Below are 72,089 nucleotides of genomic sequence, written 5' to 3'. Positions count from 1 at the left end.
ACTTGAGCACGAACTCAAGCACAACAGCGACATACGCCTCCTCCCAACGTCAACCGCATGCTCGTACGCGCGCCCGTGGTCCCGACGTGCCCGGCGCGTCCAGTGCGCACCCATAACACGCACCGGTCGTGCCCGGCTCGCCGCCGCGGATTATTACCCTGCACCGCCGCAGCCTCCATGCCGCCATGCAGTGCCTCCACGCCGCCACGCCGTGCTGCGCCGTCGCGCCACCACGCAGCGCCTCGGCGGCCTCCGCGGTCGCCGCACGTACGACGTCACCGCCCGCCGCCTCCACCACGCGCCATGACAGCCACCGCGCTGCCCACCTCCATGGGCCGACACATGGCCACGAGCTCCGTCGCGCAGCTGCCGGCGAGCGCCGCCATCGCTACCACGCCTCCGGCATGGCAAGCACGCCCAGGACACCAAGCTCATGATACCAAATGTTGGAACAGCAGCCCTCTCTCACTCTCGGCTAGAGGTAGAAGAAGACACAAGACACAAAAAATTCCGGGCCGGCGCACGAACGCCGCCATGGGCGCATGAACGCCCCAATCCTTTTCTTCCTTACAGTGGCTACATTGCTATACTCGGCTCCACATCATAGGACTGAATTACATGGCTTAAGTAGCCAGACACACAGGCCACTACAACTCCGCTGCGCACACCTAGCTAACCAACTCCAAACGACCTGCATGCATGCACTAACAAACCACTACATGCATGTGCATATCCATCGCTCGTCCTGACCGCTAACAAACCAACAACGCGGCCGATTTTATAGCTGGCTAGACTTAGCGATCACGGACTGCTCGCTCACCCCGGACACCTCGTGCACGCACGGTCATCCTGGCGATCTGGTCTTCATCATGCGATCGCTAGTGCCCGCTGCAACAACCCTCGATCGCCATACGATCGTAAGCCACGCCACACACCGGCTCGACCTAAACACACATGCGCACACACGCATACAAACGAAACACATCGAGTACAAGATTATTTCTAACATTGGGCTCCTCTCTCTCTCTCTCTCTGTTGTGCCACTTAACCATTTATAAGATATAACTGGAACTTGCATAAATGCACAGAGAGGTAGAAGTGAAATTAGGGAGAGACAGAAATAGTTATGGAGTCCTTGGAATATGGTCAATTAAAGAAAAGTGGTGTGAGGATTCTATAGACTATAAATTTAAACATGTTCGAATTTAATCCAAACTTGCATGAATTTATAACCTAACCAAACCGACCCCAAATGGGCTTAATTTTTATAGGATGGCCCTACATAATAGATATGATTTATGGGCACAGGATGAACATTTATGGAGGAAGTAAGAAAACCAAACATAATGAATTGAGTTCAATATGTTGAATTCGAAAACCCTATCAATGAGTTCTGGTTGGGACAAAATTTTGGAGGGTGGATGGACATATAAAACTTGCATTAAGAAGTGGGTTTGGGTAAGAATTGGAGAAGTGGAAATGCAACTCAAATAGAGGAAGGGCAGGGAAAGAAGGAAGTAACACTTTGGGATTTGGAAACTTGGGTGAAACCAAGTTGAAGTTGAGCAATGAGTAAAATACAAAGGATCAAAGAGAAGGAGTTGCAATGCACATGATGTTCATGGCAACATGAATGACCAAATGCAATATGACAAGAGATATGCATGGCAATGCAATATAATTGAAGATGAACATGATGCAAGAAGCATAATATGACAATGGGACTCATCATGATTATGGCATAAACATATAGAAATGTAATATGCAAAAACATTATGATAATGCAACAAACATAGCAAACACACGACAACCACTAAGATAAAAGGAAATCATCTAGAGCATCGGTCTTGGGGCGTCACAGAAACACAACGTTGAAATGCCCATGTGACACTGCGATGATGCAACTCTCCATTGACAGTAGACATTGACTTAGACCGTCGGGTTATTTGCCTAGCCAAAGTTTCATCCTCAGGTAACTCGCCCTGGGTCATATACGCCAAATATGGAACCGTCCAATCAGGAATAGCATGAAGAGACGCCACTAGCTGTGCCTTCGGGTCATGAATAGCAAGATCTTCCTCTGTAGGCAGTTTGACTGAAGGACTATGCAGAATATGAAGGAAAATATTGGGTGGTACCGGCTTAAAGCATCAACTGCCTCATTTTCCGTCGATCAACATGCTCTACTTGATAACCCTTGAAGCGACCAGCAATAACATCAACCTCTCGACGATAAGCTGTCATGAGTGGGTCCTTAGAATCCCAAGTGCCAGAAACTTGCTGAGCTACCAAATCCGAGTCAGCAAAACACCTCACTCTACTTAAGTTCATCTCCTTAGCCATTCGAAGACCATGGAGCAGGGCGTCATACTCAGCTGCATTGTTAGTACAAGTGAACATCAACCTTAAAACATAACAAATTTTATCACCTCATGGGGAAGTCAAGATAACTCCAGCCCCCGAGCCTTCCAACTGCCTGGATCCATCGAAGTGAATAGTCCAATATGTGCTATCCGGCTTCTCCTCAGGCATTTGCAACTCTGTCCAATCATTGATAAAATCCACAAGTGCTTGAGACTTGATGGCTATGCGAGGCATATACCTCAAACCATGGGGTCCAAGCTCAATGCCCATTTGGCTACCCGAGCAGTGGCTTCCTTGTTTTGACTTTTGAATAATATCCCCTAAAGGGGCAGAACTAACCATAGTGATGGGATGACCCAGAAAATATTGCTTGAGCTTTTGACTAGCCATGAACACCCCATATACAAGCTTCTGCCAATGCGGATACCTCTACTTGGACTCAATGAGCACCTCACTAATGTAGTAAATCGGCCGCTGAACCAGATATTCTTTGCCTGACTCCTTCCTTTCTACCACAATCGCTACACTAACAGCTTGGCTATTAGCAACCACATACAACAACAAGGGCTCTTTATCAATGGGAGTAGCAAGAACCGGCGGCTTAGCTAACTGTTTCTTCAAGGCCTCAAACGCCTTATCAGCAGCATCACTCCAGACAAAGTGATATGTCTTATTCATCATCTGGTATTGAGGGATAGCCTTCTCACCCAACCAGCTTAGGGCCGCAATACGACCCGCCAGATGCTGAACATCATTGATACATACCGGTTTAGACAGGGAAGTGATGGCCTTTATTTTCTCCGGGTTAGCTTCAATGCTCCGTTCAGAAACCAAAAAACCTAAGAGCTTGCCTGCTGGTACGCCAAAGACACACTTGGCCGAGTTAAGCATCATCCTGTAGATCCGGAGATTGTCAAAGGTTTCTTTCAAATCATCTATCAGGGTGTCCTTCTTCTTGGACTTCACCATGATATCATCCACATAAGCATGAACATTGCGCCTAATCTGATTATGAAGGCAATTTTGCACACAACGCTGGTAAGTCGCCTGGGCACTCTTGAGCCCAAAAGGCATAGACACATAACAGAAGGCCCTGAAGGGAGTGATGAAAGCTATCTTCTCTTGGCCCTTAACTTCCATCTTGATCTGATGATAACCAGAATATGCATCCAAAAAGCTCAAACGCTCGCAACCTGCTGTAGCATCAATAATCTGATCAATACGAGGGAGAGCGAAGGGATCAGCCAGACATGCCTTGTTAAGATCCATATAATCCACACACATGTGCCAAGTGCCGTTTTTCTTAAGTACCAGCACCGGGTTAGCCAACCACTTAGGATGAAAAAGTTCAACAATGAACCCAACCGCCAAGAGCCGGGACACTCCTTCACCGATGGCTTTGCACCTCTCTTCATTGAAACGATGAAGGAATTGCTTGACCGATTTAAACTTGGGATCAATATTGAGAGTGTGCTTAGCGAGTTCCCTCGGTACACCTAGCATGTCTGTAGGTTTCCATGCAAAAATGTCCCGATTCTCACGGATGAACTCGATGAGCGCGCTTTCCTATTTCTGATCCAGATTAGCACTGATGCTGAACTGCTTGGAAGAATCGCCAGGAACGAAGTCAGCTAGTTTAGTGTCATTTGCCGACTTAAATTTCAGCAGAGGGTCATGCTCTGTGGTTGGCTTCTTCAAAGACGTCATATCCGTTGAATCAACATTGTCTTTATAAAATTTCAACTCCTCAGTGGCACATACAGACTCAGCATAAGCAGCATCACCTTCTTCACATTCCAAAGCTATCTTCCGGCTTCCATGCACTGTGATAGTGCCATTATGACCGGCATCTTAAGTTGCAAATAAAAATAACAAGGCCGTGCCATGAATTTTGCATAAGATGGCCGCCCAAACAGAGCATGATGCGGGCTCTGGATCTTGACCACCTCAAAGGTCAGTGTCTCCGCTTTGGAGTCATGTTCATCCCCAAAGGCTACTTCCAAAGCAATCTTGCCCACTGGATACGCCGACTTTCCAGGCACCACTCCATGGAAAATAGTATTGGACGGTTTAAGATTTTTGTCGGTCAGTCCCATGCGGCGGAAAGTATCATAATAAAGGATATTGATGCTGCTGCCTCCATCCATGAGTACTTTAGTGAATATGTACCCTCCAACCTGAGGTGCCACCACCAGAGCCAAGTGGCCCGGATTATCAACCCGGGGCGAGTGATCTTCACGGCTCCAGAGAATAGGGTGTTCAGACCATCGCAAGTAACGAGGAACCGTCGGCTCAATGGTGTTCACTGCCCTTTTATGGAGCTTCTGATCCCGGTTGCATAAACTTGTGGTGAATACATGGTACTTTCCACTATTCGACTATTTTGGGTTACTCTGATAACCATACTGCTGTTGCTGATTCCCTTGACCGGACTGTTGATTATAACCACCGTGATTGCCTTGGCCCTCAAAGCCGGAATTAGAACTGCCACCACCAAAGCCCGATCCACGAGAGCCAGATCCTGAACCGCCGTTCGGGCCATGGTTGTTTTGAAAAAAATTGGAAGACTTGAACTCCTACATGATAAAGCAGTCCTTCCACAAATGAGTGGCCGGCTTCTGGCGTGTACCATGCCTCAGACAAGGCTGATTCATCACCGCTTCAAGGTTAAATTTTGATCCTCCAGGCTGGGTTGGCCTTCCTTTGCGATGCTGATTATCATTCTGCGCTCTGGTGTTAGCCACAAAGTCTAAATTGCCGTCGGCCTTACTCTTACCATTACCACCTTGGCTTGCCGGGTTATACTACTGCCCTTTCATGTTGCTGCTCTTCTTTCCCTTTCCCGGCTTTTCATCATCAGACCCGGGGTCCTTGGTACTGTCGGAGTCGGCATACTTGACAAGAGCTGCCATGAGCTCCCCCGTGTCATTACAGTGGCGCTTAAGCCGTCCGAGCTTCTGCTTGAGGGGGAGGAAATGGCAATTTTCTCCAACGTCAAAACCAATGAGCCGACGTTGATGCTGTCTGATGAGTGTATAGTAGTTGAGATCCAGCGCACCCAGCGGGTTGTTGACTCGCCCTCACCTTGGACACAAGAATCCAAATCCAGGATTGACATAGGCTGCTTGCATGTGTCTTTGAAAATTTGGATAAAACGGGCCTTCAGCTTCGCCCATGACCCGGTGGAGTTGGCGGGCAGCCCTTTCAACCAAGTACGAGTCGGGCCGTCCAACATCATGGTGAAATACTTAGCACATGCGGCATCACTAACATCCAGCATCTCCATGGCCATCTCATAACTTTCAATCCAAGCTTCAGGGGGTTGATCTACTGTGTAATTAGGCACCTTGCGAGGACCCTTGAAATCCTTGGGTAAATGCTCGTTACGTAGAGCCGACACTAGACATGGCAGAACCAAGGTTCTAGAAATCACACCTGCCTCCACCGAAGCTGGCGGATAAGCCGGAGAGTGCTGATGAGCCGCTTGCTGAGCCGACAGCTCGGCATCTCGACGCCCTCTGCCCTGATCCACCAGAGTCTGAGCATTGGCACCACCGTGCATCGGGTCATGTCCATGAGGCTGGTTACGGCGTTGTTCACTGCTTGAAACCGGCGGTGAGTCAATGTGCCTGCTGTAACTCCGGCTTGGACGAGGGGTGGAGTGAATCTGCTCGCGACTGTAAGAATAAGCCGCTTGTTGAGCCACAACTATCTAAAGAAGTTATCTGGCCCTCTGAGTCTCTATCGCTACCGGAGACTCACCTTCGACCGGTAGAGCCGCGAATCACGTTGCCGCGGCAATCATATTGTCCAACGGGTTAGAATAATGACCCGGAGATGTCGGAACATGCTGAGGCAGAATACTATTCAAACGCGTCGGGCCCATTGCCCGTGGCTGAACCGGCGCTCCAGTCCTAGGTGCTTCGACCACCCGGTTCACCAACAGCGTGTCACTAGTCCATGCTCCAGGCGTGTTGAAGAGGTTCCTCGGCTCATAAACTGGGGGTAGATGACTCCGGTGCCTCCTCCTCATGACCTCATTTGAAGCGTTCTGATCTAACATAAGCCGGAAGGAATCTTCTTGAATCCGTTGTGCCTGGGCATCCAAAGCCGCCCACTCTGTAGTCATCCTCGTGTTCTCGGCCACTAGCTCTCCCTTGGCTTCAGCTATCTCATCTTGCAATTTTGCCAGATCCACCTTGTGTTGTTCCTGGTTGTCTGGGGTTAGCTCCACCCCCATCAGAGTCGCCAGAGCTTCCAATAACTCCATGAGAATTTGAGCCGACGGGCGTGCAGAACCGCCAACACCAGCCGCCGCTGCAGCCATTGAACTGGAGGTCATGGCCGCGGCGGTTGTTGAACCAAACACCGGTTGTGTACCAACCATGAAGATTGCGATGCTATTCGGTGGCTCGTAGGGGTCCGGAATACTGTCACCATCGGAACAGCCCCCAAGCCGGCCGTCTTGCAGTTGATACAATGAATTAGTTTACAATGAATTAGTCTCGCCTGTGGATGACTCACCATCCGAATAGATGGCCATCTCACCGCCAGACACGGATCCTTCTCCAATTACCGTCCCATGGATGAAACCAACAAAGGCACGCTTCATGGCGGGTTGAACCTGGGCGGGTCGTGCACGCTGAGCCGTCTCGATGATGTAGGTGCAGATGTCCGGCTCAGGGCCCGGTTCACCGATCTTGCTGATGAAGACGTGGATTCCACCGAAGGGGGCCTAATACCCGTACTCTATTGAGCCGGCCTCAGGGCCCCATCCCGCAGCGTCGATGTAGAGCTTGCCGCGACGACTCTTGGTCATCCGGACCATAGTGTATCCTTTGATGCCTTCGAAGTTGCCCTTTAAGAACTCGAATCCAACATGCGCTAGCCCCATGGTGGGCGCCAGCTGTCGTGGAATTGTCACGGCAGATGTCCTAGCGGAAGGACTTAGTCGCAGGGCCATCGCAGCTAGGTTAGTTTAAAGGGGTTAAATGGGACAAACGACACAGAGAGTTTATACTGGTTCGGCCCCTTACGATGAAGGTAAAGGCCTACTCCAGTTTGGGATTGTATTGCTAGGGTTTTGATTACCAAGGAGCGAATACGCTTGACCTAGTTCTTGATCTCTTGTTTCTTGTCCTAAACCGCTGCCGGGTCGTCCCTTTATATACACAGGTTGACGCCCGATGGCTCATGGAGTCCCGGCCGTCTTATACACAAAGTGTCCGGCTCAGTGACTAATTACGACTGCCTTAGAACACAAGTTATACATACATGGCGGTTCATCCACCTGGGCTGTAAGTCACCTCTAGGCCTTGGGCCTTCACCAGGCTCGTATGATCCGCCATCTTCATTAGTAAACCACTAGTTGATATAACCCGGCCCCTCCTGGGCGGTTCATACCCAGTAGTTATATCCCCAACAATAGGCAAGAGGAGAACAACTCATAACTGATAATAACAGATAAGTGATTAGTGATTTCCTGATAAACTAGTGTTGTTTGGGTCAGATAAAAAATGAGTTATAAGGAAAATAAGTAGACTTAAGCTGCTAGCATAAAAAAGGAAAAATAAGAGTTTCTCATTTCAATGTACTCTGGATTTGTGAGGCGAAACATGATATGAGGCTAGATGGCTTATTTTTCCTGATTTTTTTGTCTAATTGTGTAGCAGTTCTACTATTTATTGTCTCCACATAGGTTTCTGAAATTTGTTTGATCATCTCACATAATGGAATAAAACTTATGGTAGCCCGTTGCTTCCAAAGAAAAAAAAGCTTCTACTGAGTCGTCACCCATTTCCATAAGTGGTAACCAATAATGATAATTACATTGTTCGCAACCTGCAACAGATGACAACAATCCACAAAAACACACATATATGATGGTTGTTAATAAAAAAACAATCCACAAATAGTCCTAATAAATATGTGATAATTCGTAAGACTTTTCATTACTAAGTTGCCAGTCTTAACCTTGGCTGAAGTAATGACTTTGTCTTACTATAACATTTTTCAGCTAAACTATACTATATTAAATTGGAATGCATAAACAAGGAGCGAGTTATTATAACTGTAGTGGACCTTCATTCTGAATAAAAAAGATGTTTAATAAACTAAGCTTTAAAGCATCTTTGGATAGTATACCTTCACTCTGAACAAAAATACGGTTAGTGAAACTAATCTTGATAGTGCCTTTTGCAAGGTAATCAAATCCTCCATTTCTTAATTCAAACTCTCATATATTCCTTAATTAAATGGTCCAAATGCTAAGAAGTGAATAACTCTGATGCCTCTTGAGCCAACAAATTTTTACCTCTAACATAATTTTTATTTTTATTTTGAAAAGGAGGAATACCTCTGGCCTCTACGTCAGTCGATGCATGTAGAAATTCAAACAGAGTCTTAACATCCAAGGAAGCTCAAAATCCGACAATAAAGCGCCACATCCGACAATAAAGAACATGCTACACACCTAGCCTATTATTAACTCGCCATCCAAATCGGCCGAAGATAGCCCGTGCTACCGTCTTCCTACGGTTGCACCCAATAACCATAGACCCCTTGTAGTCCGCATGAGTGAGTAACGACCACATACGAATTCACGTTGTAGCTCTGTAGATAAACTGCAAAAAAATGGTGAATTTTTTACCATTAAAAATCATATCATTCCTAGTGTTCCATATAGCCCATAATAAAGCACATATCCCTATCCGAATATGTTTAGCTATGTGTATGTTGTGACGCCCCGAGACCGTTGCGCCAGGTGTCTTCTAGTTATTTGCCGTCGTTGCCATGTCATTCGCTTGCATGTTGCATCTTGCCATGTCATCATCCGCATTGCATCTGCATGTTTTTGAAAACTTGCATCCGTCCGGGTTCCCCCAGTTCCGTCCGTTGTCCGTTCTGAGCCCAGACACACTTGCACGCGCCCGTGGCACGTCCCAAATAGTATTTTATAAGTGGCCGGAAAATGTTCTCGGAATGGGTTGAAAGTTGGCATGCGGTGTTGTTATGTTGTCAGTAGGCTGCCTGCCAAGTTTCATCGCATTTGGAGTTCGTTAGACGCCCCCAACGGATAAATATAGCGGCAATAGTAGCTGGTCTTTTCGTTGGACGTTTTCGGTCTCGGGAAACAGTTGCCGGGCTGCACTCATTCCCTCTCATCTCAGCCCAAACCTCTTCTTCACAGTCCACCTAGGCCAGCCTACCCCTCCTTGCACAGTGCTTCGACATCCTCGTGTGCGTGTTCGAAAACTGTCCCGAACCCGACCCGGATAGTCATCACCGTTGGGTCCGGAACATCCCCAAACATCTACAAAATATCATCATTTTATTTATTGGACTCTTTAGCATATTTATTCTCGTCCATTGGATTTCGATCCGATGATCCAAATCCCTCTCCTTTCACCTACCTACTATATATATCTAGACAACCCACCTAATTTCTAGGGATCCTACCCTAGCGCCGCCGCCACACTCTTTCTGGGGATCCCTCCCGATCCACCACCTCCCCTCGATTTCAGTCAACAGCTAATCCATCGATCCACTACCTCCCTCGAGCTCCAACGGGACCGCGCCCCTGGATCCCCTGCTTCAAGCACCTCCATGGAGCCAGACTCCCGCGCCTCCGCTTGTTCTCCCCGAGGACCAGCAGAGCTCACCCGCCTCCTACACCTCGCATCGCCGCCGACGAGCTTCATCTGAGATGAGCACCGCCGCCTCCCTTCTTCTTCTCCTTCCCGGTGCTTCATCGTTCCTCTTGATCTCTCTCATCCTTCTCTGTTTTTCTTCTTCAACGGGAACTCCTGCATGATCGGCTTCGACCAAATCGCGCCAGCGCCCTCAGGGTTCGTCGTTGACGGCCATCCCCCATCATCCATCGGCCTCCGCTTCCTAGCTCCTGGATCGTTCCCCCGTGCCTCTGCAGCCGAGCCGCCGACTAGCCGCTCACCCAGAGTGAGCAGCAGCCCCGCCGTCGTCAGGCCAGGACCTCCTCGTCGCTCCTCTTCTCCCACTCCCATAGTTTCTTCTTGTTTCCTCTGCTGCTCCCTGTGGCCTGATCTCTTGCCACCGACAGGAACTGCCAGCGCCGCCCATGGATCCGGTGAGTCTTGCCGCCGCCGCCTAGAACCTCGCAAGAGAACGACGTTCCGCCCCTGGACTCAATCGTTTCAGCCGCCACTGCCGCTCTGAACCTCGCTCCCCCGCTGCGACTGCTTCGTTTCAGTCGAGGACGAGCGCTCCCTGGTCGTTGCGTTGACCGCAGAAGACCCGCGCCTGGGCCGTGTCTCGCGTGACGTCCACCAACCGGCCTTGACAGGCCCAGCACCGCCCCCTTCCAAACAAACCTCCCTCACCGCCGATCTGGGCCAGGCCCACTGGGTGAGAACCCCCCCCCCTCCCACCCGTGCACTTTGTGCCGGCCAGATTCGGCCCAGAGTCTTTTTTTAGGCTCTGTGATTTTCCTATTTATTCCACAGTTTACGGTTTTACAGAAAAACCCCTAGTCTTCATGCATATAATAACTTATGAATAATGCATCATATGTAAAAACTTTATATATGAAACTTGACTAGAATTTCATCTAGTTTAATAATATCCAACTTTCAATCATGTTTGGCATGTTTAAAATGATGTTTGCTTATAATTTGCCTATTGCCATGTTAAAATGATTTAATTCATAACTAAATAACCGTAGCTCCAAATTTAATAAACTTTATATGTAATGGGATAGAAAAATGCCTAGTTTAACATGGTGCACTCTTCTTGCATGTTTTACAACTCTAAAATATGGTTTAGGTCAGAACAATACCAATTTTACAATATGCACATGAGGATTTTCCGGACTTGTTGTTTGTTGTTTCGGCCTCATTTTAAACTTTCCTAGATAGGTAGTTTTCATTTGCTTCACCTCTTGCCATGTTAATCAACATTTAATATTGTTGGGCACTTAAACGAGAGAGAACTAAATAAGTCACGTGGTATTTCGTCTATGCAACGGAGTTGCATATTGAGCTCCACTTAATTTGTAGGATTGTTTGTGCACTTTGCCATGCCATGCATATTTAAACCGGACATGCATCATACTCGATTGTGCATCATGCCATGTTGATGTGTTGATTGTTTACTATGTGGTTTGCTTATTTCCGGTGTTGCTTCTTTGGGTTGGTTCCGATAACGTCGCGTTTGTGAGGATCCGTTCGTCTACGTCCATTTGTCTTCTTCATGGACACGTTCTTCTTCCTTGCGGGATCTCGGGCAAGATGACCATACCCTTGAAATCACTTCTATCTTTGCTTGCTAGTTGCTCGCTCTATTGCTATGTTGCGATACCTACCACATGCTTTATCATGCCTCCCATATTGCCATGTTCAGCCTCTAACCCACCTTGTCCTAGCAAACCGTTGTTTGGCTATGTTATCGCTTTGCTCGGCCCCTCTTATAGCGTTGCTAGTTGCAGGTGCAGATTGAAGTTTGTTCCATGTTGGAACATGGTTATGTTGGGATATCACAATATCTTTTATGTTAATTAATGCATCTATATACCTGGTAAAGGGTGGAAGGCTCGGCCTTATGCCTGGTGTTTTGTTCCACTCTTTCCGCCCTAGTTTCCATCATACCGGTGTTATGTTTCTTGATTTTGCGTTCCTTACACGGTTGGGTGTTATGGGGACCCCTTGACAGTTCGCTTTGAATAAAACTCCTCCAACAAGGCCCAACCTTGGTTTTACCATTTGCCTCACCACCACCTACTTTTCCCTTGGGAGTCGCGCTCTCGAGGGTCATCTTTATTTTAACCCCCCTGGGCCAGTGCTTGCCTAAGTGTTGGTCCGAACCTGTCAGCCGCCGATGGCCACCAGGGGCAACTCTAGGCTGGCCTACCAGAAGTTTGGACAATCCAGTGTTGCCCTGAGAATGAGATATGTCCAGCTCCTATCGGGATGTCGCCGCATCAGGCGGTCTTGCTGGTCTTGTTTTACCATTGTCGAAATGTCTTGTAACTGGGATTCCGAGCCTGATCGGGTCTTCCTGGGAGAAGGAATATCCTTCGTTGACCGTGAGAGCTTGTGATGGGCTAAGTTGGGACACCCCTTGCAGGGTTTGAACTTTCGAAAGCCGTGCCCGCAGTTATGGGCAGATGGGAATTTGTTAATGTCCGGTTGTAGAAAACTTGCCACTTAACTTTAACTAAAATGCATCAACCGCGTGTGTAGCCGTGATGGTCTCTTTCCGGCGGAGTCCGGGAAGTGAACACGGTTTTGGAGTTATGTTTGAACGTAAGTAGTTTTAGGATCACTTCTTGATCACTTCTAGTTCACGACCACACTTTTCTTCTCTTCTCGCTCTTATTTGCGTAAGTTAGCCACCATACATGCTAGTGATTGCTGCAGCTCCACCTCACTACCCTTTTCCTACCCATAAGCTTAAATAGTCTTGATCTCGCGGGTGTGAGATTGATGAGTCCCCGTGACTCACAGATTACTTCCAAAACAGTTGCAGGTGCCGATGATACCAGTGCAGGTGACGCAACCCAGCTCAAGTGGGAGCTCGATGAAGATCGTGTTCATTGTGTTGTTTTCGTTTCGAGTTGATCAGTAGAGGAGCCCAGTCGGGGCGATCGGGGATCTATGCATTAGGGGTTGTTTTTTTTCTTTATTTGGTTCCGTAGTCGGACCGTGATTGTATCTGGATGATGTAATGCTATATTTATGTATTGTGTGAAGTGGCGATTGTAAGCCAGCTCTTTATCCCTCTCTTATTCAGTACATGGGATGTGTAAAGATTACCCCTCTTGCGACATGCCTACTATGCGGTTATGCCTCTAAGTCATGCTCTGACATGTGGGAGATATAGCCGCATCGTGGGTGTTACAAGTTGGTAATCAGAGCCTTCCCCGACTTAGGAGCCCCCTGCTTGATCGAATCGCTGGTGTTGTTGAGTCTAGAAAAAATGTTTTGAGTCTTAGGATTATATATATCGGAGAGTAGGATTCTTTTTACTCCTCAGTCCCTTCGTCGCTCTGGTGAGGCCTCCTGACATAGAAGTTTTGACTCTTCTCTCCTCAAATTTCACTAATTTTTTTTAGGATCACGCGGGTATCTAGGAATCGTTCTGATGGTTTTGTGACAAGAACATTGTTCTTGGTGCCTCCTGACATTTAGGGGTTGTGGCGGTGTCCCGGGGAGTTGAGCTCTGAGGTGTTGTCGTTACAATTTTATCGTTGCAGTTCTGGAATACCTGAGTTCGCCGACATCGAAAATCTCTTTTATGCAGTTGTTGGTGAGATAACCTCGACGCCACCCGGTACTGGGGTGGGAGTTCGGGAGTATTGCCATAACTCATATAACGGATGCTTTTCGAAGGTTGAGGTAAATGATTTCCGAAGGTTTCTTGGTTATGTGTTGAAGGATGGATACAGCTGGATGTAGGATTGCTAGTTTTGGGTGAGATATTATGCTTGCCCTGTAACCTCAACACCTGATTGCATAACCAGAAAGTTTCGGGAGTTTATAAGTGGGAATTCAAGTAGCGCCTAGGATATCTTTCCGACAGATGCATGATATGAGATTGGGTTTCAAAGTCTAGTGGTCCGCCCGTCCACGGTTGGTTTTACAGTGGTCTCGTTGTGTCTTAAAGAGTCCTTGGCTATGCTGACTCGGGGACGCTTTGTATGTCATGTGCACTACCTTGTACATGATGGTGATGTACGATCGAGCCCGTGTGGGCCCCACCACGAAAATTTCGGACGAAATCTCTATCATATGTTTGTTCCAGCTTATTTTGCAAGCCAATTCTTTGTTTTTGTTTTCAGTTGTGGTATTCGAGTTGCTTCGAAGTCAAATGTTGATTCCATACCTTTCCTAAGAGGTGTTCTCATCTTTTTGTGTGAATACTAATCCTTCATGATAATCGAGATTGTCATGTCAATCCTTTTCAACCGGTGTGCTCCTCTTCAACTGATCCTATCATTTTTCAACATTCACAAGATCACCTCTCAGTTTTTCCCAATGTTGTTCGTTTCATCTATCCCCAAGTTGCTTTTGTTTTCCCGCCCCCCCAACCCTTTTTCTTCAAGGACTCGGAGTTCTTAATCAAGTATCCTTTTATTGATGTGAAGTCTCTTCATCCTTTTTCAATCAACGTTCTTACCCGGTGGTTCTCATGAAGATGCTCTACAAGTTCGTCATTCTTCGTTTCTTTTATCTTCTCCGGTGGATTCAAATCAAGCTTTCGGTGTTGATCATATCTTTTCCTCATTTCAAATGCTTTCTCATGTCGGTGCACCTCTCAACTATCCACTTCTCGCTATTCAATTGTTCCGGAGTGCTGATGATATCTCAAAGATTCATGTTTCCACCCTGCATTCGTTCAAGCTCTTTTGAGGATGTTATCTCATTCAAGCCATTTAATTCAACCGATGCAATCTATTTTTTTCAAGCAATCTTTTCAACGGTGTATCTTTTGAGTGGGCCCTAACACACAGTTCTTTTCCCAGGATCTTACCTGACTCTTCTATTTTCCCAGAGCTATCTTCAAATTTCTTTTTGAAGTTTGACGTAAGAATGAATTATCATCAGTCATATGTCTTTCTCCAAGATCTTTCATATTCTTTTCATTGTTGGCTCAACCTCTTCGCTTTTCATTATTCCGGAGTGCCTCAACAATTCATGGTGTTGTTTCTCGTTGTCATTCTCGGATATTGAAGACCGAAGAAGAGTTTCTCTCAAATCTTGGTCTGTTCTCTCGAAGATTCTTGGTTCTAGCTTCATGCCATCCTCTCATAATTGTTTTGATTGTGAGAATTCTTTTCACCCTTCCAGAGCTATTCAGAAGTCTTTTCAGTTTGATTCTCCGGAGCCCATCAAATCAGAATTATTCATTCCAGCCTTCAGCTCTCGTTCTCCAAATCTTACCGGTGCATCATTCAATTATTCTCTAATCAGCTCGTGATCTCTTCGTTCACTTGTATCTAAATTCTCTCAAGTATCTTCATTCGTTTTCCAATTCTACCCGGTGATTTGTGCCTTTGCTACTTTCATTTTCAATTCATACGGTGGTTCATTCAAGATTTTTCTTCCTTCTTATCATATCAATTTATTTTTTGTTTCAATCATACAGGTGGTTCGTTCAAGACCTTCTCAAGTTTGCACTATATCTCTCTTCAATCTTTTCAAGAAGAATAAGTAGTATGCCAAGCCCGTTGCTTGTCATCAATTTAAATTGGTGAAGGATAAGCATAATATAATTCTTATTCTTGTTTCATCGAGTAAATTCAATTCTTTATTTCGGAGGTTCATCAAATTCTCTGTTGCAATTGATTCATCTTTTCTTTTCCGGATTTCCAAGTTTTCTGCTTTATATCGTCACGAAGATCCATCTAAATCATTGCAAGGCTTCAATCTTATTCTTTTCATCCTTCAATTATTTTGGATCATTCTTTTATTACCGGAGTTCTTCACGGAGGTTCTACATGGTGGTTCGTCAAGGTTTGTTTTTCATTCTTCAATTGTTCATCAAGAGTTCTCTCGAAGCTATGATCCGCCAAGCTATACTTCAAGCATTCTTCATCTTGCATTTCGAAGTGCAATTCGTTCTACCTTATCTTTTGAGGTGGTGTTATGTCATTTTTGAGAATTGCTTTGTGTTTCATGATTCAAAAGTTGTCCCGAATGACATATTTTAAACCCATCATTTTCAATTCGTTCATGAGATCCTTTGCAACCCATCAATCTCTTCGTTGGAGTTATCTTGGGTTATATTTCACCTAAAGCTTTCCCTAAGGATTGTTGCTATTTATGGTGCTTATAAATGACCTAAGTTCTTCATTTATCCTCCCGGTGAAATAAGTTTCTCGTCTCCTAGTTCATATCAATCCAATCTATTGTTTTTCGTTAGTGGCAGAATTTTACCTCATAGTTTTGAGATGTTCTCCATAAGCCCTCAACAAGCCTGTTCTTTTCGTTGTTGATTTCCCAACAACTCCGTTCAATCCTTCTTTTTAAGGATGCTATCTCAAATTCATTTGAGGTAGAACATGTTGTTTTCTTCTCCGTTCTTTTCATTGCATTCTTTCATTTCTTCCGGAGGCATTGTGATGATGCTATCTTCACTCACCATCGCGTACTGTGAAGATCATGTTCTTTCCTTTGCTTATCCATTCAACCGGAGTGTCATGTTTTCATTCGAGTTCTCTCATCTTATCAAGTTTTACCTCCTTTCTCAACTGGAGTGCTGTCTGGAATCTTTCTTACCCTTTGTGCCTTTCTTTCAATAGTTCCGGAGGCAGTGTGTTGTTGATTTCATCAAGTATCTTCTCATCTTGTCAAGCTCATCTTCAATTCCTTCCAATTATAGTCGGAGTGCTGTCCAAATTATATATTCTTTTCCCTTCTCTATCTTGTTTTAACCGGAGTGTTGTCGTAATTGATCCTTATCGTTCCTTATACATCTTGTCTCTACCGGAGTGCTTGCATGTACTCCTTGTCCATTGTACCCCTTTTCTTATGTCTTTCAACCTACAGGGTTCTCGTGATGTTCCTTGTTCCTCTTTCCTAACGAAGTGTTTTCCACTTCGTTCATCTTCTTTGTATTATTTTTCAATTTGTTCAGCCTCACAAGGTTCTTTGGTTTCACCCATTTGTCAAAGAAGCAATTAGTTTTACCTCTTCTCTTCCTCTTACATTTCCCTCCGGTGCCATCCTAGATCTCGGGACGAGATCCTCTCGTAGTGGTGGAGTGTTGTGACGCCCCGAGACCGTTGCGCCAGGTGTCTTCCAGTTATTCGCCGCCGTTGCCATGTCATTCGCTTGCGTGTTGCATCTTTCCATGTCATCATCCGCATTGCATCTGCATGTTTTTGAAATCTTGCATCCGTCCGGGTTCCCCCAGTTCCGTCTGTTGTCCGTTCTGAGCCCAGACACACTTGCACGCGCCCGCGGCACGTCCCAAATAGTATTTTATAAGTGTACGGAAAATGTTCTCGAAATGGGTTTAAAGTTGGCATGCGGTGTTGTTATGTTGTCAGTAGGCCGCCTACCAAGTTTCATCGCATTCGGAGTTCGTTAGATGCCCCAACGGATAAATATAGCGGCAATAGTAGTCGGTCTTTTCGTCGGACGTTTTCGGTCTTCGGAAACAGTTGCCCGGCTGCACTCATTCCCTCTCATCTCAGCCCAAACCTCTTCTTCACAGTCCACCTAGGCCAGCCTACCCCTCCTTGCACAGTGCTTCGACACCCTCGTGTGCGCGTCCGAAAACTGTCCCGAACCCGGCCCGGATAGTCATCACCGCTGGGTCCGGAACATCCCCAAACATCTACAAAATATCATCGTTTTATTTATTGGAGTCTTTAGCATATTTATTCTCGTCCGTCGGATTTCGATCCGATGATCCAAATCCCTCTCCTTTCACCTACCTACTATATATATCTAGACAACACACCTAATTTCTAGGGATCCTACCCTAGCGCCGTCGCCACACTCTTTCTCGGGATCCCTCCTGATCCACCACCTCCCCTCGATTTCAGTCAACAGCCAATCCATCGGTCCACTGCCTCCCTCGAGCTCCAATTGGACTGCGCCCCTGGATCCCCTGCTTCGAGCACCTCCATGGAGCCAGACTCCCGCCCCTCCGCTTGTTCTCCCCGAGGACCAGCAGAGCTCACCTGCCTCCTACACCTCGCGTCGCCGCCGATGAGCTTCATCTGAGATGAGCACCGCCACCTCCCTTCTTCTTCTCCTTCCCGGTGCTTCGTCGTTCCTCTCGATCTCTCTCATTCCTCTATGTTTTTCTTCTTCAACAGGAACTCCCGCAAGACGCCAGGAACGAGACCCCATGATCGGCTTCGACCAAATCGCGCCAGCGCCCTTGGGGTTCGTCGCTGACGGCCATCCCCTGTCATCCATCGGCCTCCGCTTCCCACCTCCTGGATCGTTCCCCCGTGCCTCTGCAGCCGAGCCGCCGACCAGCCGCTCACCCAGAGCGAGCCGCAGCCCCGCCGTCGTCAGGCCAGGACCTCCCCGTCGCTCCTCTTCTCCCACTCCCACTGTTTCTTCTTGCTTCCCCTGCTGCTACATGTGGCCTGATCTTTTGCCGTCGACAGGAACTGCCAGCGGCGCCCATGGCCTCGTCTCCAGCCAGAACAGGCCGTCCCCGACCTCCACCGCCCGGATCCGGTGACTCTTGCCGCCGCCTAGAACCTCGCCGAAGAACGGCATTCAGCCCCTGGACCCGCTCGTTTCAGCCGCTGCTACCGCTCTGAACCTCGCTCCCCAGCTGCGACTGCTTCGTTTCAGTCAAGGACGAGCGCTCCCTCGTTGTCGCATTGACCGCAGAAGACCCGCGCCTGGGCCGTGTCTCGCGCGAGGTCCACCAACCAGCCTTGACAGGCCCAGCACCGCCCCCCTTCAAAACAAACCTCCCTCACCACCGATCTGGGCCAGGCCCACTGGGTAAGAACCCCCCCTGTGCACTTTGGGCCGGCCAGATTCGGCCCGGAGTCTTTTTTAGGCTCTATGATTTTCCTATTTATTCCAGAGTTTACGGTTTTACAGAAAAACCCCTAGTCTCCATGCATATAATAACTTATGAATAATGCGTCATATGTAAAAACTTTATATATGAAACTTGACTAGAATTTCATCTAGTTTCATAATATCCAACTTTCAATCATGTTTGGCATGTTTAAAATGATGTTTGCTTATAATTTGCCTATTGCCATGTTAAAATGATTTAATTCATAACTAAATAACCGTAGCTCCAAATTTAATAAACTTTATATGTAAATGGGGTAGAAAAATGCCTAGTTTAACATGGTGCACTCTTGTTGCATGTTTTACAACTCTAAAATATGGTTTAGGGCAGAACAGTACCAATTTTACAATATGCACATGAGGATTTTCCGGACTTGTTGTTTGTTGTTCCGGCCTCATTTTAAACTTGCCTAGATAGGTAGTTTTCATTTGCTTCACCTCTTGCCATGTTAATCAACATTTAATATTGTTGGGCACTTAAATGAGAGAGAACTAAATAAGTCACATGGTGTTTCGTAACTATGCAACGGAGTTGCATATTGAGCTCCACTTAATTTGTAGGATTGTTTGTGCACTTTGCCATGCCATGCATATTTAAACCGGACATGCATCATACTCGATTGTGCATCATGCCATGTTGATGTGTCGATTGTTTACTATGTGGTTTGCTTATTTCCGGTGTTGCTTCTTCGGGTTGGTTCCGATAACGTCGCGTTTGTGAGGATCCGTTCGTCTACGTCCGTTTGTCTTCTTCATGGACTCGTTCTTCTTCCTTCCGAGATCTCAGGCAAGATGACCATACCCTCGAAATCACTTCTATCTTTGCTTGCTAGTTGCTCGCTCTATTGCTATGCCACGATACCTACGACATGCTTTATCATGCCTCCCATATTGCCATGTTCAGCCTCTAACCCACCTTGTCCTAGCAAACCGTTGTTTGGCTATGTTACCACTTTGCTCAGCCCCTCTTATAGCGTTGCTAGTTGCAGGTGAAGATTGAAGTTTGTTCCATGTTGGAACATGGTTATGTTGGGATATCACAATATCTTTTATGTTAATTAATGCATCTATATACTTGGTAAACGGTGGAAGGCTCGGCCTTATGCCTGGTGTTTTGTTCCACTCTTGCCGCCCTAGTTTCCGTCATACTGGTGTTATGTTCCTTGATTTTGCGTTCCTTACACGGTTGGGTGTTATGGGGACCCCTTGACAGTTCGCTTTGAATAAAACTCCTCCAGCAAGGCCCAACCGTGGTTTTACCATTTGCCTCCCCACCACCTACTTTTCCCTTGGGAGTCACACTCTCGAGGGTCATCTTTATTTTAACTCCCTCGGGCCAGTGCTTGTCTAAGTGTTGGTCCGAAACTGTCAGCCGCCGGTGGCCATCAGGGGCAACTCTGGGCTGGCCTACTGGAAGTTTGGACAATCCGGTGTTGCCCTAAGAACGAGATATGTGTAGCTCCTATCGGGATGTCGGCGCATCGGGCGGTCTTGCTGGTCTTGTTTTACCATTGTCGAAATGTCTTGTAACCGGGATTCCGAGCCTGATCAGGTCTTCCTGGGAGAAGGAATATCCTTCGTTGACCGTGAGAGCTTGTGATGGGCTAAGTTGGGACACCCCCTGCAGGTTTTGAACTTTCGAAAGTCGTGCCCGCGATTATGGACAGATGGGAATTTGTTAATGTCCGGTTGTAGAAAACTTGCCACTTAACTTTAACTAAAATGCATCAATCGCGTGTGTAGCCGTGATGGTCTCTTTCCGGCGGAGTCCGGGAAGTGAACACGGTTTTGGAGTTATGTTTGAACGTAAGTAGTTTCAGGATCACTTCTTGATCACTTCTACTTCACGACCGCGCTTTGCTTCTCTTCTCACTCTTATTTGCGTAAGTTAGCCACCATACATGCTAGTGCTTGCTGCAGCTCCACCTCACTACCCTTTTCCTACCCATAAGCTAAAATAGTCTTGATCTCGCGGGTGTGAGATTGCTGAGTCCCCATGACTCACAGATTACTTCCAAAACAGTTGCAGGTGCCGATGCTACCAGTGCAGGTGACGCAACCCAGCTCAAGTGGGAGCTCGATGAACATCGTGTTCGTTGTGTTGTTTTCGTTTCCAGTTGATCAGTAGAGGAGCCCAGTCGGGGCGATCGGGGATCTATGCATTAGGGGTTGTTGTTTTTCTTTATTTGGTTCTGTAGTCGAATCGTGATTGTATCTGGATGATGTAATGCTATATTTATGTATTGTGTGAAGTGGCGATTGTAAGCGAGATCTTTATCCCTCTCTTATTCAGTACATGGGATGTGTAAAGATTACCCCTCTTGCGACATGCCTACTATGCGGTTATGCCTCTAAGTCATGCTCCGACACGTGGGAGATATAGCCGCATCGTGGGTGTTACATATGTCTACTCCATTAAGCCACTTTCCCAATAACGTGTTTATGCTCATTGGAGGTTGGATGTTAAAAGCTATATGGATAGATTGTCATAACAATTTTGCAAGTGGACACTCGAGAAAAAGGTGTTTAATCGTTTCATTTTGATCACAAAAACAGCACCTGGGGTTACCAACCCAATTCCTTTTCATCAAATTATCTTTGGTCAAGATGACTTCTTTGTGGACGAACCACATAAAGATCTTGATGCGGAGTGAAAATTTAATCTTCCATATGGTAAATTGATATGAACATCAGTTACAGCAATGGACTACGGAGGTTAATGGCATCTGCTGTAGTGAGTCCATGATGTACTCTTGGGCTCCTCGTACATAGAAAATAAAGACGGTTGAGCCCAATGATTCCTCTTGTGCATTGCACCAAACACATGGCATGTACACCATAATGGAAATCAAAGTCTGGATAGACAAAAGAAACATGAGACACAAAAAGTTAACCAGGAAGAGAGTTTGCTTGAGAAAACCCAGCCGGTGCCCCGCTTGCCGGGTGATCAGCGCACGGGCCACTAATTAAAGCGTCACCATCCATATATTTATATTGCGAACCTTTTTGCACAAAAATATTCTAGCCCTTATTCCTAGGAAACAAAATACTAAGCATAGTGTGTATCATTTGAACAATGTTAAAGAAGTAGAGGGGATCGAACATCAAAAGTTGATTCCAATAGGCTTCCCACTGTCACCCAGCACTGTGTCAAACTGTCAATACAAGATGTCAAGATCGAGCATGACAATGCATCCCACCCTTCCTCCCCTGGCTTCACCTCTAAGCCGCTAGGAGAAGCTCATTACATCACGCTTCCATAACAATGAACGGCAAGGTGGTGCAGGTAGCCACCGCCGTGTTGTGGTGAGTGCTAGGGATTTGACAACCTCGTCAGCTGATACGTCTCCAACGTATCTATAATTTTTGATTGCTCCATGCTATATTATCTACTATTTTGGGCAATATTGGGCTTTATTTTCCACTTTTATATTACTTTTGGGACTAACCTATTAACCGTAGGCCCAGCCCAGATTTGTTGTTTTATGCCTATTTCAGTGTTTTGAAGAAAAGGAATATCAGACGGAGTCGAAACGGAACGAAATCAACCGGAGAAGTTATTTTTGGAAGGAAACACACCTGATGGACTTGGACCCTACGTCAGGGGAGACACGAGGTGCTCACAAGGGTGGGGGGTGCCCCCCCTAGGGTGTGCCCCCTGTCTCATGGGGCCCCCGTGGCTCCTCCGACGTCCTCCCTGCACCCATATATACCTACGTGACCTAAAACTTCCAGAACGCACAATAGATCAGGAGTTCCGCCTCCAAAAGCCTCCGTAGCCACCAAAAACCAATCGGGACCCTGTTCCGGCACCCTGCCGGAGGGGGGGAACCCTCACCGGTGGCCATCTTCATCATCCCGGTGCTCTCCATGATGAGGAGGGAGTAGTTCTCCCTCAGGGCTGAGGGTATGTACCAGTAGCTATGTGTTTGATCTCTCTCTCTCGTGTTCTTGTGATGATACGATCTTGATGTGTAACACCCTCGATGCGACTATATCTCCCACGTGTCGAGGCACGACTTAGAGGCATAATCGCATTGAAGGCATATGTCGCAAGTTAGGCAATCTTCACAACATCCCATGTAATATAATAATAATAAAGGGGAGATAACATAGTTGGCTTAAACTCACCACGTCAATCAAGTACATAAATAACATTACATCATCCAAACACTCATGGCCCGACTACGGCGCCAAAATAAAAGATAACCCAACATGCGACACGGTCCCGATCACCCCCAACTGGGCACCACTACTGATCATCAGGAAAGGAAACATAGTAACATTGAGAGTCTTTGTCGAACTCCCACTTGAGCTCATATGCGTCTCCTGGAGCGGAATCATCAGGCCCTGCATCTGGCGTAATAGTAATCTGTGAGCCACAGGGACTCAGCAATCTCGCACCCTCGCGATCAAGACTATTTAAGCTTATAAGTATGGCAAGGTATATATGAGTGGAGCTGCAGCAAGCGACTAGCAAGTATGGTGGCTAACTTATTCGCAAAAGAGAGCGAGAAGAGGAGGCAAAGCGCAAGCGAGAAACTAGAGAGCAACCTGCGCAAACATTACTCCAACACCGTGTCCACTTCCCGGACTCCGCCGAGAAGAGGCCATCACGGTAACACACTCAGTTGATTCATTTTAATTAAATTAAGGTTCAAGCTATCTACAACCAGACATTAACAAATTCCCATATGCCCATAACCGCGGGCACGGCTTTCGAAAGTTCAAATCCCTGCAGGGGAGTCCCAACTTAGCCCATGACAAGCTCTCATGGTCAACGAAGGAATAGACCTCCTCCCAAGACGTTCCGATCAGACTCGGTATCTCGGTTCTTCAAGACATTTCGACAGGTTAAAACAAGACCAGCAACACCGCCCGAACGTGCCGACAAATCCCGATAGAAGCTACACATTAGCCTTGCCTGGAGTATACTCAATACTCGGATTATACTCTTGAATCATTTCGACCCATCGAGTCTGCCTGAGGTTGAGATTAGGCTGAGTAAAGATGTACTTGAGACTCTTGTGATCAGTGAAAATGTCCACTTTTCTTCCCAATAGAAGATGTCTCCAAGTCAAAAGAGCATGCACAACTGCCGCCAACTCAAGATCATGAGTGGGGTAGTTCTTCTCATTAGGCTTCAACTGGCGAGAAGTATAAGCAACAACTTTCTTCTCTTGCATCAATACTGCGCCAAGACCTTGGAGAGAGGCATCACAAAAGACCTCGTACGGCTTGGATTCATCAGGCGGAGTCAGAACTGGAGCAGTGATCAATTTCTCTTTCAAAGTGTTGAAAGCAATATCACACTCCGGAGACCAAACGTACTTGACGTGCTTCTAGAGAAGATTTGAGAGAGGCTTCGCGATCTTAGAAAAGTTTTCAATGAATCTTCGGCAATAGCTTGCGAGACCGAGAAAACTGCGGAGTTGCTTCATGTTCTGAGGAGGTTCCCAATTCACAATTGCAGACACCTTCTCAGGATTCACGGCAATGCCCTTGGCAGAGATGATATGACCAAGATAAAGAACCTCATTGAGCCAAAATTCACACTTGGAGAACTTGGCGTAGAACTGATGTTCCCTGAGCTTATCGAGAACCAAACGCAAGTGCTTGGCATGATCTTCCTTGTCCTTCGAGAAAACCAGAATGTCGTCGAGATAGACCAAAACGAAGTCATTGGTGTAGGCGTTGAAGATGAAGTTCATCATGCGAGAGAATGTCGGAGGGGCGTTGACGAGACCAAAAGACATGACAGTGTATTCATATGAACCAAAGCTTTTCCTGAAAGCCGTCTTGGGAATATCTTGCTCAGGGATTCGAATCTGATGATAACCCATACGGAGATCAAGCTTGGAGAATACTTGGGCACCTTTGAGTTGTTCGAACAGCTCATTGATGTTGGGAAGTGGGTATTTGTTCTTGATGGTCTTCTTGTTCACTGGACGGTAATCAACACAAAGTCGGTCCGTTCCATCCTTCTTCTTCACAAAAAGAACACCACAACCCCACGGAGAAGAACTAGGCCGAATGAGACCCATTTTCTCTTGAATATCGAGTTGCTTCTTCAGCTCCTTCAACTCTTCAGGTCCGAGCTTGTAAGGACGTTTGCACACAGGTTCCGTGCCAGGCTCAAGATCAATAACGAATTCAACTGGCCGGTGCGGAGGCATTCCTGGAAGCTCTTCTAGAAAGACGTCTTGATATTCGCAAACAACTGGAATTTGCGAGATGGCATCGAGTTCACCCTTCTCATTGAGAGAAAACAGACGGATGGTATTATCCTGAGCGGCAAAGACAATCACATCCTCAGACGAATGAGTCAATTGAATCTGCCTGGCTGCACAATCAAGCTGACCCTTGTGCTTAGAAAGCCAATCCATCCCGAGGATAAGATCAATATCCGAGTTACCCAGAACCATCGGAGAAGCCAGAAACTTGAAATCACCCATCATGATAGAAACATCCGGAATCTCGTGATTAGCGATCAAACATTTACCCGGAGAGACAACTGCTAACGGTTTATGCATAACTTGGGAAGTCAACTCATGCTTAGATACAAAAGGTTTCGAGATGAAGCAATGCGATGCACCAGTGTCAAAAAGAACTTTTGCAGGAACATCGTTAACAGGAAGGTTACCCATAATCACATCTGACGAGTCCTCTGCCTGGGCTGCGTTCATCAAGTTGACCTTGGCGTGCTTGGGGTTATGCTTGACCATAGCTGTACTTGCCGATCTGACAGGAGGAGGAGGAGGAAGACGCCTCTGGTTGAAACACTTGTTGGCGTAGTGACCCTTCTGTTGGCACTTGTTGCACGTGACCTTTGAAAGCGGACGGTGATACGGAGCACTCGATCTTGGAGCTTGAGACGAAGTCTTGTTCTGAAAGCCAGGGTTGGGTGGGTGGGAAGAACCACTGCCACCTTTGCTCTTCTGCTGATACGGCTGACGGAATGGAGGAGGAGGAAGCCAATACTTCTGCTGCTTGGCCACTTGAGTAGAGGAAGAAGGAGTAACATCTCTGACTCGCTTCTTGGAAGCATCACACCTCAACTGATCAGCCTCTTGCTTCAGTGCCATGTTGTAGAACTCATCGTATCTCAAGGGCTCGAAGAGAACAAGAGCTAGCTGAATTTCTTCTCTGAGACCACCCCTGAACTGATATATCATGCTCTTCTCATCAGGGACGTCCTGCTTGGCAAAGCGGGCGAGCTTCTGGAACAACTTGTTGTAGTTATAGACAGACAAAGAGCCTTGCTTCAGATTGCGGAATTCCTCACGCTTGCTTTCAACCACACTCTGAGGAATATGATGAGCTCAGAAATCTCGACGGAAATCATCCCAAGTGATAACACGTCCACCTCTGGAATCCTTGTACTGCTGGAACCATTCTGCAGCTTGATCTTTGAGTTGGAAGGAAGCGAACTTAACAAAGTCCTCAGGCCTGACGTTACTGCACTCGAAATGCTTGCCCAGATCCACAAGCCAATCGTCAGCATCGGTTGCCTCCACACAATTGCTGAAAGTCTTTGGCCCGTTACTAAGGAACTGGTTGAGTGAAGCAAAGTGATTCTGATTGCTGCCTTGATTCCCTTGGTTGCCTTGATTGCGCTCTTGAAGAATTTGCATGATCAACTGTGTGTTTGCATTGGTTGCGGCCATCACAGCTTGCCATGCCTCCGGAGGAGGTGGAGGTGGTGGCGGATCAGAATTCGGAGTCGTGCGCGTTGGAGGAGCCATCCTGAAGAGGTTGACCACCATTAGCACATAGACAGACAAATATTGAAGCTGAATCCAACGGAATGAAAATTGCAACATATAGTCTTCACATCCGAACAAAATGAACATATGCATTTCTCTTGAAATGGTCACATATCCATAAATTGAGAAGCCACGTAGAATTAAGGTAGAGAAATAATTCAACAAGGTACGGATCAAGAACGAATAATCGGTAAGAAATCCCAATCTCAAACCAATATCCGTGGAAGAAGAACTAGAGCTACTAGAATTCCCACCTATGAAACTCCCGAACCTTTCCGGTTATGCAATCAGGTGTTGGGGATACAGGGGAAGCATAATATCTCACCCAAACTAGCAAATCCTACATCCAGCTGTATCCATCCTTCAACACATAACCAAGAAACCTTCGGAAACCATCTACCTCAACCTTCGAAAAGCATCCGTTATACAAGTTATGGCGATACTCCCGAACTCCCGCCCCAGTACTGGGTGGCGTCCGAGGTTTATCTCACAACGAACTGCATAAAGAGATTTTGATGTCGGCGGTACCTAAACTCAGGGTATTCCAGACTGCCAACGATAAAATTATGATGACAACACCTCAGAGCTCAACTCCCCGGGACACTTCCACTAAACCCCTGACAGGAGGCACCAAGACAATGTTCTCATCATAAAACATCGGAACGATTCTAAAGATACCCGCGTGATCCTAAAAAAAATTAGTGAAATTTGAGAAGAGAAGAGTCAAAACTCTACGTCATGATGCCTTACCAGAGCGATGAGGAGACTGGGAAGTAAAAAGAATTCCTAAACTCTCCGATATATAATTCCTAAAAGACTCAAAACATTTTTCTAGACACAACTCGGCCGCTAAAAACGATCAAGTAATGGGGCTCCTAAGGTCGGGGAAGGCTCTGATTACCAACTTGTAACACCTTCGATGCGACTATATCTCCCACGTGTCGAGGCACGACTTAGAGGCATAATCGCATTGAAGGCATATGTCGCAAGTTAGGCAATCTTCACAACATCCCATGTAATATAATAATAAAGGGGAGATAACATAGTTGGCTTACACTCGCCACGTCAATCAAGTACAAAATAACATTACATCATCCAAACACTCGTGGCCGGACTACGGCGCCAAAATAAAAAAGAACTCAACATGCGACAACGGTCCCGTTCACCCCCAACTGGGCACCACTACTGATCATCGGGAAAGGAAACATAGTAACGTCGAGAGTCTTCGTCGAACTCCCACTTGAGCTCATACGCGTCTCCTAGAGCGGAATCATCAGGCCCTGCATCTGGTGTAATAGTAAACTGTGAGCCACAGGGACTCAGCAATCTCGCACCCTCACGATCAAGACTATTTAAGCTTATAGGTATGGCAAGGTAGAAATATGTGGAGCTGTAGCAAGCGACTAGCAAGTATGGTGGCTAACTTATTCGCAAAACAGAGCGGAAGAGGAGGCAAAGCGCGAGCGAGAAACTAGAGAGCAACCTGCGCAAACATTACTCCAACACCGTGTCCACTTCCCGGACTCCGCTGAGAAGAGGCCATCACGGTAACACACTCAGTTGATTCATTTTAATTAAGTTAAGGTTCAAGTTATCTACAACCGGACATTATCAAATTCCCATCTGCCCATAACCGTGGGCACGGCTTTCGAAAGTTCAGTCCCTGCAGGGGAGTCCCAACTTAGCCCATGACAAGCTCTCATGGTCAACGAAGGAATAGACCTCCTCCCAAGACGTTCCGATCAGACTCGGTATCTCGGTAATTCAAGACACTTCGACAGGTTAAAACAAGACCAGCAACACCGCCCGAATGTGCCGACAAATCCTGATAGGAGCTACACATATCTCTTTCTCAGGGCACACTCAGATTGTCCAAACTTCCGGTAGGCCAGCCCAGAGTTGCCCCTGGTATCCATTGGCGGCTGACGGTTTGGACCAACACTCAGAGGAGCACTGGCCCGGGGGGTTAAAATAATGATGACCCTTGAGTCTGCAGAACCCAAGGGAAAGAAAGGCTAGGTGGCAAATGGTAAAACCAAGGTTGGGCATTGCTGGAAAAGCTTTAATCAAGACGAACTATCAAGGGGTTCCCATTATAACCCAACCGCGTAAGGAACGCAAAATCCGGGAACATAACACCGATATGACGGAAACTAGGGTAGCAAGAGTGGAACAAAACACTAGGCGAGAGGCCGAGCCTTCCACCCTTTACCAAGTATATAGATGCATTTAAGATAACATAGCAATATAATGATATCCCAACAAGTAAATAAAAGATGTTCCAACAAGGAACGGCCTTCAATCTTCACCTGCAACTAACAACGCTATAAGAGGGGTTGAGCAAAGCGGTAACATAGCCAATCAACGGTTTGCTAGGACAATGGTGGGTTAGAGGTTTGACATGGCAATTTGGGAGGCTTGCAAGCAAGTGGTAGGCATCGTAGCATTGGCATAGCAAAAGAGCAAGCAAACTAGCATAGCAAAGATAGTAGTGATTTCGAGGGTATGATCATCTTGCCTGCACAGTAGTCAGAGTTGACTGGATCCTCGAAAGCAAACTCAACGGGCTCCTCGTTAGCGAACTCGTCTCCCGGCTTTACCCAAACAAGACAAACAAGCAACAAGGACACAATCAAACACATGCAAGGATCAAACAACATGATGCAAAGATGATATGCTATGCGGGATGCGATGCGGGATGCAAAATGCAAGATATGACAGGAAATGCATGAACCTGGCCTCAACTTGGGATTCCAAGTGTGCCACTGGAAAGATGAGATGAAATCGCTTGAAAACGATATAAAGAACACCGGAATCGGAGTTACGGTTTGGAAATGGCAAGCGATTCAAATATGACACAGGTCTGCGGTTTACAGCAAGTAGGCATCTAAATGCAAAGAGATGAACATGCTACAGCACCCAAACATAACAACAAAATACATGGCAGGGATGCACACAAGATGCTTAACAAAAGTCTAGCACTGAGCTACGGCCAATTCATCCATTAAAAGGTTCAAACAAGCATGGCAAAAAATGCATATGACAAACAGATCTCAGACTTAGTGAAATTAACATTTGTCTGGAATTTCAGATCAGCTAGCCCTCTTCGTAGCAACAAAACTACATGCTACAGGACCTGAACATGGCAAAGTAAATCATGGCATGGAGCTACTCAAAGAGCTTAACAAAAGTCTCTTAGTGACCTTGAGCCAAAAGGGATCAGAAAATACAATTGCAAGCATGTGAACATAGCAAAAACATAATCAGATCACAGACTTAGTGAAAACTGACACATGCTGAAATATAACTCAAGTAGGCATGTTTACGAGCTCGATGCACTCACTACGGTGCAATTCATGGCAAGACAAGCATACACCCAACAAGAAGGCACAAAATGCAAGCTAGACATGGCAAGAACAATAGCATAGCATGCACGGATCAACTACAACATCATCGGCAAAATTGCAAACAAGTTGACAATCTGCCCAGATTCACAAAGTAGCAAAAGTAGAGCTCGATTGACTCAAGCTAGGGTGCTCCATAATTGCAAACAAAGACATGGATGGATAGATCACTACAATATTAACAAAACATCCTTACTGATCATCCTCAAAAGAGGCACGGATCACTAGAAAACAACATGAACATATGGCAACATGAGATAAACAGATCAAGGACTTAGTGGAATTGCTAAGTCCCTGAAAACAGAATTACTAAGTGCACCACTTTGCAAGCTTGCACAAGTCACCACACACATCACAAAAATACATGGGTTGCACCTATGGAAAGATGACAAAACCCTTAACAAAACACATGTAGAGCATCAGGGCATATCATGCACACATTAATCATGGCAAAAATGACAAAAACCTAAACGGAGTAGCAGATCTGACAAATATCTCAAGTAGCCCTCTTCTAACAGCATTTCAGGCATCAAGATGATCTCAAATGAAAATGATGCAATGGAATGAAATGATGTACTCTCTGAGTTGAACATTTTGATATGCTATATGCATGAATCGGAGCTACGGATACAAAGTTACGGAGCTACGAATAGAGGAACTTGGATCTGCAATTTCGGGAGTTAGAGAAAAAAAACGACCTAGGGTTTCCAGATCTGCACGCAAACCGAGGCGGCGGCGCGAGCACTGTTCACCGGCGAGTCGGTGGCGGCCGGGCCGGCGAGGAGAAGGTGAGGACGAGGGCGGCCGACGCCGGGCTTGAACGGCGGCGAGCGGGCTCGACCGCGGCGACGAGTGGCGGAGGAGGACGGGCGCGGGACGGCGCGGGGCGGCCGGCGGCTTGCTCCGGCGGGCCGGCAATGGCGCCCACGGCGGCGCGGCAAGGCAAAGGCGGCTGGCGGTGGCTCGGTGGCGGCGGAGCAAGGAGAAGGGCGCGGGCGCGCGGCGGCGGAGGGAGTGGGCCGCGGGGGCCTGGCCCGGGCCGCGGCGGGCTTCGGCAGCGGCGGCGGCGCGATGCCACGTGGCGGGCGGTGGTTGGCGCGGGCGCCAGAGTGGACGCGTCCGGCCGGGGCGGACGTGTCCGGCCGGCGCGGATCTGGGATTTAGGGTTTCGGGGAGAAGGGATCCAAGATATTTCGAGGGGGCCTATTTATAGGCATAGAGGGAGCTAGGGGGTCCAAATGAGGTGCGGTTTTCGGCCACGCGATCGTGATCGAACGATCTAGATGATGGGGCAGAGTTAGGTGGGTTTTGGGCCAAATTGGAGGGGTGTTGGGCTGCAACACACACGAGGCCTTTTCGGTCCCTCGGTTAACCGTTGGAGTATCAAACAAAGTCCAAATGATACGAAACTTGACAGGTGGTCTACCGGTAGTAAACCAAAGCCGCTTGGCAAGTCTCGGTCCAATCCGGAAATGTTTAATCCCCACACAGGAAAGAAAGCTAGAAATGACCACCGGAGGAGAACGAAGCGCCGGAATGCAAAACGGACAACGGGAAAAATGCTCGAATGCATGAGACGAACACGTATGTAAATGAAATGCACATGATGACATGATATGAGATGCATGACAACGACAAAAACACATGGAGACAAAAACCCGAACCTGAGAAAATAAATATAACTTAACGCCAGAAACGGCAAGAGTTGGAGTACAAATTGGGAAAGTTACATCCGGGGTGTTACATGATGTATCGCGAGCTTTGCTATTATACTTGGATCCTATGATGTTTCTTCCCCCCTCTACTCTCTTGTAATGAATTGAGTTTCCCCTTTGGAGTTATCTTATCGGATTGAGTCTTTAAAGATTTGAGAACACTTGATGTATCTCTTGCCATTGATATTTGTGGTGACAATGGGATATCACGTGATTCACTTGATGTATGTTTTGGTGATCAACTTGCGGGTTCCGCCCATGAATCTATGCATAGGGGTTGGCACACGTTTTCATCGTGATTCTCCGGTAGAACTTTGGGGCACTCTTTGAGGTCCTTTGTGTTGGTTGAATAGATGAATCTGAGATTGTGTGATGCATATCGTATAATCATCCCCACGGATACTTGAGGTGACATTGGAGTATCTAGGTGACATTAGGGTTTTGGTTGATTTGTATCTTAAGGTGTTATTCTAGTACGAACTCTAGGGCTGTTTGTGACACTTATAGGAATAGCCCAACGGATTGATTGGAAAGAATAACTTTGAGGTGGTTTCGTACCCTACCATAATCTCTTCGTTTGTTCTCCGCTATTAGTGACTTTGGAGTGACTCTTTGTTGCATGTTGAGGGATAGTTATGTGATCCAATTATGTTAGTATTGTTGAGGGAACTTACACTAGCGAAAGTATGAACCCTAGGCCTTGTTTCAACACATTTCAATACCGTTTACGCTCACTTTTACCATTATTTACCTTGCTGTTTTTATAATTTCAGATTATAAATACATTTATCTACCATCCATATTGCACTTGTATCACCATCTCTTCACTGAACTAGTGCACCTATACAATTTACCATTGTATTGGGTGTGTTGGGGACACAAGCGACTCTTTGTTATTTGGTTGCAGGGTTGGTTGAGAGAGACCATCTTCATCCTACGCCTCCTACGGATTGATAAACCTTAAGTCATCCACTTGAGGGAAATTTGCTACTGTCCTACAAACCTCTGCACTTGGAGGCCAACAACGTCTACAAGAAGAAGGTTGTGTAGTAGACATCAAGCTCTTTTCTGGCGCCGTTGCCGGGGAGGTGAGTGCTTGAAGGTATATCTTTAGATCTTGCAAGCGAGTCTTTTAGTTTCTTGTTTTATCACTAGTTTAGTCTATAAAAGAAAACTAAAAAAATGGAATTGAGTTTGTCTCATATGCTTCACCTTTTTAATATCTTCCGTGAGTATGATGGAAAGGATAATTGTGCTCAAGTGCTAGAAGAAGAAATCTATAAAATGTTTGGCACTAAATATTATAATGATGAGCATGATTGCAATGTTGTTAGTATGAATTCCTTGAATATCCATGATGCTAATGATATGCAAAGCCACAAGCTTGGGGAAGCTATGTTTGATGAAGATGATATTTTTCTGTCCCCCAAGCTTTGATGAGAAAATTTATTATGATAAAATCATGCCTCCTATATATGATGATTATATTTATGAAAGTGGAATTGGAGAAGTCATGACTTTATTTTGTGATGAATCCACTATTCTGGAAGAGGTTCCAATTGATTATGAGAACAAAGTTGCTATCTATGATGATTATTGTGATGACTTGTATGCTATTAAAAATAATAATATCCATGAAACTTGTCATCATGATTTTAGTTTTCAATTGGATTATGCCTCACATGATAATTATTTTGTTGAGTTTACTCCCGCTATCCCGAATGAGAAGAATTTTGCTTATGTGGAGAGTAGTAAAATTTGTATGCTTGTAGATCATGAAAAAAATGCTTTAGGTGCCAGTTATATTGTTGAATTAATTCATGATGCTACTGAAAATTATTATGAGGGAGGAACATATGCTTGTAGGAATTGCAATAATATCAAGTTTCCTCTCTATGTGCTTAAAATTTTGAAGTTATGCTTGTTTTACCTTCCTATGCTAGTTGATTATTGTTCCCATAAGTTGTTTGCTCACAAAATCCCTATGCATAGGAAGTATGTTAGACTTAAATGTGCTAGTAATACTCTTCATGATGCTCTCTTTATCTTACAATTCTTATCCTTTATGTGAGCATCATTAAAATCATCATGCCTAGCTAGGGGCATTAAAGGATAGCGCTTGTCGGGAGGCAACCCAATTTTATTTTTGTTCCTTGATTTTTGTTCCTGTTTAGTAATAAATAATTCATCTAGACTCTTTTTAGATGTGGTTTTATGCTTTTAATTAGTGTTTGTGCCAAGTAGAACCGTTGGGAAGACTTGGGGAAAGTCTTGTTGATCATGCTGTAAAAAACAGAAACTTTAGCGCTCATGAGAATTGCTGCCATTTTTATTTGGAGAGTGATATTTAGTTAATTATTTTTGCATATGATTAATAGATAAATTACTCAGGTCCATAAATTTATTTGAGAATTTTATGATTTCCACAAGTATACGTTTGATTCAGATTACTACAGACTGTTCTGTTTTTGACAGATTCTATTTTTCGTGTGTTGTTTACTTATTTTGATGAATCTATGGCTAGTAAAATAGTTTATAAACCATAGAGAAGTTGGAATACAGTAGTTTTAACACCAATATAAATAAATAATGAGTTCATTACAGTGCCTTGAAGTGGTGATTTATTTTCTTATATTAACAGAGCTTACGAGTTTTCTGTTAAGTTTTGTGTTGTGAAGTTTTCAAGTTTTGGGTAAAGATTCGATGGACTATGGAATAAGGAGTGGCAAGATCCTAAGATTGGGGATTCCCAAGGCACCCAAGGTAATATTCAAGGATATCCAAGAGCCTAAGCTTGGGGATGCCCCTGAAGGCATCCCCTCTTTCGTCTTCGTTCATCGGTGACTTTACTTGGAGCTATATTTTTATTCGCCACATGATACGTGTTTTGCTTGGAGAGTCCATTTATTGGTAAGAATAACTTTGAGGTGGTTTCGTACCCTACCATAATCTCTTGGTTTGTTCTCTGCTATTAGTGACTTTGGAGTGACTCTTTGTTGCATGTTGAGGGATAGTTATGTGATCCAATTATGTTAGTATTGTTGAGGGAACTTACACTAGCGAAAGTATGAACCCTAGGCCTTGTTTCAACACATTGCAATACCGTTTACGCTCACTTTTACCATTATTTACCTTGCCGTTTTTATAATTTCAGATTATAAATACCTTTATCTACCATCCATATTGCACTTGTATCACCATCTCTTCGCCGAACTAGTGCACCTATACAATTTACCATTGTATTGGGTGTGTTGGGGACACAAGAGACTCTTTGTTATTTGGTTGTAGGGTTGCTTGAGAGAGACCATCTTCATCTTACACCTCCTACGAATTGATAAACCTTAGGTCATCCACTTGAGGGAAATTTGCTACTGTCCTACAAACCTCTGCACTTGGAGGCCAACAACGTCTACAAGAAGAAGGTTGTGTAGTAGACATCATCAGCCCACCAAGAAACATAGAAATTAGTCCCGGTGAAAAAAGAAAGATGGAGAAGGAGGCAACCAAGTTGAGGTTGCCCAGCAAAACGAAGAGATACTTCCTTACCATGGCGGCTGACGACTGCCCTACCACCACCAGCGCAACAATGAAGACCCTGGCGTGGGGATCCATCAAGAGGACCTCGGTTGAGCCGTCATTGTCGGTAGCGCAGGCGTACTTACGGATGAAGTCCTCGGCCTGGCCCGACCACTTCCGCTTGGGTTTTGCATCCTCGTTTGCCCATCATCGCTGTTGCCATCAGTCACCCTCGTCTCTCTCTCTCTCTCTCTCTCTCTCTCTCTCGGCAGTGGCGACGATAGTAGTGGCGGCGATGGCAGTAGTGGCGGCGCATAGGTTTCACCCTAGGTCAAGAGATCGGGGAGTGGTCGAAATGCTAAGAAGTAAAAACTCTGATGGCTCTTGAGACAACACATTTTTACCTGTAACATAATTTTTATTTTTATTTGAAAAGGTGGAATACATCCGGCCTCTACATCAGTCGATGTGTGTAGCCATATTATTAGAAATCGAAACAGAGTCTTAACAACCAAGGAAGCTAAAAATCCGGCAATAAAGCGCCACATCCGACGATAAAGAATAGGCTACGATGCCTACACACCTAGCCAATTATTAACTCGCCATCCAAATCGGCTGAAGATAGCCCGTGCTACCATCTCCCAGCGGTTGCACCCAATAACCATAGACCCCACGTAGTCTGCATGAGTGAGTAATGACCACATACGAATCTAGGCTATAGCTCTTTAGATAACCTACAAAAAATTGGTGAATGTTGTACCATTAAAACCATAACTTTCTAGTGTTCCATATAGCCCATAATAAAGCACATATCCCTATCCGAATATGTTTAGCTTTGTGTATGTCTACTCCATTAAGCCACGTTCCAAATAACGTGTTTATGCTCATTGGAGGTTGGATGTTAAAAGCTATATGGATAGACCATCATAACAATTTTGCAAGTGGACACTCGAGAAACAGGTGTTTAATCGTTTCGTTTTGATCACAAAAACAGCACCTGGGGTTACCAACCCAATTCCTTTTCATAAAATTATCTTTGGTCAAGATGACTTCTTTATGGACGAACCACATAAAGATCTTGATGCAGAGTGAAACTTTAATCTTCCATATGGTAAATTGATATGAACATCAGTTACAATAATGGACTATGGAGGTTAATGGCATGTGCTGTAGTGAGTCCATGATGTACTCCTCGGCTCCTCGTACATAGAAAATAAAGAGCGTTGAGCCCAATGATTCCTCTTGTGCATTGCATCAAACACATGGCATGTACACCATAATGGAAATCGAAGTCTGGATGGACGAAAGAAAGATGAGACACAAGAAGTTAATCAGGAAGAGAGTTTGCTTGAGCAAACCTAGCCGACGCCCCGCTTGCCGGGTGATCAGCGCACGAGCCACTAGTCAAAGCGTCACCATCCATATATTTATATTGCGGACCTTTTTGCCGGAAAATATTCCAGACCTTATTCCTAGGAAACGAAATACTAAGCACAATGTGTATCATTTGAACAATGTTAAAGAAGTAGAGGGGATCGACATCAAAAGTTGATTCCAGTAGGCTTCCCACTGTCACCTAGCACTATGTCAAACTATCAATACAAGATGTCAAGATCAAGCATGGCAATGCATCCCTCCCTTCCTCCACTGGCTTCACCTCTAAGCCGCTAGGAGAAGCTCATCACATCACGCTTCCATAACAATGAACGTCGAGGTGGTGCAGGTAGCCGCCGCCGTGCTGTGGTGAGTGCTAGGGATTTGACAACCTCGCCAGCCCACCAAGAAACATAGAAATTAGTCCCGGTGAAAAAAGAAAGATGGAGAAGGACGCAACCAGGTTGAGGTTCCCCAGCAAAACGAAGAGATACTTCCCAACCATGGCGGCTGATGGCTGCCCTACCACCACCGGAGCGACGACAAAGACCCAGGCGTGGTGATCCATCAAGAGGACCTCGGTTGAGCCGTCATCATCGGTAGCGCTGTAGGAACGAGAAGAGATGTATAGAGGGGGGGTGATTAGATCCTCAACAAAGAAAAGTATCACTTTTTAATTTCTTTAAGTTAAGGTGGAGTTTTAGCACAAGTTTAAACATTCACAATACATTTCAAGCAAGCATGGCAAGAGTATATGAGCATTGGGAAGTAAAGCATGCAACTTGTAAGAAAGTAAAGGGATGGGATTGGAGTTTAGAGGGAGCAAACACAATTGGAGACACGGAGATTTCTGGCGTGGTTTCGATAGGTGGTGCTATCGTACATCCACGTTGATGGAGACTTCAACCCACGAAGGGTAACGGTTGCGCGAGTCCACAGAGAGCTCCATCCACGAAGGGTCCACGAAGAAGCAGCCTTTGTCTATCCCACCATGGCCATCACCCATGAAGGACTTGCCTCACTTGGGTAGATCTTCACGAAGTAGGCGATCTCCTTACCCTTACAAACTCCTTGGTTCAACTCCACAATCTTGACGGAGGCTCCCAAGTGACACCTAACCAATCTAGGGGACACCACTCTCCAAAAGGTAATAGCTGGTGTGTTGATGATGAATTCCTTGCTCTTGTGCTTCAAATGATAGTCTCCCCAACACTCAACTCTCTCTCACAGATTTGGCTATGGTGGAAAGATGATTTGAGTGGAAAGCAACTTGGGGAAGGCTGAAGATCAAGATTCTTGTGGTTGGAATGGAATGTCTTGATCTCAACACATGAGTAGGCGGTTCTCTCTCAGAAAATGAATGCTGGAAGTGTAGGCATGTTCTGATGGCTCTCCTAATGAATGGAGGAAGGGTGGAGGGATATATATAGCCTCCACACAAAATCTAGCCGGTACACACAATTCACCAAACTCGATCAGACCGATTCAGTTCAAAATGTGAATGTTAGACTTTTTAGTGGGACCAATATGATCAACTTGGTGGGACCGATGTGATAGGGTTAGGGTAAAACCTCAACTCAGTTTGACCGATTACACAAACTCGGTGAGACCGATTTTGGTAATAAGCAAACCAGAGAGTTGGTCAAGCAAATTTGGTGGGACCGATTTGCTTATCTCGGTGAGACCGAAATAATTGCAACAGGCAACAGAGAGTTTGCAAGCCCATCTCGGTGATATCGAGATCCCATCGGTAAGACCGAAGTGTCTAGGGTTTCTGGCAGTGGCTATGTCAAGTGAACTCGGTGGTACCGGATAGATCAAATCGGTGGGGCCGAGTTTGACTTTTGGGACATATGTGGAAATGAGAGAGTGGTCGAGGGCTTTTGGAGCATATCACTAAGCACTTTGAGCAAGCAAGCCATTAAGCAACACCTCATCCCCTTTTAATAATATTGGCTTTCCTATGGACTCAATGCGATCTTGGATCACTGAACTGAAAATGTAGAGTCTTGAGCTTTTGCCAATCCTTGTCCTTAGATTCTTGAAGGGGTTCCACATCCTCTTGTCCATTCCATGCCTTTGCTGAACTTTCTGAAATATACGAGATAAAAGTATTAGTCCAACAAGAGATATGTTGACATTAATTACCAAAATCACCCAAGGAGCACTTGTGCTTTCAAGCGCAGGCGCGTGATGTCGCTTGAAATTACGTCGGTATTTCCCCAAAGAGGAAGGGATGATGCAGCACAACGGCGGTAGGTATTTGCTACCTCTCGAGCACTGCATTGGTTTTTCCTTGAAGAGGAGAGGGTGATGCAGCAAAGTAGCGTAAGTATTTCCCTCAGTTTTTGAGAACCAAGGTATCAATCCAGTAGGAGACTACACGCAAGTCTCTCGTACCTACACAAACAAATAAGAACCTCGCAACCAACGCGATAAAGGGGTTGTCAAGCCCTTCACGGTCACTTATGAGAGTGAGATTTGATAGAGATAATACTAATAAGATAAATATTTTTGATATTTTTATGATATAGATTGAAAGTAAAGATTGCAAAATAAAATAGATTGGAAACTTATATGATAAAAGATAGACCCGGGGGCCATAGGTTTCACTAGTGGATTCTCTCAAGATAGCATAAGTATTACGGTGAGTGAACAAATTAATGTCCAGCAATTGATAGAAAAGTGCATAATTATGAGAATATCTAGGCATGATCATGTATATAGGCATCACGTCCGCGACAAGTAGACCGAAACAATTCTGCATCTACTACTATTACTCCACACATCGACCGCTATCCAGTATGCATCTAGAATATTAAGTTCATAAGAACAGAGTAACGCATTAGGCAAGATGACATGATGTAGAGGGATAAACTCAAGCAATATGATATAAACCCCATCTTTTTATCCTCGATGGCAACAATACAATACGTGCCTTGCTGCCCCTGCTGTCACTGAGAAATGACACCGCAAGATTGAACCCAAAGCTACGCACTTCTCCCATTGCAAGAAAGATCAATCTAGTAGGCCAAACAAAACTGATAATTCGAAGAGACTTGTAAAGATAACCAATCATACATAAAAGATTTTAGAGAAGAATCAAATATTGTTCATAGATAAACTTGATCATAAACCCACAATTCATCGGATCTCGACGAACACACCGCAAAAAGAGTTACACCAAATAGATCTCCAAGAAGATCGAGGAGAACCTTGTATTGAGATCCAAAGAGAGAGAAGAAGCCATGTAGCTAATAACTATGGACCCGAAGGTCTGTGGTAAACTACTCACACATCATCGGAGAGGCTATGGTGTTGATGTAGAAGCCCTCCGTGATCGATTCCCCCTCCGGCGGAGCTCCGGAAAGGGCCCCAAGATGGGAGCTCTTGGGTACAGAAGGTTGCGACGGTGGAAATAGGGTTTCGTGGTGCTCCTCGATGTTTTCTGGGTATATGGATATATATATAGGAGGAAGAAGTAGGTCGGTGGAGCCACGAGGTTGGGGGCGCGCCCAGGGGGGCAGGCGCACCTCCCTGCCTCGTGGCCTCCTCGTTGATTTCTTGACGTCCATTTCAAGTCACCTGGTTCACATTTGTTCCAAAAATAACTCTCCCGAAAGTTTCATTCCGTTTGGATTCCGTTTGATATTCTTTTTCTGCGAAACACTGAAATAGGCAAAAAAACAGCAAATTGCACTGGGCCTTGGATTAGTAGGTTAGTCCCAAAAATAATATAAAAATGTATAAATAAGTCCATTAACATCCAAAATAGATAATATAATAGCATGGAGCAATAAAAAATTATAGATACGTTGGAGACGTATCAAGCATCTCCAAGCTTAATTCCCGCTCGTCCTCGAGTAGGTATATGATAAAAAACAGAATTTTAGATGTGGAATGCTACCTAGTATAATTCTCAATATAATTTTCTTTAAGTGGCATGAATATTCAGATTTGAAATATTCAAGACAAAAGTTTAATATTGACATAAAAATAATAATACTTCAAGCATACTAACTAAACAATCATGTCTTCTCAAAATAACATGGCAAAAGAAAGTTCATCCCTACAAAATCATATAGTTTGGTCATGCTCCATTTTCATCACACAAGAATGCTCTCATCATGCACAACCCGATAACAAGCCAAGTAATTGTTTCATACTTAAGCAATCTCAAACTTTTTTCAACTTTCACGCAATACATGAGCGTGAGCCATGGATATAGCACTATGGATGAAATAGAATATGATGATGGGGGTTATGTAGATAAGACAAAAAAAGAAGAAAGTCTCACATTGACGCAGCTAATCAATGGGATAGGGAGATGCCCATCAATTAATGTCAATGCAAAGATTAGGGATTGCCATGCAACGGACACACTAGAGCTATAAATATATGAAAACTCAACAAAAGAAACCAAGTGGTTGTGCATTCAACTTACTTTCTCATGAATACCTAGAGCATTTGAGGAAGCCTATTTAAACCAATAAAGAGGCTAGCCAACTCTCCTCCAGAAAGCTCCCTCGATTGGGCCTTCGTCGGCCATCGGATTTAGTTTTCTAGCATGTCTGGACCGTCAGATCTTTACCTCGTGGTTAAACCCGATTTTCACCTCGCAGTTGTTTTAGTTGTCCAATGACAAGTGGGCTCACACCGAGCTCTTGTTGGCTGGATTGGCTGTTTCCGGGTGCACCAGGTTTTGCCCAATGAGCTCGGCACGCTCCGCACCCAATCGCCTGCTTCTCGCCCTACACCCACCCGACCCGCCAAACGAACCCTAGCGCTCTTTCTCCTTCCCCTCCATCCCCACAAGCCGCCACACCCCTCCCTCTCTCCCTCATCCTCTCCTCACCTGCAGCCGCCGGCCTTGTCTCTCCACTCGCCTCCTCCTCTCCTCTACCACGTCGTCGTTGATCCACCGCCGACCTTCTCCTCTGCTTACCTCCTCCTGTCCTCTTCCATGTTGCCGTCGATCCAGATCGGACGTATCGTCGTGGGGGAGCAGCGCCGGCAGGGTCATCGCGGTGCAGGTGTGGGGTAGGATGCAACGACAAGGGGAAGGAGGAGGCCGGTGAGGAAGTCAAGCAACAACGGGTGGGGGTAAGGGGCAGGGTGAGGCCTCGCGCACCTGCCGGCGGCCGGCGGGTCGACTTGTCGCGCCACCGCGTCGTCGTCTCCTCTGCGCCATGAGGTGCCACCTCTGCCTCCACCCCCCGCCGGGCAAGGAGCTCGAGGTGAACAGGCGGTGTGGGAAGGCGAGAGGAAGCAGGAGCTCATGTCTCCTCCAATGGATGTCTCGTGCATCTGGAGTACAAGGAGAACAACACGTGCCTGTTGGAGGTGGCTCGAGCGATGCAGGCCAGCGGCGAACTTGGTGCTCCACTCTTTCTCTCCCTCACTTCCTCCTCACTCATATTTTACTTTGCTAATATTTGTATTTTTAAACTTGAGGTGTGCAGATCTGACATAGAAGACCACGTTCCTCAGGGATCCCAGAATCTATTAGACAATATGGTAGTCCAATGCTTTTTTGAAGTATATATTGGCACTATGCTGAAAAAGGACATGGCAGGTGAAGTTTTATTATCTATCCTGGTAGAATAATCCAAACAAGATATGTTTTACTCACCAATTTATATGCCTGACTGTGCTGCTATTGTTACTATTTTCTTAATGGATGCTCCTAAAATTGTTTCGGTGCTCTTCGACCAAGATTGACCAAATGAGTGTTCTGCTAAAGTAAAAGTCATAAGACTGAAATAACATGGGTCAGCCTTTGTATGTCTGCCAGTGCTACAAATTATTTGAATGAAAGATCTAAAAATACACAGCACATCGTATGTCCACAGTTGTGATGATGATAGGTGCAGAGTCTTGGCCTGATCATTACATTAACTTGAAAGCTTGTGTTCTTTTGAGCTTACATTATGTAGCATCTCTACTGTAGGTTTGTAAGTAGCTTTCTCCTTTATCTGATGGAAATCATAATTGTTTTACAGGAAGTGAAGACAGCCAGTCATCGCGCCATATTCCCGTGAGCTCCATTCATATTACTATATGCTTAAAACGTCGTGCTCTCCTTCTCTACATCATGTGGTAGTAGTATTTACTTGCCATTCATGCATCTTGTTCCATCATGTCAGTCATGTCTTACATATCGCGCTTAACTGATTTGCTCAGTTCCTCTGCTATGATTTTCTATCTTGTTTTTCGAACATTCTTGGTTACTATAGATTATCATGCCATCTTGCTGCAACGCATTCAAACCTGCAAATAGCTTTGTAAACAGAACTATGTGCCCAGGCATTTGATTGTGCTTACATGTTTCCAAATGGGGCCTCTCTTCGTACATAATTGAACATGGGATTGAACCCATGGTCACATCATATTGTGAGACATGTCTGAAACGTCTAAGCTGGGAAATCAGGTCGATTTATATGACTACTGAAAATGAGCATCCGAATATTTACAGAACTTATCCACTTCCAGCGGAATATCAATTATAAAAAATCCACCATGTACCATGATCAATTAAATAGTCTTGCTTAAGTTTATGTTACCTCTGTATGCTAAATGAATGTTCACTTGTGTTCAAATTTCAAGGAAGTGTGCTTCACGCTTCTGTTTCTACAATATGATTTAGAGTATATGATTTCATTTTCCTACTTTCCCAGTTATAAATTTATTGGCATCAAAGTAGAGCTTCAGGTTTATGGTTCAGTATATCATTGCAAAGTAGTTTATGGCTCAGTATATCACTGCAGGTTCCTTACACCATCAAATTTCAATGTTTTTGTATTTTTGTCGATTGAAGCATGTTCTTCGACTATAAAATAGCAGAGATTTATTTTCTTATCAATTCTAATCCCTTTTTGATACATTGCAGGTTTGCTATCAAACTCTCAAAAAGGAAAAACAATGTTACTCTGTTTTTTGGAGAACCTTCCTGTAGAGTACCTCGACAGAGACATATGCGATCGAGGATATATTCGATGGATTTTCACGCAAAACTTGGAGGGTATTTTTTGCAGGTTTGTTGCTTGCTTTATTGTTTTCTTACTTTCTGTTGTTCAAGACAATATCTTCCTAGCATTGCTCTATAAATTTAAATCCATCTTTTTGTTCTTTGGATTATCATGGCGTACTCGTCCTGTCTAATCCAAGAAAGAGCCTTCATGTTTGCAGATAGTTTGGTGTTCTCATGGTTATTTTGTAGTGATTTTCCTTCCATTCATTACTTGGTAACCATCTACCGCAGCTCAGCTATTGTCCAGTTGCTGTCCTTATGGTGAGTGATTGATGGTGCATGTTTTCCTATTAGTTTCTTTCCATGCCAATGTCTGAATTTTATCTTGCCGTTTTGCATTTCTCCAGGCCTTTAATTCTCACTGTGATTCCCCGAGATGCGCTATTAGTAGGCATCCACTTCCTAACAAAAATTTGGTGGTCAACTTGAACGAGTCATTTATCTAGCTACAACAACCTTCATTGCTTTTGCAGTCAACTTGAACGAGTCTATACCTGCCAAATATTTACACGTTAGTATAGCCAGAAAGTCAGATGATCGTTCCATGTTGGTTAGCCGTGATAAATCAAATTTCTAGAGTAGCAGATGATTCGTGTCAGGTTTCATTTAGAGATTGAAATATGTCTTGACTCTAAAATAAGTAGTACAACGTCCAGTTCTGCATAGGTGAAAGCATACTATCTAAAACTGGACGGCCTTCTAAAGCTCTGAAACTACTAGTTGTGTAATATGTATCCCCTTTTCATACTCTATATATGCTTTCTACTTACTAGGAAAAAATGCGTGAGAACGATGGCCTAGAGGACGCGAATTGCACTCAAATATATGCAGGTTTCTTGCCAAACTAACTGCCACTATTTTATTTCAGGTGCTTCTTCTGTAACTTAGTCTATTTTGCTGGCTCTTCTCATTTCCTGGCGAACTTTTTAGTCTGTACAGTCGAATCGTTGGATGTTGCTTTCTACTATCTATAGAGGTTCTATCCAAACTATTAGCTGCCTGACTTGATTTTTTGAAATACACCGTCCTGATAGACCAAGTGGACCCACACATTTCCATGGGATTTTAGAAAAATATATGTGAATTTGCATACATTTTCTAAATTTCTATCTTTTCTTATCCATGCTTCCCCATAGATATATAGCAGGCTCAAAAAAAATGAATGTCTGATTGTGTCCAAATTTCAAGGAAGCGTGCTTCACACTTCTCTTTCTGCAATATGTTTCAGAGTATATGATTTAATTTTCCTACTTTCCTAGTTACAATACTGTGTACTTCATTCTTAGGTTTGCTTTGGGAAAAATAGGTATACAGGTTATTGAAAGCTCCATTTTTCTCCATTATATAGATCATATAGCTTTGTGATCAAAGGTAGGTTGTCACATATGGGATGTTGCTTGTGAAAGTTATATACAGCCATGAGTCCCTGGCAAAATAATCGCAGCTCATGTTACTAGGATCAGGGAACCTCGACCATTTTTCTGAAACATGTCGCAGCTCATGTTCCTACTTTCTCAGCTACACTACTATGTACTTCATTCTTACCTTCACTTTTGGAAGTTACATTGCTTTCTTTTCCCTCATAAACTTGCTAACAATATTGGCGAAGTAATCCCGACTTCAGATTTCCCATTGAATAAATAACTAATTTAGTTTGTTAAAAAATTGTAGGTCAAGATCCATGAATAGGAGCAAGGCATCACACCAGCTCTGAGAAGAAAAGGATATGAAGACAAAGATAGACCAGTGTTCTGCTCCGAAGCAAAAACATTTTGCATGTAATAATGAACTATAATTTACCACAATCTCTCTAAAATAGGCCTACCTATTACCAGTCCGTTGCTTGCTTTTGTATTAGGAAGTATGACCCAGTCATATATATTTACATTCACGTTGTTTAGTTATGGTTTGTATGAATGAAATTACCTTTTTAATCGAGCTTCAAAATTCTTATGTGCAGTGAAATTGTATCTAGCACTTTGTAAAGAACAAATGAAACACATTTCAAGTAACACTTTAGTCTAAATTGACACCTTGTGCCATTAGACATCATAATCATAAATGGTTGCTAAAGAGTTTGAATTGGTAAAGTAGTTGCATCTGCTATTTCAAATCTGGACTGTTCCTCCTTGGTAAAACATAATTTAATTTTCAAAACACTTTGTGTTTGAAATGGACATTGTGGTGGTTGGTGTAATGGGCCATATGTGTAACCATGCATGCAGAGAAATCCCAAATAATAGGACAAGAGAAATCTCACCAGTTGAGTGTTCTTCTCTCGCCCAAATGAGGAACTGAGGAAGAAACATGGATAAATAGGCACGATGGATGCATGCGCGACTCCGAACAGGCCACACAAAGAATTGTTCCTGGACCTTTCAAATACCTATGCTTTCATATACAAACATGTTTTTTTTTTCAAACTCAGATTTCTCATGGTGATAACCATATTTTTTAACTAAATGCTTCCTTCGTTGGTCTATGCATGTTATAGATTTTTTAACTCAGATTTCTCAGCATGATAAACATATTTTCAATATAGCATGATTTTAACACATGGTCTTTATATTAGCAATATCAAATATGTCCTTGCAAAATGAAACTATTTTCATCGACAACATGGCTTTTGTGGGTCTCTGTGCCATTTGAACGGCTCAACTAGTTGTTGGAATATACAAGCCAAGTCCTGTAATGAAAAATTTCCCATTAGTATATGAAAGTGACAAAACACGAGACTCTTTATCATAAAGATTATAGTGCTACTTTGAAGCACAAGTGTGGAAAAAGAGGATAGTAGCATTGTCATTTTATTTTCCCTTTTTTGGGGCCTTCCTTTTTTATTTGGCCTTTCTTTTTTTATTTTTTATTTGAGACAATGCTCTATTAATGATGATCATCACACGTCTATTTATTTACAACTCAATGATTACAACTCGATACTAGAACAAGATATGACTCTATGAATGCCTCCGATGGTGTACCGGGAAGGGCAATGAATCAAGAGTGACATGTATGATAAATTATGCATGGTGGCTTTGCCACAAATACGATGTCAACTAGATGATCATGCAAAGCAATATGACAGTGATGAAGCGTGTCATAAATGAAACGGTGGAAAGTTGCATGGCAATATATCTCGGAATGACTATGGAAATGCCATAATAGGTAGGTATGGTGGCTGTTTTGAGGAAGATATAAGGAGACTTATGTGTGACCGAGCGTATCATATCACGGGGTTTGGATGCACCGGCGAAGTTTGCACCAACTCTCAAGGTGAGAAAGGGCAATGCACGATACCGAAGAGGCTAGCAATGATGGAAGGGTGAGAGTGCGTATAATCCATGGACTCAACATTAGTCATAAAGAACTCACATACTTATTGCAAAAATCTACAAGTCATCAAAAACCAAGCATTACATACATGCTCCTAGGGGGATAGATTGGTAGGAAAAGACCATCGCTCGTCCCCGACCGCCACTCATAAGGAAGACAATCAAAGAACACCTCATGTTTCAAATTTGTTACACAACGGTTACCATACGCGCATGCTACGGGACTTGCAATCTTTAACACAAGTATTTCTCAAATTCACAACTACTCAACTAGCACACTTTAATATCACCATCTTTATATCTCAAAACAATTATCAAGTATCAAACTTCTCATAGTATTCAATGCACTTTCTATGATAGTTTTTATTATACCCATCTTGGATGCCTATCATATTAGGACTAATTTCATAACCAAAGCAAATTACCATGCTGTTCTAAAGGACTCTCAAAATAATATAAGTGAAGCATGAGAGATCAATAATTTCTATAAAATAAAACCACCACCGTGCTCTAAAAGATATAAGTGAAGCACTAGAGTAAAATTATCTAACTCAAAAGATATAAGTGAAGCACATAGAGTATTCTAATAAATTCCAATTCATGTGTGTCTCTCCCAAAAGGTGTGTACAACAAGGATGATTGTGGTAAACTAAAAAATAAAGACTCAAATCATACAAGACGCTTCAAGCAAAACACATATCATGTGGTGAATAAAAATATAGGATCAAGTAAAGTTACCGATGGAAGAAGACGAAAGAGGGGATGCCTTCCGGGGCATACCCAAGCTTAGGCTTTTGGTTGTACTTGAATTTTACCTTGGAGTGGCTTGGGAATCCACAAGATTAGTCTCTTGCCACTCCTTGTTCCATAATCCATCAAATCTTTACCCAAAACTTGAAAACTTCACAACACAAAACTCAACAGAAAATCTCGTGAGCTCCGTTAGTATAAGAAAACAAACCACCACTTAAGGTACTGTAATGAACTTATTCTTTATTTATATTGGTGTTAAACCTACTGTATTCCAACTTCTCTATAGTTCATACCCTCCGATACTAGCCATAGATGCATCAAAATAAGCAAACAACACACGAAAGACAGAATCTGTCAAAAACAGAACAGTCTGTATTAATCTGTAGGTTTCGAATACTTATGTAACCCCAAAAATTCTGAAATAAATTGGTCGACGTGAGGAATTTGTCTATTAATCATCTTCAAAAAGAATCAACCTAATTGCACTCTCCAGTAAAAAATGGCAGCAAATCTCGTGAGCGCTAAAGTTTCTGTTTTTTACAGCAAGATCTCTAAAACTTCCCCCAAGTCTTTCCAAAGGTTCTACTTGGCACGAACACTAATTAAAAGTATAAAACCACATCTAAATAGAGGCTAGATGAATTATTTATTACTAAACATGAGAAAAAAATCAAGGAACAAAAATTAAATGGGGTTGCCTCCCAATAAGCGCTAGCGTTTAACGCCCCTAGCTAGGCATAAAAGCAAGAATAGATTTAGGTATTGTCATCTTTGGTATGCAATCCATAAGTAGCTCTCATAATAGATTCATAAGGTAATTTAATTTTCTTTCTAGGAAATTGTTCCATGCCTTTCCTTAACGGAAATTGTAATCTAATATTCCCTTCTTTCATATCAATAATTGCATCTATCGTTCTAAGGAAAGGTCTACCAAGAATAATAGGACATGTAGGATTGCAATCAATATCAAGAACAATGAAATCTACGGGCACATAATTCCTATTTGCAACAATAAGAATATCAGTAATCCTTCCCATAGGTTTCTTAATAGGAATCTGCAAGATGCAAATTTAAAGAACAATCATCAAATTCACGGAAACCTAACACATCACACAAAGTTTTTGGAATCGTGGAAACGCTAGCACCCAAATCACATAAAGCATAACATTCATGATCTTTAATTTTAATTTTAATAGTAGGTTCCCACTGAAGTTTTCTAGGGATTGAAACTTCTAATTCAAGCTTTTCTTCATAAGATTTCATTAAAGCATCAACGATATGTTTGGTAAAAGCTTTATTTTGACTATAAGCATGTGGAGAATTTAGCACGGATTGCAACAAGGAAATACAATCTATCAAAGAGCAATTATCATAATTAAATTCCTTGAAATCCAAAATAGTGGGTTCATTGCTATGTAAAGTTTTGACCTCTCCAATCCCACTTTTACCAATTTTTGCATCAAGATCTAAAAACTCCGAATCATTGGGACGCCTTTTAACTAAAGTTGACTCATTTCCAGTCCCATCATTATCAAGATTCATATTGAAAAACAAAGATTTAATAGGAGACACATCAATCACATTTAGATCTTCATCCTTATTATCATCAAAACTAGAAGAACACGCTTTTATAAAGCAATCTTTTTTGCACGCATCCTAGCGGTTCTTTCTTTGCACTCATCAATGGAAATTCTCATGGCTTTGAGAGACTCATTGATATCATGCTTAGGTGGAATAGATCTAAGTTTCAAAGAATCAACATCAAGAGAAATTCTATCCACGTTCCTAGCCAATTCATCAATCTTAGACAATTTTTCTTCAATCAAAGCATTGAAACTCTTTTGCGAACTAATAAATTCTTTAATACTAGATTCAAAATCAGAGGGCATCTTATTATAAGTTCCATAAGAATTGTTGTAGGAATTACCATAATTATTAGAGGAATTACTAGGAACAGGCCTATGATTAAAGTTTCCTCTATACGCGTTGTTACCAAAATTGTTCCTACCAACAAAATTCACATCCATTGATTCATTATTATTCTCAATCAAAGTAGACAAAGGCATATCATTAGGATCAGAAGAAACACTCTTATTAGCAAACAATTTTATAAGTTCATCCATCTTTCCACTCAAAACATTAATTTCTTCTATAGCATGAACCTTTTTACTAGTAGATCTTTCGGTGTGCCATTGAGAATAATTAACCATAATGTTATCTAGGAGCTTGGTAGCTTCTCCTAAAGTAATTTCCATAAAAGTGCCTCCTGCGGCTGAATCTAAAAGATTTCTGGAAGCAAAATTCAATCCAGCATAAGAATTTTGTATGATCATCCATAAATTCAAACCTTGAGTAGGGCAATTACGAATCATTAATTTCATCCTCTACCATGCTTGTGCAACATGCTCATGATCTAGTTGCTTAAAGTTCATAATATCGTTTCTAAGAGAGATGATCTTAGCGGGAGGAAAACACTTAGAGATAAAAGCATCTTTGCACTTGTTCCAAGAATCAATACTATTTTTAGGCGAAGACGAAAACCAAGTTTTAGCATGATCTCTAAGCGAAAATGGAAATAGCTACAATTTAACAATATCATTATCCACATCTTTCTTCTTTTGCATATCACACAAATCAACAAAGCTGTTTAGATGGGTAGCGGCATCTTCACTAGGAAGGCCAGAGAACGGATCTTTCATGACAAGATTCAGCAAAGCAGTATTAATTTCACAAGATTCAGCATCGGTAAGAGGAGCAATCGGAGTGCTAATAAAATCATTATTGTTGGTATTGGAAAAATCACACAATTTAGTATTATCTTGAGCCATTGTGACAAACAATCCAACACACAAGCAAGCAAGAGGCAAACAAAAAGAGGCGAACGGAAAAGAGGGCGAATAAAACGGCAAGGGTGAAGTGGGGGAGAGGAAAACGAGAGGCAAATGGCAAATAATGTAATGCAAGGGATAAGAGTTTGTGATGGGTACTTGGTATGTCTTGACTTGTGAGTAGATCTCCCCGGCAACGGCGCCAGAAATCCTTCCTGCTAGAACTTGAGCACTGCGTTGGTTTTCCTTTGAAGAGGAAAGGATGATGCATCAAAGTAGCGTAAGTATTTCCCTCAGTTTTTGAGAACCAAGGTATCAATCCAATTGGAGACTACACGCAAGTCCCTCGTACCCACACAAACAAATAAGAACCTCGCAACCAACGTGATAATTGTCAAGCCCTTCACGGTCACTTACGAGAGTGAGATCTGATAGAGATAATAATAATAAGATAAATATTTTTGGTATTTTTATGATATAGATTGAAAGTAAAGATTGCAAAATAAAATAGATTGGAAACTTAAATGATATAAGATAGACCCGGGGGCCATAGGTTTCACTAGTGGCTTCTCTCAAGATAACAGAAGTATTACGGCGAGTGAACAAATTACTGTCGAGCAATTGATAGAAAAGTTCATAATTATAAGAATATATAGGCATGATCATGTACATAGGCATCACGTCCACGACAAGTAGACCAAAACGATTCTGCATCTACTACTATTACTCCACACATCGACCGCTATCCAGCATGCATCTAGAGTATTAAGTTCATAAGAACAGAGTAACACATTAGGCAAGATTACATGATGTAGAGGGATAAACTCAAGCAATATGATATAAACCCCATATTTTTATCCTCGATGGAAACAATACAATATGTGCCTTGCTGCCCCTGCTATCACTGGGAAAGGACACCGCAAGATTGAACCCAAAGCTACGCACTTCTCCCATTGCAAGAAAGATCAATCTAGTAGGCCAAACCAAACTGATAATTCGAAGAGACTTCAAAGATAGCCAATCATACATAGAAGATTTCAGAGAAGGATCAAATATTGTTCATAGATAAACTCGATCATAAACCAACAATTCATCGGATCTCGACAAACACACCGCAAAAAGAGTTACATCAAATAGATCTCCAAGAAGATCAAGGAGAACATTGTATTGAGATCCAAAGAGAGAGAAGAAGCCATCTATCTAATAACTATGGACCCGAAGGTCTGTGGTAAACTACTCACACATCATCGAAGAGGCTATGGTGTTGATGTAGAAGCCCTCCGTGATCGATTCCCCCTCCGACGGAGCTCCGGAAAAGGCCCCAAGATGGGAGCTCTTGGGTACAGAAGGTTGCGGCGGTGGAAATAGGGTTTCGTGGTGCTCCTGGATGTTTTCGGGGTATATGGATATATATATAGGAGGAAGAAGTAGGTCGGTGGAGGAGTGAGGGGCCCACGAGGGTGGGGGCGCCTAGGGGGGGGGGCAGGCGTGCCTCCCTGCCTCGTGGCCTCCTTGTTGATTTCTTGACGTCCACTCCAAGTCCCCTGGATCATGTTTGTTCCAAAACTAACTCTCTCGAAGGTTTCATTCCGTTTGGATTCCATTTTATATTCCTTTTCTGTGAAACACTGAAATAGGCAAAAAACATCAATTTGCACTGTGCCTTGGGTCAGTAGGTTAGTCCCAAAAATAATATAAAAGTGTATAAATAATCCCATTAACATCCAAAACAAATAATATAATAACATGGAACAATCAAAAATTACAGATACGTTGGAGACGTATCAGTATGTCCCTCAGATATGAAACAAAGGTTATCGAAGCAGTAGGAGAACCAAGCAACACACGTAAACAGCCCCTGCACACAAATAACAAATACTCGCAACCCGGCATGTTAAAGGGGTTGTCAATCCCTTTCGGGTAACGATGCCAGAAATTGGCACGCAGATGGGAGAAAGTTGTAAATATTGATAGATCGAACGCCAAAGAAAATAAATTGCATCAAGGTATTTTTGTATTTTTGGTTTAATAGATCTGAAAATAAAAGCAAAGGGAAATAGATCACAAAGGCAAAAAATATGAGAAAGAGACCCGGGGGCCGTCGGTTTCACTAGTGGCTTATCTTGAGAAAAATAGCAAACAGTGGGTAAACAAATTACTATTGGGCAATTGATAGAACTTCAAATACTCATGACGATATCCATGCAATGATCATTACATAGGCATCATGTTCAAGATTAGTAGACCGACTCCTGCCTGGATCTACTACTATTACTCCACACATCGACCGCTATCCAGCATGCATCTAGTGTATTAAGTTCATGGGAAAACGGAGCAATGCAATAAGAACGATGACATGATGTAGAAAATATCTATCTATGTAGAGATAGACCCCATCGTTTTATCCTTAGTAGCATCGATACATACGCGTCGGTTTCCCTTCTGTCACTGGGATCAAGCACCATAAGACTGAACCCACTACAAAGCACCTCTTCCCATTGCAAGATAAATAGATCAAGTTGGCCAAACAAAACCCAAATATCGGAGAAGAAATACGAGGCTATAAGAAATCACGCATACAAGAGATCAAAGAAACTCAAATACTTTCATGGATATAAAAAGATAGATCTGATCATAAACTCAAAGTTCATTCTATCGCAACAAACACACCGCAAAAAGAGTTACATCATATGGATCTCCAAGAGATCATTGTATTGAGAATCCAGCGAGAGACAGGAAACCATCTAGCTACTAACTACAGACCCGAAGGTCTACAAAGAACTACTCACGCATCATCGGAGAGGCACCAATGGAAGTGGTAAACCCCTCCATGATGGTGTCTAGATTGAATCTGGTGGTTCTAGACTCTGCGGCGATTGGAATTGATTTTCGTCAACTCCCCTAGGCTTTCTGGAATATTGGGGTATTTATAGAGCAAAGAGGCGGTCCGGGGGCACCCAAGGTGGGCACAACCCACCAAGGCGCGCCTGGGCCTCCTGGCGTGCCCTGGTGGGTTGTGCCCTCCTCGGAGCACCCCCAGGTGCAGCCGTGGCCCATTAGGAGTCTTCCGGTCCATAAAAAATCTCTGTAAAGTTTCACGGCATTTGGACTCCGTTTGGTATTGATTTCCTCCGATGTAAAAAAACATGCAAAAAACAACTGGCACCTGGCACTATGTCAATAGGTTAGTACCAAAAAATGATATAAAATGACTATAAAATGATTATAAAACATCCAAGATTGATAATATAGCAGCATGGAACAATCAAAAATTATAGATACGTTGGAGACGTATCAGCATCCCCAAGCTTAACTCCTACTCGTCCTCGAGTATGTAAGTGATAAAAAAAGAATTTTTGATGTGGAATGATGCCTGACATGTCATATCATATTTCTTTTCTTTATAGCATGGACATTTGGACTTTTATATTGTTTAAAGCAATAGTCTAGTTTTGACATGATAACTTAAATACTCAAGCACATCAACAAGCAACCGTGTCTTTCAAAATATCAATGCTAAAATAAGATATCTCTAGCCCATCATGATCAATCATTGATCCATTCATGAAACACACTCGCATATTAACCACACCCAGTGCTCAAGTACAATCATAGTGCCTCCTAGTTGGTGCTTTTATAAGAGAATATGGAGACTCAAATTCAAAACAAAAATTGCATAAAGTTAAAGAATTGCCCTTCGCAGAGGGAAGTAGGGATTTGTAGAGGTGCCAGAGCTCAAAGCGAAAAACTTAGAGATAAAAAACATTTTGGGAGGTGTGTCCTTCCCACCAACGAAAATGACTTAGAGTTCTCAACACTTTCCATGCTAGATATATCATAGGCGGTTCCCAAACAGAAAATAAAGTTTATTCCTTTTTCAACCATACTTTCACTTTCCATGGCTAGCCATATCCACGGTTGCCCTCCATACCAACACTTTTCAAGGAATTTATTATTTGACAACATAAAGTAAATTCATTTTTCATTTCGGGGCTGGGCATCCCTAATACCTTTGCCATACTCTCATGCAATGACAGGTGAATTGTAACGACCAATCCTCGAAGGATTTGAGTCTCTGTGCTTACCGTGCTAGTCCCTGGATCGAACTCGCTAGCACACACAGTATAGATGAATACCAGAATAGCAAGTGCATCATTTATTACAACGTATGATCCAGAATGTATAAGATAAAACAATCTGCATAGCACTTGGCTAGATTTATTCAATTAAACAACGGAAAGTAGCAGAAAATAATGACGAGTCCCATCATAGCCCACTGGCGATGCTGAGTGCAGACTCGCGACCCTAACGGTACCTTACTCTTCGTCTGAATATCCTGCAACATGAGACGTTGCGGCCATATAGGTCAATACTTGGAATGTATTGGCAAGTTACACAGGAGTAATAATAAAGCAGACCTACATGTATATGCATAGTACAACAAAGGAAGGCTTGAGGGTTTATTTTTGCAGATAGCTAATTTTATCCTAATAACTACCTAATAGTCATATTTTTATTTTAGTTCTTTTATTACTACAATTATATACACAAGGTTGAGTTGGCAAAATCAACTCCAACCTACCCTTTATTAAGTTGCCCACAAATATTATTAAGTGTCACATCTGTCAAGATCATCCAACGACTGTAATGGCATAGTGGCTCAAATTTGCCCATAACCCGGGGCACGGCTAATCATGATTAGTTTTGATACTCTGCAGAGTTCAGTACGCTTTACTCACTGGACCCAATCCGAAGATTGAGACGAAGTCTTTCAGAAGAGGTTCCCTTAACCACCTGACGGCCACAACCCACCTACATATGCTACATCTGTCGACACTGTCTGGGCCAGGGTTCCAACAACTGATCAACTAAGCCAGAGCCCATATAGCCACTGGCCGCACATGGAATCTACTAGTCACTGTCTGTCTAATCTTTTTGAATATGGGCGGCATTCCACGTAGGGTGCACTCTCATGGGCGCATGGCCTTAGAAAAGGTGCAAGACCCCATGATGCCTTCCCTCAACACCAAGAAATACCACTTCCGCCCAGAGGTGAGTTAAATCCTGAGTTACTACTAAATTTGTTAAATATATAATCCTTAAATAAGCTCAATGAATACTCGAACCACCCCTGTCTACAAAGCAGAGCAAAACTACAACTACCACGATCTGCAATGACGGGAGATAGCTCAACAATATAGCAAAATAATATAATAATCCTATACATGCATATATTCATAGTGTGATATAACTACAGGCATAGAAAACAATAGGTAAAGGATGATCAACATGTAACTTGCCTTGGTTCTGGTTCAAAAGGTCACACTCATGACAATAGCTCGTGTCGCACTCCGGACAATCTACATGTCTCACACAATATAACAAATCAATCACCGAAACACGAAAAGAACCAAAACAAAACCAACAGCAAGAAAACCATTTTTAAAACTCAACAACAGTAGCACAACAACACCTAAATTGCACTACGATCACAATGCAAAAAGAATCACTCAAATTCGATAAGCGGTTTGAAAGATACGGCCTCCGGAAGGTTTAATTCAAATTCAAACGAATTCAAATTTGAACAGTGCAAACATGTGAAAGTTGGTACTATGATAATGTGCTGATTTTTGCGAGTGCACAGGAAAAAGAATTACCTAAATTTGACTCTTAGAATAAAAGATATAGCTAAAGGACTTTTGGATGAAAATCTGTGAAAAACAAAAAGAAACAGAAAACTCCTGGACACTGTAACAACTCCTGTGCATGTCCTGTAACGAACTGCCACGTGGCAGCACGAGATTTGTGGAAAAACTCCTGCGCGTGCGTGCTCACCGGACACAGAGGAACGACAGCGGCGGTCTCGGGCGTCGGCGGTGGAGCTTCTCCGGTGGGTCTCCGGCGAAGTTGAGGGGGTGGATGGGTGCAGCGTTGAGTGGCGGAGGCGGTGGTGGTGTTCGACGACGGCGAGGACCTCCTCTGCGGCTGCGGTGGCGGGGTGAATCGGAAGAGCTTCGGCGGCGACAGACGTCGGCGGCGGCGGCGTCCTAGTGCTTTGCAGGGTTTCCCAGGGTGTCAAAAGAGTTCGGCGTCGAGTGGGGAATTGAAGGGTGCAAGCGGCTGAGCTCTGCGAGTTCTTACGGCGACGACAACGACCGGCGAACGGTGGCGGTCGGCGGAGCTCCAAGACGAGATGCGTTTTGCCCTTACCAGAGTGTGCGGCGATGGACAGAATCGGGAGAAGGGGTGCGGCGTTCCTCGTGGAGTCTTGCCCGCGTACGGTGTCCCTGAGGAGCACGGGATCGAACATGGGCGCAGATCGATTCGGGCTCGGCTCGGCCTGTGCGCGCGCTGTGCGTGCGTGCGACCGGAGGAAGGGGATAGGTGTGGGGCCCGCTGGACAAAGAGAGAAGCGACGGCGGGTCGGGTGCGGGCTCGCGGCCCGGATCGGGCGAGGCTGCGGCGTACCGCTTCGCTGGGGCTGGAGGCGCGGGGGACTGGGCCGCGGCTGTGTGCTGCTGCTGCGCTGGCTGGCTGGGCCGCGGCAATGGGCCGGTTGGCTGGCTGGCTGGCCGGCTGGCTCTGTTTTTTAAACAAAAACCACAACAGCAGAACAAAATAAATAAAATAAAATATACAATACAAATTCTAAATAAAAAATACCTAGACACATAGTTAAAATAGCCCTACAGCTATAAACTATAGTAACACTAGTTCCAACACTAATGCAATTTTGTAAAATCCTTTTGATGCAATAGGTCACTCAAACAGCAATAAAACAGTCAAATAAAATTATTTTGAAGAATAAGAAAAATACCAGAACAAAATCAAACAAACTGGAAATAATATTCTTCACATTATGAACATTTTTAAAACAGGGGAGAAGTCATGTTATCTCCGCTCCAATAAATTGCCTTTAGTTGCATAATGATTCGAATATTGCAGAAAGACAAAGAATGCATGGAAAATATGAGATGCATATGAATGATCTAATAACATCCAAGTTTAGGAAAACTGGGATGTTACAAACCTACCCCCCTTAAGATGAATCTCGCCCTCGAGATTCGGGCTAGCTAGCAAATAGGTGTGGGTGATCCTGCGTGAGATCTTCCTCTCGTTCCCAGGTAGCTTCTTCCTCTGTGTGATGATCCCACTGAACCTTGCATAACTTAATTGTCTTGGTGCAAGTAACTCTCTTGCTGTCTCCAAAATCTTAATAGGCTTCTCCTCATATGTCAAATCACTCTCCAACTGAATTGCCTCAAGTGGCACCGTGTCCCTCAATGGAACATCCATCATCTCTGCATGACACTTCTTGAACTGAGATACATGAAACACATTATGAACTCCTGACAAGGATTCTGGCAACTCCAGCTGATAAGCTACCTCTCCTCTATGCTCCAAGATCTTGTAAGGCCCCACAAAACGTGGTGCTAACTTACCCTTAATTCCAAACCTCTTTGAGGGAGTCCTGGATTAGGGGGTGTCCGGATGGCCGGACTATACCTTCAGCCGGACTCCTGGACTATGAAGATACAAGATTGAAGACTTTGTCCCGTGTCCGGGAGGGACTTTCCTTGGCATGGAAGGCAAGCTTGGTGATACGGATATGCAGATCTCCTACCATTGTAACCGACTCTATGTAAACCTAACCCTATCCGGTGTCTATATAAACCGGAGGGTTTTAGTCCGTAGGACAACATACACAACAACAATCATACCATAGGCTAGCTTCTAGGGTTTAGCCTCTCCGATCTCGTGGTAGATCTACTCTTGTACTACCTATATCATCAATATTAATCAAGCAGGACGTAGGGTTTTACCTCCATCGAGAGGGCCCGAACCTGGGTAAAACTTCATGTCCCTTGCCTCCTGTTACCATCCGGCCTAGACGCACAGTTCGGGACCCCCTACCCGAGATCCGCCGGTTTTGACACCGACATTGGTGCTTTCATTGAGAGTTCCTCTATGTCGTCATCGTCAGGCTTGATGGCTCCCACGATCATCAATGGAGATGCAGTCCAGGGTAAGACCTTCCTCCCCGGATAGATCTTCGTCTTCGGCGGCTTCGCACTGCGGGCCAATTCACTTGGCCATCTGGAGCAGATCGAAAGCTATGCCCCTGGCCGTCAGGTCAGATTTGGAAGTTTAAACTACACGGCTGACATCCGCGGGGACTTGATCTTCGACAGATTCGAGCCACTGCCGAGCGCGCCGCACTGTCACGATGAGCATGATCTAGCTCTGCCGCCGAACAGTGCCCTGGAGGCCGCACCCGCATCGGCTTCGACCCTTAATTCGGAGCCAACTGCGCCGATCGAGGATGGGTGGTTGGATGCCGCCTCGGGGGCTGCGATCCCAACGGCGATCGAGCCGAACACCAGCCCCACACTCTGCGAGACTCGTGACTCCAAGGAGCCGGACTCCTCTCCGGACTCCAAACCCTCCGCGCCCCTGCCGATCGAATCCGATTGGGCACCGATTATGGAGTTTACTGCCGCGGACATCTTTCAGCACTCGCCTTTCGGCGATATTCTGAAGACACTGAAGTCTCTCTCTTTATCAGGAGAGCCCTGGCCGGACTACGGTCAGCAAGGTTGGGGTTCGGACGATGAAGAAATTCAAAGCCCACCCACCACCCACTTTGTAGCCACTGTCGACGACTTAACCGACATGCTCAACTTCGACTCTGAAGATATCGACGGTATGGACGCCGATAAAGGAGACGATGAAGAACCAGCGCCTATCAGGCCCTGGAAAGCCACCTCGTCATATGACATATACATGGTGGACACCCCAAAAGAAGGAGATGGCGATGGAACAGCGGAGGATGACCCCTCCAAGAAACAGCCTAAGCGTCGGCGTCAACGGCGCCGCTCAAAATCCCGCCAAAACAAAAACGGTGATTCCAGCACGGGAGATAATAATACGCCGGAAAGTGCTGAAGAAAACCCCCTCCAGCAAGATTTAGCACAGGAGGATGGAGAAACCAGACCTCATGAGAGAGCGGCAGACAGAGAGGTCGAGGACGATAATTATATGCCTCCCTCCGAAGATGAGGCAAGCCTCGACGACGACGAATTCGTCATGCCAGAGGATCTCGTCGAGCAAGAGCGTTTTCAACGCAGGCTTATGGCCATGGCAAGAAGCCTCAAGAAAAAACAGCAACAGCTCAGAGCTGATCAAGATTTGCTAGTCAACAGATGGACTGAAGTCCTTGCGGCCGAAGAGCATAAACTCGAACGCCCCTCCAAGAGCTACCCAAAGCGCAGGTTGCTACCCCGATTAGAGGAGGAAGCACTTGATTGCGGCCGACCGGCCACCTCGTGGCCGCGATAGAGAGGCCTCTCGGCCCTCCACTCAAGCCGCACCCCGTGCCAAGGCACGGGAATATGCGCCGGACTTACGAGATATGTTGGAGGACAAGGAAAGGCAAACAAGATCGATCTACGGATCGCGGGGGTGCCCCACGACTCGAGACGGTAACCGTCACGCCGGACACAAATTCGGCAGGGCCGAACACAGTAGACAAAGCTCATTGGAGCTACGTCATGATATAGCCCAGTACAGAGGCGCCGCACACCCACTATGCTTCACAGACAAAATAATGGATCATCAAGTCCCCGAGGGTTTCAAACCCGTAAACATCGAATCATATGATGGCACAACAGATCCTGCGGTATGGATCGAGGATTATCTCCTTCATATCCACATGGCCCGCGGCATGATTACCACGCCATCAAATACCTCCCACTCAAGCTTAAAGGACCAGCTCGGCATTGGCTTAACAGCTTGCCAACAGGATCAATCAGTTGTTGGGAGGACCTGGAAGCCACATTCCTCAACAATTTCCAGGGCACTTATGTGCGACCCCCAGACGTCGATGACCTAAGTCACGTAATTCAGCAGCCAGAGGAATCGGCCAGGCAATTCTGGACACGGTTCCTAACAAAGAAAAATCAAATAGTCGACTGTCCGGACGCTGAGGCCCAAGCAACCTTCAAACACAATATCCGTGACGAGTGGCTGGCCCGGCACCTTGGACAGGAAAAGCCGAAATCCATGGCAGCACTCATGACCCACTTTTGCGCGGGAGAAGACAACTGGCTTGCTCGTAGCAACAATATGACCAAGAACCCTGGTAATTTGGACACCAGGGACAGTGGTGGCAGGTCGCGTCGCAACAAGCAGAAGCGCCGCACTAACGGCGACAATGCTGAGGATACGGCATTTAATGCCGGATTCAGAGGCTCTAAATCCGGTCAGCAGAAAAAGCCATTCAAAAGAAATCCTAGGGGCCCGTCCAGTTTGGACCGAATACTCGACCGCTTGTGCCAGATACATGGCACCCCTGAAAAGCCGGCCAATCACACCAACAGGGATTGTTGGGTGTTCAAGCAGGCAGGCAAGTTAAACACCGAAAATACGACAAGGGGCTGCATAGCGATGACGACGAAGAGCCCCGGCCGCCGAACAACAGTGGACAGAAGGGTTTTCCCCCACAAGTGCGGACGGTGAACATGATATACGCAACCCACATCCCCAAAAGGGAGCGGAAGCGCGCGTTAAGGAACGTATACGCGATAGAGCCAGTCGCCCCAAAGTTCAACCCATGGTCCTCCTGCCCGATCACCTTTGATCGAAGGGACCATCCCACTAGCACCCGTCATGGCAGATTCGCCGCATTGGTTCTAGACCCAATTATTGACGGATTTCATCTCACTAGAGTCCTTATGGACGGCGACAGCAGCCTGAACCTGCTTTACCAGGATACAGTGCGGAAAATGGGCATAGATCCCCCGAGGATTAAGCCCACCAAAACGACCTTTAAAGGCGTAATACCAGGTGTAGAGGCCAACTGTACAGGCTCAGTCACACTTGAAGTGGTCTTCGGATCTCCGGATAATTTCCGAAGCGAGGAGTTAATCTTCGACATAGTCTCGTTCCGCAGTGGTTATCACGCACTGCTCGGGTAAACCGCATTCGCCAAGTTCAATGCGGTACCGCACTACGCATACCTTAAGCTCAAGATGCCAGGCCCTTGAGGAGTAATTACGGTCAATGGAAACACCAAACGCTCCCTCCGAACAGAGGAGCACACGGCGGCCCTTGCAGCGGAAGTACAAAGCAGCCTCTCTAGGCAGTTCTCCGGTCTGGCCACTAAGCGACCGGACACCGTCAAGCGCACCCGGAGTAACCTACAACAAGACCGCCTGGCACGATCCGAGCAGGCGTAGCAATGCGGCCCCAACCCCAACCCTCGCAAAAAGGCGACGCCAGTACTTCGCGTACATAACTACGCTCTAGAGATACCATGGGTACAGGGGGAGGGGCACCATCACGGTATGCCCGAAACACGGCTTAAACCGTACCAGGGGCTGCCGATTTTTTAATTTTCTCTTACTTTCAGGACTCCATCCTTCGGAAGGCCTGTTCGGCAGTTCAATTGCCGCACAAACGATGCAAGAACCAGGGAAGCAGACAAGCCACGCCGCATTACGGAACTCCCAGGTGGTCTCTATCACGAGCAGTATACCTGTTTCGCATACTATTCCGCAGCTTGCCCCTGGAGCGGACATGTTAACTAGTCCAACCTTTCACTTATCGCATTATTTGTATCATTCTGCTTTGATCGCAGCCCTTTTTAATAAACAATGCATAGCTTTTGTCTATTTTTGCATTACTCTTTATATATATATATATGTTCCTTAACGACATGTTGCACCCGTACACTTTGGTATGGCCAAAATACGACAGGGGATTTAGTACCCCTCAATATGGTGTGAGAAGTCCGAACACTTTAACAAGTGCGGCACCCCGAACTTATAGCATTATATGCATCGGCTCCGAATCATGTCTTGGGTCAATAGTTAGGTTTGTCCGGCTCCTATGTTTTGGTGCCTTACGTTCCGCTATATCGGCTAAGGTAGCACTAGGAGAACCACTACGATTGTGCCCCAGTTGAGCTGGGTCGAGCACCTCAGTGGAGAAAGCTAAAACTGACTGTCATGATGAAGCGAGAGCTGGTCGCTGTTCGAGAGGTTTTTCGAGTCCCTAAAGACTTATGCCGCTTAGGGCGAGGAGCCGGCTCTATCCGGCCAAGGCGTGGATAGCGCCCCGAATTCGGTCTTCCGAATACCAGGGGCTTCGCCGAAATTTAAAATTATAGAATTCTATGGCTAAGTGAGAGTGTTCACGCATTATAGTCCGATTGCCTTGTTCATTGGGTTGAGTGCCTCCCTCGAAGGACCCAAACATGGGAAAAAGAGCGCTCAGTTTTATCCCCGAACACCCCAGCACTAGCGGCACGGGGGCAGAAGCCGACGACTCGCCATCTCTCAGAATTGATAAACAGCCTCACAGAAGGTAATATTTTAAATTCCAACAGCATTGCTTAGCGCATATGAACAAGTTTTCAGCGCACAGGACAAAATGAGCAAGTTTCACTCAAAAATTACATCCCTAGAACATTCATCCGCCACAAGGCAGGCACCCTTCAGAACATCCTTATAATAATTCTCGGGCTTGCGATGCTCTTTCCCCAGCGATGGCCCGTCCTTCACAAGCTTCTCAGCATCCAGCTTGCCCTAGTGCACCTTAGCACGGGTAAGGGCCCTACGGGCACCTTCAATGCAGACGGAGCGCTTGATGACTTCGAGCCTTGGACAGGCCTCCACCAGCCGCCGCACCAGCCCGAAATAGCTCCCAGGCAGAGCCCCTCCAGGCCACAGCCGAACAATGAGGCCCTTCATGGCCTGTTCGGCCGCCTTGTGGAGCTCGACCAGTTGCTTCAGCTGGTCGCTCAGGGGCACGGGGTGTCCGGCCTTAGCATACTGAGACCAGAACACCTTCTCTGTCGAGCTGCCCTCCTCGGCTCGATAGAATGTGGCTGCATCGGACACACTCCGGGGAAGATCTGCGAACGCTCCTGGAGAGCTCCGGATTCGGGTAAGTAACAAGTAACTCACGTTTATGTGTTTGCTTTGCATAAAGAATGCCTTACCCGCCGCTATCTTCTTCACCTCATCCAACTCCTGGAGGGTCTTCTGGGATTCGGCCTTGGCAGACTTGGCATTTTCAATAGCCACCGCGAGCTCGGATGCTCGCGTCTTTGAGTCAAGCTCCAAACTCTCATGTTTTTCCATGAGAGCCTGGAGCTCTTGCCGTACCTTGCCAACCTCGGCCTCATACTTCTCTCGCTCGGTGTGCTCCAAGGCCGCCCTCTTCTCGGCCTCGACCAGCGCTTGCTTAAGGGTCGCCACCTCAGACATGGCCCCTACAATAGCCACGATAATCCTGTCATTCTTTGCAATTGCACCTTTTTATATATATTTAAAAACAAGGTATTTCTTACCTTCATTGTCCTCGAGCTGCTTCTTGGCACGCCCGAGCTCTTGCTCGGACCGCTCGAGGTTCTGCTTTAGCGTGTCCACTTCCGCAGTCAGTGCGGCGGACGCAAGCAGAGAAGCCTGCATACGCATACGGACTCATTTTTGTTAGACTCCTGCGAATTTTATTTGATCCTCTATTCAGCTTTTCTTCCCGAACGCCAAACAGAGCATTAGGGGCTACTGTCTATGCGGTAATATTATTTACACATTCTTTACTTACCTCAAAGCCTGTTAAAAGGCTAGTACAAGCTTCAGTCAGTCCGCTCTGGGTGGACTGAACCTTCTGGACCACCACACTCATAATGGTGCGGTGCCCCTCGTCGATGGAGGCGCCTTGGAGCGCCTCCAACAGATTGTCCGGCGCCTCCAGTTGGACGGGGGTCACCGGCACGGTGGGCTCGCTCCCCTTGGAAGGAGGTCCCCCGCCGGACTCTGGAACCTTTGAAGGTTCCGGAGCGGTGTCCGGCCTAGAGCCGGACTTGGAGCCCTGGGGGGTTTCATCCCCTTTACTCCTGGAGTCCGGGAGGTCACCTTGCGGCGCCTCCAGGACCACCTCCTCCCGGCTTGGAACCTGTTGGGACAACACTTCGGTGTCGTCCGTAGGGCAGGGGGAGGAAGCCGTCAGAAGCGAGTTCACATCCGACGAGTCCAGTGAGCCGCTCGATGACGCGTCGAGCCGGTCTTTGGGTGGGCTGCATAAACATATTCGACATAAGGGAAAGCTGTGCAATAAACGAATACTATGAATTACTCTGGTATCTGGATACTTACGATTTTGCCAGGGGCTTGGCCCTGGGTAGCCACTCCTCTCCGCCGTCGTCGGCGTCGGTGGAGTAGTCCAGAGGAAGGGTTTTCCCCTTCTTGGACCCTCCGGCCTCCCCAGAGAGGGCGGCCTTCCTGTTCTTCTCTCCTCCCACTGGAGGGGGAGAGGTCTCTTCTTCTTCCTCCTCATCTTCACGGGAGGAATGCGCCTCGGAACCGCTGGATGACGGATCCGACACCTCCTGGCGCTGGGCACTCTTTCGAGTCCCCGTGGCCTTTTTCGCGGCCTTCTTCTCCGGCACCACATAGGGTGCCGGAACCAACAGCTTCGCCAAGCGAGCGTCCGCTAGGCCTTCGGGCAAAGGAGCCGGACAGTTGATCTGTCCGGACGTCACCTACCAATCCTGTCAAAGGTAAGGGAGCTTAGATCCCGCATGGAGTCAAACTATGAAAAACTGATACCCTGTAAAAGGAAAAAAACAGCTTACCGCGAGAGCGTGACGCTGTGCACTGGATCCGCAATCCTCAGTAGCGGATGCGGGAGCCTCGGCGCCCTTGAAAAGCACCTTCCAGGCATCTTCGTACGTCGTGTCGAAGAGCCTGCTCAGAGTTTGGTGCCGCGCCGGGTCGAACTCCCACAGGTTGAAAGCCCGTTGTTGACACGGGAGGATCAAGCGGATGAGCATAACCTGGACTACGTTGACAAGTTTGAGCTTCTTGTCCACCAGGGTTTGGACGCATGTTTGGAGTCCGGTCAGCTCTCCCTTTTTACCCCACGACAGGCCCGTCTCCTTCCAGGAGGTGAGCCGCGTAGGGGGTCCGTATCGAAACTCGGGGGGTGCGACCCATTCGGCGTCGCGCGGCTTGGTGATGTAAAACCACCCCGATTGCCACCCCTTCAGGGTCTCCACAAAGGAGCCCTCGAGCCATAGGACGTTGGCCATCTTGCCCACCATGGAACCTCCGCACTTTGCCTGGTTGCCGCGCACCACCTTCGGCTTGACATTGAAAGTCTTGATCCATAGGACGAAATGGGGGTGGATGCGGAGGAAAGCCTCGCACACGACGATAAACGCCGAGATGTTGAGGACAAAGTTCGGGGCCAGATCGTGGAAATCCAGGCCGTAGTAGAATATGAGCCCCCGGAAAAATGGGTGGAGAGGGAAGCCCAGTCCGCGGAGGAAATGGGGGAGGAACACCACCCTCTCATGGGGCCTAGGGGTGGGGATGAGCTGCCCCTTTTCGGGAAGCCGGTATGCGATGTCGTTAGACAGGTATCTGGCCTTCCTCAGCTTTTTGATGTGTCCCTCCATGATGGAGGAGACCATCCACTTGCCTCCCGCTCCGGACATGGATGGAGAAGGTTGAGGTGGGGAGTGCGGACTTGGGCGCTGGAGCTCGAGTACGCAAGAATGGATAGGCGAAGGAGGAAGAAGGCGTAGGTGAAAAGGTGGATCCTTATCCCCTTATATGGGTGGACGCAACTACATGTCCCCACCAGCCTGGTAAAACTCGCTTATCTCCAAGCGCCGTAATCAATGGCGCGGTTGGATTACCCACACCTATATTGATGAGAATCCCGGAATAAGGGGACACGATCTCTGCTTTAACAAGACATGCCAAGGAAACCGCCTCACATGACACGCTGAGAGCCGGACACTATCTTTGTGTTCAAAATCTTCTATGAAGTACTTGGAGGAGGAACCCGCCTTGTAATGCCGAAGACAATCTGCGCGCCGGACTCGTCGTCATTGAAGCCTGGTTCAGGGGCTACTGAGGGAGTCCTGGATTAGGGGGTGTCCGGATGGCCGGACTATACCTTCAGCCAGACTCCTGGACTATGAAGATACAAGATTGAAGACTTCGTCCCGTGTCCGGGAGGGACTTTCCTTGGCGTGGAAGGCAAGCTTGGCGATACGGATATGCAGATCTCCTACCATTGTAACCGACTCTATGTAACCCTAACCCTATCCGGTGTCTATATAAACCGGAGGGTTTTAGTCCGTAGGACAACATACACAACAAAAATCATACCATAGGCTAGCTTCTAGGGTTTAGCCTCTCCGATCTCGTGGTAGATCTACTCTTGTACTACCTATATCATCAATATTAATCAAGCAGGACGTAGGGTTTTACCTCCATCGAGAGGGCCCGAACCTGGGTAAAACTTCGTGTGCCTTGCCTCCTGTTACCATCCGGCCTAGACGCACAGTTCGGGACCCTCTACCCGAGATCTGCCGGTTTTGACACCGACACTCTTAATTCCACGAAGTGGTGAAAATCTAAGATATGCACGGTCTCCTACCTCATATGTCACCTCCTTACGTTTTGCATCTGCATAACTCTTCTGCCTGGACTGTGCTATCTTCAGCCTATCGCGAATCAACTTGACCTTCTCAGCATCTCTGATCAAGTCCGGTCCAAAGAACTGACGCTCTCCAACCTCATCCCACATCAACGGCGTCGTGCACTTCCTAACATACAATACCTCAAATGGTGCCATCTTCAGACTAGCCTGGTATCTGTTATTATATGAGAACTCTGCATCAGGTAAATTATCATCCCAACTGGACCCATAGGCCAAAGCACAAGCTCTCAACATATCCTCCAAAATCTGATTTACCCTTTCTGTCTGCCCATCTGTCAGTGGATGGAAAGCTATACTGAACTCCAGCCCGATGCCCAAGGATTCATGTAACTGACGCCAAAATTTAGATGTGAACTGAGTACCTCTATCAGACACTACCTTCCTTGGAACTCCAGGCAGACAAACAATTTTAGACATACAAATCTTTGCTAGCTGAGCACTGGTATAAGTAGTCTTTACCGGGATGAAGTGAGCAACTTTAGTCAAACAATCAACAACCACCAAAATAGAATCATATCCTGGCCAAGTCCTGGGTAGACCTGTAATGAAATCCATACCAATCTCATCCCACTTCCATTCAGGTATAGGCAATGGTTGTAACAAACCTGCTGGTCGCTGATGTTCTGCTTTAACTCTCTGGCACACGTCACATGTTGCAATATATCTAGAAATTTCCCTCTTCAGGATAGGCCACCAAAATCTTTCCCTCAAATCCAAATACATCTTAGTATTACCTGGGTGAATAGAATAAGGTGAATCATGCGCCTCCTGAAGAATCAACTTCCTGATATCTGCATCCTGAGGTACACAAATACGCTTCTCAAACCATATGGATCCATGTTCATCCTCATGGAAACCTTCTGCCTTACCTTTAACCATATTCTCTTTTATCTCAGCAATCTCCTTATCACCCTCTTGAGCTTCTCTGATCCTGTCAAGCAAAGTAGGCTTTACCTCAAGTGTTGCTAAATATCCCTTAGGAACCATCTCCAACCTGAGATTCCTGAACTGTTCACATAACTCGGGTGGCATATTATCAACATTAATTGCATAAGCATGGCTCCTATGACTCAACGCATCAGCAACAACATTAGCCTTACCAGGATGATACTGCACATTCAAATCATAATCCTTAATAAGCTCCAACCATCTCCTCTGCCTAAGGTTCAAATCCTTCTGAGTAAAAATATACTTCAAGCTCTTATGATCTGTAAATATATCACAATGATTACCAATAAGATATGGCCTCCAAGTTTTCAATGCATGCACAACCGAGGCTAACTCCAAATCATGTGTAGGATAATTGTGCTCATGATTCTTAAGCTGACGTGAAGCATAAGAAACAACTTTACCTTCTTGCATCAAAACATTCCCAAGTCCTTGACGAGAAGCATCACAATATACCTGGAAGTCCTTATGTATATCTGGCAGAGTTAAGACTAGTGCTTTAACCAAACGCTGCTTCAATTCCTGAAAGCTGGCTTCATGTTCATCAGTTGAAACAAATTTCTTTTCCTTCTTCAACAATTGAGTCATAGGCTTTGCAATCCTGGAAAAGTTCTCAATAAACCTCCTATAATAACCTGCAAGGCCCAAAAATCTGCGAATCTCCCCAACTGTCATGGGTTTCTCCCACTCTGTAACTGCAGCAACCTTAGATGGATCAACTGCAACTCCATTACCTGACACAACATGTCCAAGGAATGCTACCTCATCCAGCCAAAACTCACATTTGCTGAACTTGGCATACAACTAATGTTCCCTCAATTTCTCCAATACGAAACGCAGATGCACCTCATGCTCTTGCTTATTCTTGGAGAACACCAATATATCATCAATGAAAACAACCACAAATTTATCCAAGAACTCCATAAATACCTTGTTCATCATATTCATGAAGTATGCAGGAGCGTTAGTCAATCCAAATGACATAACAGTATATTCATATAACCCATACCTCGTAGTAAAAGCAGTCTTTGGAATATCTTGCTCACGAATCTTCAATTGATGATAACCAGAACGAAGATCAATCTTAGAAAACACAGTAGCTCCCTCCAACTGGTCAAATAGATCATTTATCATAGGCAAAGGATACTTATTCTTAATGGTTACCTCATTCAAAGAGCGATAATCAACACACATCCTCAAGGTTCCATCCTTCTTCTCCACAAACAAAACTGGAGCTCCCCAAGGTGATGAACTTGGGCGAATAAATCCTTGTGCCTGCAATTCTCTTATTTGCTTCTTCATTTCTTCCAACTCTTGAGGAGGCATTCTATACGGTCTCTTTGCAATAGGTCCAGTGCCCGGTATTAAATCAATAAGAAACTCAATATCTCTATCTGGTGGCATACCTGGCAACTCCTTTGGAAACACATCTGGATAATCCCTCACAACCGGCACCTCTTCCAGGCTACCCCCCTTAAGAGAGTTCTCCTGCACCTGATTATGCTTATACTTACATACATATTTGATCCTCTTCCCTCATGGTGCACTGAGAGTAATAGATCGACTAGCACAATCAATAAGACCTTTATATAATTGTAACCAATCCATACCCAAAATAATATCCAGGCCTTGTGACTTCAATATAATCAAATCCGTAGGAAACTCATGCTTCCCAATAGACAAAGTCAACTGATGACAACCAACACCTTGTATCATCTCAGCTCCTGGGGAACTCACTCTAATAGGCATACTAAGGGTTTTGGTTGGCAATCCATGTTTATTAACAAATACCCTCGAAATAAATGAATGCGATGCACCAGTATCAAAAAGAACAAGTGCAGGTACTGAATTAATCAAGAACTTACCAATCACTGCATCAGGTTCATTGTAAACCTCCTCCACATTAACATGATTTACATGCCCCTTTTGGAAGGTGTTTGGCTTGCTGGATCCTGAGTTCTTCGCCCCGGACATTCTGTGGCATAGTGCCCCATAGCCTTACACCTGAAACACTGCACCTGACTCAAATCCCTTGGAGCACGTGTAACCTGGTGGTTTTGGTTATTGTTCCCTCCATTGCCATTACCATGTCCATTACCTCTGCCATTGCCATTGTTACTCTTGTGCCCATTATGATGATGGTGGCCATTACGGTTGTGGCCATTCCCTCCATGATGATTATGATCATTACCTCCATGATGATTATGTCCATTACCTCCATGATGATTATGTCCATTACCTCCATGATGATTATGATTCCCATTACCATGATATGAAGTGTTTGGCTTCTGCTATGGTCCTGAATTATACATGTTATTATTGTTGTACTTCCGCTTGCGATTCTCTATGGCCTGTTGCTTTCCCTCCAGCACAATAGCCTTGTCAATCAGGTCCTGACAATTCCTAAAAGTGGTCACTGTCAACTGAAGGCTCAAGTCATCATTTAGGCCCTCCAAGAATTTCTCCTGCCTAGCTGCATCAGTGTTAACATCATTAGGAGCATAACATGCAAGATTATTAAATTCCTTCACATAAGCATTAACAGTGTGACCCCCTGGCACAAACTGCGAAACTCCTTTTTCAGACTCATAGCACCAGCAGACACATGTGCAGCACCGAAAGCTGCCTGAAACTGTACCCAAGTGATACTAGCAATGGGATAAGTGACCAAGTAGTTGTCCCACCAAGCTGCGACAGGAGCCTCCAGCAAATGTGAGGCAAACCTCACCCTCTCTGCATCTATGCATCCAACCGTCTCCAAGTTCCTATTGACTGCACGGAGCCAATCATCAGCCACAATAGGTTCAGGGGAACTGGAGAATCTCTGAGGATTCAACCTCAAGAACCTGGTAAGCATATCCACAGGTGGCGGTGGCGGCGGATTGTTGTTGTTATTGTTGTTGTTCTGGTTCTGAGCAAGCAACTGGATCAACTGGGCCTGTCGCTCAATAACCTGCTGGATGTGTGGGGGTACTTCATTGCCATTGTTGTCTCCTCAGGAAGCAGTGCGTCTAGTATCACGCCTCGGCGGCATCTGGTGGGCAAGCATAGATGAGTTATAGATATAATAGGGCCAAAAGCTATGTATATATAAATATATTCTACCCATATGCATAATATGATCAAGCCAACAAAACACAACAACGAATAACACCAACAAACAAACAACAAACAATATAATAATATTATATACATAGTCGAATAATTTCGACACTAAGCAATTTAACAACCAACTACCAATCAAGCAAACAATCTAGTATCTTCATACCACGAATATGGGCATAATCAGATATGCTAACACGATAATGTTGCAATATAAAACAAGCATGAATGGTGGTCTCAATACTAGTTCCTACTTAACTGTTCAAGATACTTGAGGGGGTTAACTAAATAAACAGCAAGAAGTATAGCTAGTTTATAAAATAATTTTCACTCCTATGGCTTTTCTAATCCATTTTCTAGGGTCACGTCCTATAGTCAACACATTGCTCTGATACCATCTGTAACGACCAAACCTCGAAGGATTTAAGTCTCTGTGCTTACCGTGCTAGTCCCTGGATCAAACTCGCTAGCACACACAATATAGATGAATACCAGAATAGCAAGTGCATCATTTATTACAACGTATGATCCAGAATGTATAAGATAAAACAATCTGCATAGCACTTGGCTAGCTTTATTCAATCAAATAGCGGAAAGTAGCAGAGAATAACGACGAGTCCCATCATAGCCCACTGGCGATGCTGAGTGCAGACTCGCGACCCTAACGGTACCTTACTCTTCGTCCGAATATCCTGCAACATGAGACGTTGCAGCCATATAGGTCAATACTTGGAATGTATTGGCAAGTTACACATGAGTAATAATAAAGCAGACCTACATGTATAAGCATAGTACAACACAGGAAGGCTTGAGGGTTTATTTTTGCAGAAAGCTGATTTTATCCTAATAACTACCTACTAGTCAAATTTTTATTTTAGTTCTTTTATTACTACAATTATATACA

At 45.0% G+C, this 72,089-nt stretch overlaps 1 long non-coding RNA gene across 6 annotated transcripts; it reads left to right on the top strand.

The window, feature by feature from the left end:
- Nucleotides 1–41,400: 41,400 nt before the first annotated feature.
- LOC125512232 lies at nucleotides 41,401–45,660 on the top strand. Of its 6 annotated transcripts, none has more exons than XR_007285268.1 (5): nucleotides 41,401–42,048; nucleotides 42,134–42,246; nucleotides 42,674–42,708; nucleotides 43,561–44,677; nucleotides 45,373–45,660. It is a non-coding gene; the product is annotated as an uncharacterized LOC125512232 (long non-coding RNA). The 6 variants fall into 6 exon arrangements; XR_007285269.1 differs by having other exon boundaries at nucleotides 41,402–42,048; nucleotides 43,561–43,962; nucleotides 44,475–45,660; XR_007285267.1 differs by having other exon boundaries at nucleotides 41,404–42,048; nucleotides 43,561–43,705; nucleotides 43,860–45,660.
- The last annotated feature ends 26,429 nt before the right edge of the window (nucleotides 45,661–72,089 follow it).

The sequence above is a fragment of the Triticum urartu genome, chromosome 6, assembly GCF_003073215.2.
Source record: "Triticum urartu cultivar G1812 chromosome 6, Tu2.1, whole genome shotgun sequence".
Classification (NCBI taxonomy): Eukaryota; Viridiplantae; Streptophyta; class Magnoliopsida; order Poales; family Poaceae; genus Triticum; species Triticum urartu.
Note: the sequence above shows the minus strand (reverse complement) of the source record. Positions and strands in the feature narration are given on the sequence as shown.